This window comes from Lycium ferocissimum, chromosome 5, assembly GCF_029784015.1.
Source record: "Lycium ferocissimum isolate CSIRO_LF1 chromosome 5, AGI_CSIRO_Lferr_CH_V1, whole genome shotgun sequence".
NCBI classification, from domain to species: domain Eukaryota; kingdom Viridiplantae; phylum Streptophyta; class Magnoliopsida; order Solanales; family Solanaceae; genus Lycium; species Lycium ferocissimum.
In genome coordinates, this window is record NC_081346.1 from 2,909,953 (window position 1) to 2,979,325 (window position 69,373).

Here is a 69,373-nt window from a genome sequence, read left to right on the forward strand (position 1 = left end):
GCTTGTTGTTTATTTTTTACTTATAATTGATAGAATTTTTGTTAAACATTTGAATAATATTGTGGCATTATATTTATAAATATTTTTTTTTTAAACATCAAATCCCATGATGTTTTCACAAAAAAAAAAAGTATGCTTTTAAGTTTTATAATCAATTAAAATAAAAATATTATTAATTTGAAATTATATATCAACTATTTTTTACAATATTAGTTACAAATATATGATTATTAATTAACATATTTTCAAGAAACAATGTGTTATTAAATAGCTAATTTAATGTCATTTATAAAGACATATATTTTTTAAATATTAATTTTAAATTTTTTATAGTTAAGTTTTATTTTTAAATTAAACTAATCGTGTTATTACACTTTGTGCAACTAAACAGACGCTTGTAATTACACCGTAATTACATTATGACAAATAAACAGGTCATTGTAATTACAATACTGTGTAATTACTAGGCTGTATAATTACTAGGGTAGTAATTACACCAATTCCAATTATCAGGTGGCTTTCCAAACAGACCCTTAATTAATTATAGGAACAAAACGAGAAAGGTAAAAAAGAGAAAGTGAAAACGAGGAAAGAAGGCGGTGCACGGGGAGACAGAAGTCACATCACATTCATATGCACTAACTTAACATATATATATATATATATATATATATATATAAAGTAAAAAATTTGATCTATTTATTGAGTGAAAATTGTTGTTTTAATCATATGGCCCTTTTCACAAATAACACAGAAAATCGATAAATAGAACATAATGAAAATTTGATTGTTGTTTCTTCTATTTATATTGTAACACTGACGGAAGACCCTTCCTTTCTTAAATTGAAGCCTCATTCTTTCTAATATAAATGCGATATTATAAAATGATTCAAATAATATAACAAAGGAAGAGGCCTGAATTTACTCTTCTACTATATGGAATGATTCAAAAAATTCCCTCTAATTTTGACTATGATGGGGACCCAACCGTACCAAGAAAAGGCCGTGTGAAACTTGAGCACTCTACCGCGTTGTCGGACGAAAGACATTTATGATGTTGACTGAAATGTAAATCTGTGACTGAATTTGCAGTAGAAAATACTAGGCAAGAAGAAGAATCACCCAAATCAAATCCTATCCCATCAAACTATTTTCTAAGTTTTTGACTAAAAAGTGTGGCTCTCTGACTTGTGACGTTTTCACTAATTATATTTTTAGATAGCAGCCCTTGGCACTGACGTACTTGTTTATCCATCAGTCTTTATTTTAATCAATCATTCATTATTCACGACATGCAAGTCGCCGTTGCAGCTAACTTCATTTTCTTTGGTCTTTCTAATTACTCTTTCTGTTCTAAACAGCAAGAAGAAAATTTTTAAACCACATATTCCCCGTCAAAGCTACTACGATTAAGTAAAGTTTTTAAATCGTTGACCGTCATGTCGGATCAAATTAGGACAATTATATCGAGACGAAGCAAGAACGTGTTATGTCTCAACTCCTACTAATTATTTGATTTACAATTAAGTCTGTTGTTTCCTTTTACTCCCTCCGCCCCAAAATAAGAATCATTTTAGCAAAAAATATTTGTCCCAAAATAAGGGCCGCTTAAAGAATTCAAGACAAAAAATATGTAATTGTTTCCAACTATTTCCTTATGTTAAAAAAAACATCTTCTTAATAGTGTTCAATTCTCAAGAAGCATCTAATTAATAGGGATAACTTGGTAATCTACACCTTATATTTATTATTTTTCTTAATGAGGTTGAAATGAGTTAAAACGACACTTATATTGAGACAGATAGTGTAGTACTTCATTAAATTAGAACAACTTCAAACTCAGGTATTAACACCAATTTCCTAAGCTTTCTATCAAAGTTCTACTATTTTTCAGGTAAATGGACTTCAGTAGGGGCTATTGAATATGGCCAGCTCTGTAATCACACTAACAAGCCACAAGCCAAGATATAGATTAGTATTAAATGGCATCCACCCCCTAGAGGTTACTTCAAGCTCAACACGGATGGATTTTGCATGGGCAACCTTGGAATTAGTAGGATTGGAGGGGTAATTAGGAATTCTAATGGAGACTGCGTCATGGGGTACATGCAAGGCATCCCTAACTCTACAAATAATTTATCTGAATTGCTAGCTATATTGCAGGGTCTCAAATTGGCATGGCAACACAAGCTAATGCCACTGGAAATAAATTCTGATTCTCAAGAGGTAATCTCAACGTTGAAAAATGGCCATATCTCCTATAACACTTTTATTTCTAAATGCAGATTGCTGATGGACAAGCTGGGAACTTCGGAGGTAAAACACTGCTACTGGGAACAAAACAAGGTTGCTGATCTGCTAGCAAAGGAGGGAGCCATGAAGAAGATTTTTTAAGATGTAAAAGTTGTAGTAGTTTCTCCTATGTTTGTTAGAAACTGTTTTTGGGCAGATATGCTAGAAACTACTTATAATCGTTTTGTGCCAAGGGCTTTTACAGACAATCTTAATGGGGCAAGCCCCGAACATGAATGGGATTTACTCCCTCAGTTGTAATAGCTTAAGTTTTATTTAATTTAAGTATTGATTTACCAAAAAAAAAAAAGAAGGTAAATGAACTAAAATATTCTATCCATTCTTTATTTAGTCTACGGCATGGGGGTGTTTGGTGGCATTTATGTGGCTACAGCTTTTTCAGCCAAAACAGGGAAAGCACAGAGTAAACGTCACGATTTAGGGCCATCCCCGCAATCACAGCCTCTACATCCGCTTGTTCTTGCCTTTTATTTGCATTTAATGCTAACTTTATCCTCTGCGTTGAGACATTTATAGTTTTTTTTTTTTTCGTTACAGTTGCTAGAGTCAACTGTCAAGTAATAGTATGATATGAGTATGACGATGAGGTATGGTTTTGAGGTTATCTATCAGGGCTTCATCTACAGTTTGATATTGACTAGATATTACTCCTTCAAAAAATAGGCAACTTAAAGAAAAGGGATAAAGACTTCTGAATTTGTTGCTCTAAAACATTACATAACATCAATAGTCTTAGGTGTATTTATACACTTTTCCGTCATCTTTTACCCATACTTATACTGTATTTTAGAGCTAAATGCATTAAATACACTTAACATCTATTAACTATGTGATATGGGACTAATTTGTGCTTTATTGTGGAATCTAGGTGGTTTAAGTTGAAAATGCTACAAAAGTGAAGATGAAGAGATTTGGAGCAAAATTGAAGAAGAGGAAAAAGAAAAGAAGGTCACGTTGAAGTCTTTTGGGTACAACAAGGACCAATGAAGGGTAATTCGAGCAATTCTGGCTGATTCTGAGGCAGTGCGGGTTGGACGAGTGAGCGGAAGGAGGTTGCAACACTTGAAGGCAAAATACGACCACTGAAGGGTCTCATGCATTGGCTGTGCGTCGCACACCCAGCGCACAAAATACCCCTTTCTGATTCTCAGACCTGTTATGCATTCGCACAGCGGATGCACAGACATAGTCATGCGATGGCCATGCAACGCATGACCAAAGCACAAGAGGCGTCAGTTCTCCTAAGTTGATCGGGATTGGGCCCACTTATCTCATATTTGCCCTAGCTTATAAATAGCCGTTTTTACATTAGAATAGGGGACTTTTTGGACCTAGAGAGAGTAGGAGCCACCGTGGAGGCCGGAGATTATTGGGTTTTATCTTTTCTTCTCCTTATTACTAGTTTTTATATTTTCTTTGAATGATTTGTTGCTTTTCCTCCATGTCTATGTGGAGCTAAACTTCTCGTTCTAGGGTTGTGGTAAACCATGATTATTGATGTTTGGTGATTAATTCTTATCTTAATACGAGTTGTTGAGTTTGATTGCTTCTTTAATTCTGTTCATAATTGCTTGATTGTTTGGCTAACAGTTAGGTTCTATCGACTATCTAATATACATGCTTGGGAAAGATGTTGTTAGATTAGAGAAGGATTAAAGAGGGCGTGATCTGATTATCCCTATAGTTGGGCTAGGATTTGTGTCTAGGATAGGAATATACTTAGGCGCCGCGTTCAATTAAATACCATAAAAGAATTGCGTTCTTAACAAGTCATTTCCATAGGAATATAGGCGGCGAACTGTTCTGAATAGGCGAGTAGTAGTTCGGGAGAATACTACGAGAGTTAATAATCCGGTAAATTAGCAATCGTCAACAATTCGAATTAAAGGGAAATAGTTCAAAAACTCAACAAGATTGGTGAACCAACCGCAACCCTGGAACATTCGTCTCATTGATAATATAAAAACCCGCTCTTTCTTTGTTGAAGTTCACTATTTGTCTCTTTTATCTTCAATTAGTTTATAATCACAATCTTCGAATTTCATCTCTTGTATAGATAATTTGGACAGTTTAATTCAGTTGACGGTTAATCATAACTCCCTGTGGGTTCGACATCCGATTTCTAAAATCACTATATTACTTGTACGACTACGTATACTTGCGTGTGCGTTTGGACGCAACAACTATATTTTTTTTCGAAATTGTGACCTTGAACATAAAATGACAAGCATCCGTGTCAGCTTGGTTTTGAATTATTGATCGTATGATCACTTGTACAACTAGCCAGCCAAAGCATGCACAGAGGCCTGAAGTTTTAACTTTCTCAGTCAAGCTTTCTTACTTCTTACTAGGTACATTCCATTACGTACTGAAAGGAAAATAAGTACTACTACTATAATTAAGTCAAATGAATAGAACAGCCCCTCGGGTAGATTTATGTTGCAAACTCTTGTGATATGCAAGTTCTGTTTTGCTCGCCACTGTTGTGCTCCGGACAGAAATTGCGCATATGATTCAGAATAACATGTACTTGTGCTGATGAGAAGTAGCAATTAACCAGTGGAATAGTCTAGGTGCGTGTGAGTTGAGCTGGACACCACCAAATCCAATAATGTTGTTTCTAATTTTGCCTGCTCGATCTTTGCTAATACATTCATTTTAATTGCACGGAAAAGCAAAGTTCAGTGTGCCTAGTTCGAAAAGAAGTTCAGTGTATCTAGCTTCATTTTGCGAAATTACAAACTGGGGCAGATCAGTTGATTAATGTAGCATATCTAAAAGGTACTTTTATTCTCCGCACCTTTTAGTTGTACACTTTTTTCTTTATTTTTCTGATAAAGAGTACTTTTTAGCAATATTTTGTTGCCAAAAGTGCATGGGACCCACTATCTTAATATGATAGGCAAAGGTGGAAATATACCCCCTTAACATTTGTAATTGAGAGCATAAACACCCCTCGTTACAAAAATGTTATATATATACCCTACCGTTACAAAATGGTGCAAATATATTCCTGCCATTACAAAATGGTCCAAATATACCCTTTTTCGATGCAAATATACCCATCCCATGTCCGATCAACCAAGCCGAGGGGCTATGTCGTTGGAGGTGGCCTAGTGTCCTTGGGTGCTGGCCTATGTCGCAGGGCGGTGTCCTATGCCGCTGTGCGTTGGGCTATGTCGCTGGGCGTCATCTAGTGTTGTTGTGCGTGTGCCTAGCGTCCTTGGGCATGGGCCTTGCCGTTGACATGTCACTCTGTGTCAATCTTGCACGTCACAGCCCAAAAAACCTCTAATTGTGACATGTCGCTATGCGTCGTCTAAGTGTCGGAGCTTTGGCCTTGGCATGTCACTACGCCTTGCACGTGACAACCCAAAAAACCTCTAAAAGTCTACTCATTTTTTTAAACGAACCAGACCCGACCTACAAGGAAAAAAAAATTACTATGTTGCTTTAGAAAAGTATGTCTACTCAAAAAAAATGGGTAGACTTTTTTTTAAAGTCACGTGGCATTTTTTTAATTAAAAAATAACCTAAATAATTTTTAAAAAAATCCCGTCAGCGAAAAGGGTATGTTTGCACCATTTTGTAATGGCAGGGGTATATATACACACTTTTGTAGGAGAGGTATATCTGCTCTAAATCACAAAATTCGAGGGGTATATCTGCTCTAAATCACAAAGTTGAGGGGTATATTTGCACCTTTGCTAAAATAAAGAGCTTTTTAGCACCTTTGCTAAAATAAAGAGCTTTTTCTGGGGTAAGAGGAAGAGAAGAAGAATGCATGAATCGAGCCTTATGTCTCTACAACAACAACATACTCAGTATAGTCCCACAAGTGGGGTCCGGGGAGGATGAGGTGTAGGCAGACCTTACCCCTACCTTACCTTTATGGGGTCGAAAGGTTGTTTCCGATAGACCCTCGGCTCAAGAAAATTAAAAAGTTTTTCAGAGCAAATTTTTCCCCCACTACCAATGAGCAAATAAGAATTAAACCCCAAAACTTACACAGCCTATGTACAAACGAAAATAAGAAAACAGATTGAATCCTACAGATGAAGGTAGAAAATATGTCAACCCAGAATATAGAAATCATGCGCAATCTGCCACAATGCTCCTTTATACATAAACCTTGCATCAATCAGGGAATCGGAAGGTATTATTTCTATTACATATAAGCTTACAAATTACAACAACAAAAGGACGTGCGAAAGATATCTGTGCACCTGATTTAGCTAGCACTGATATTGCTCCTTAAGACTGGCACCATTCTTCTAACGTAGGAGTTGCCACCCCCACATTTTTCATGTCAAATATGTTCGCTGCAACACAAAAAATTCAGCACACCTATCAGTAGCTTGAGATGGATTATAAAATGATCCGAATATCTACTTTTTCTTTAGATGGATCCAAGTTATAGACGACAAATAAACATTGAAAGAAAAACATGATCACGGATTCGCTTGATGTTGTACGCAGACCTTACCCCTACCTTGTGAAGGTGGAGAGGTTGTTTCCGATAGACACTCGGCTCAAGTAAAGCATTACAAAACATGTCAAAAATAATGGAGAAAAGAACAGTAGCTCACAAACTAGGAAGAGACCGATATGGAAATTAAGGTATTGTTGTGTAAGACACAATTTCAGAAATCACAGGGAAAAAATCCTTAAAAAGAACTACATAAGTTTAGCAGTCCTGTGAGGAAATATTAGGCAACTTTAAAACCAACAGAATCAGTGTAACTTAGTTCAAGTCTTGATATCTGTCTGCTCTCCATCTCCAAACCTAGCCCCCAAAGAAGAAAATGTATGAAAAGAAAGTCTCAAGTCGTACCTCACCGCTCACATATGAAAAACTGACTATTACTAGAGTTGGATCTGGTTTATAAATAGAATGGTACATCCAATCACCAATGACATACTAAAGCTGTTACTATTAGAGACATATATTTCCTTTTAGACGAATCGTTGGCAGTCTCCTAGTTCGAGCATGGTAATTGTTCCATGATCTAGATAGTTGAAGGACCAGTAGCACGCTGACTTCTCTCTGACATGTGCAAGCAGTGGTTGCCAATGGCAAACTCGAATGACGAATAGTGGAAAACAGCCACAAAAAGAATAGTTGTGTTGACAGAGAACAAGAAGACTGTGATGGATGAGTGGCACAAATGAAGAGAAGAGCTCTTCTTTTGTCTAACCCATGACGCTCTTCTCTTCATTTTGCATCACTCACAGTCTTCTTCTTCCCTAGCAATAAAATATTCTTTGTGTGGCCATGGATTAAGCAAAAATTGCTGCACCGCATAAATTTGTCTGGTCTTGTAAAATTTATTGGTTGGTTTTTTCTTTTAGCTTATGGCTGCTTTGCCCTTTAATCTAGGTACCCGCTGACTTGATTAATATTAACTGTCAAATAACCTCATAGAAATCTTATTTTAAGTGTTACGAGATTACAATAAACGATCACTTAACTGGATCATAACTTCATACCACAGAGGTCTATGTTTCTCCTCAGCTTCGATACATGCTTTTATGTTTACTTTGTAGATGGTGAGGATGGTTTAAAATTAGGACTTATAGCCATTGAAGTTAGTTGGTTGATGCGAAGCGCGTTAGGCTAACAAAAGGAATGCTTTGTGGAATCTGTTACCCTTGACAAGGTGCTGGGCAATACATACCAATGTGTACATCAGGAGTAGCAGCAGCTGTGGCATCTAAAATGACTGTCACGCGTTGATAGTCCAATGCTACAGCATCAAAGACGGTCTGCCGTATGCAGTTTGGAGTTTGAACACCTAAACAAAAAATATATCAGACATTTGACAAATAAAAACATATATTTTAACCAAATCCCAAAGTTTAATCAATTACCTATAATGACCAAGTTGGTAATGCCAATGCCCTGAAGATACGAATGAAGGTTCGTGTTGAAAAATGCACTGAAGCGGGTTTTCACCAATTTGTAGTCACCTTCCTGAATAACAAGCCCATCAACCAATTCTGCCCCCACACTGCCTTTTGATGTGGGTTTCGGTTTCCCATTACCATACAAATGCCTGCGAAACAATTCAACATCTCTCCCTAATGAGTCGTGCTCGCGGACAACCTACCACAAATTGCCCCCATGGGATTTGTTGGTCAGAAATGAGTTTAACTTCTATATACACAAATAGTTATATACTAACAATCAGGTCAATAAAAGATAACTACACGCAACCATCCATGAAAAGTAAAATTAGTAACCTGGAAATTCAGGCAGCTTATCTGATATAACAGTTAAAAATCCATTACAACAACAACTACTACACCTCAGTCCCAAACAAGTTGGTGTCAGCTATATGAGTGAGCTTCACTGCTTCATTTGAGCTCAACTCAGGTTAAAATACATTAATAGTGTGATCCTTTTTGGTAACTAATCTCTTATTAATCACAAAGTGAATAATTACAGTGCTACCCAGCTAAGCTACTTCTCAGCTTGCTGTTCATATTTGAACTCAACTGCCTCAAATTGCATGAAAATTCTTTACATTGTCAGTGTATATAAGTTAAATCCGTCACGAATTCCTAATAAGCCAAGAAATAACTTTGCAGTTAAAAGGCAAAGACAAAGGGCTATGACAAAGTTCAGAGTAAGTTAAAAATACCCAAATAATGGGGATGCCACGGTTTCTTGCAACCTCAACAGTCTTGATAACATTTGGAACAATAGCTTCACCTCCTTTAACTAGCATAGGACCACCTGCTACTATAAAATCTTTCTGAAATTTAAGTTCAAACATACAGATTATCAAGCAATCCAAGAAATTTAAAGAATCAGAAGAAAGTTAACGAAGATACCTGCATGTCTATGACAACAAGAGCTGTTTTGCTCCATTTACCATCATTTTCTGAGGCCATTTGCTAATTACAAACTTTGAGTTTGCCCGAAAGATGAGACTAGGAAGTATCGGTTTGGTCAGTCTCGAGTTTATCTACCTACTTTCAACTAGTCAATATATTTTGTTAATATTTCAAGCTTTGACCATATTTTTTGGTTGGGCCAGCCTAATTTCTTGAAAATTTTTCCTGAAATTAATTGGGCCTTGTCTTAGGCCTGGTGCCAGAACTTGGAAACTTTTGTATGTTGGGCTTTAACTTTAACTGGTAGGGCAATTCGCACGGACTTCCCTATTTGGCCTGGTCTTTAAATTTTGGCCCTCAAATCGCTGGTCTTTAACTATTTCCATTCTGCACTTTAATTAATAAAATAGTAGCTGAAAATATCTCTGACATTGAGTTAAAAAAAAAAAAAAAAAAAAAAAAAAAAGAAGAAGAATTCGGATCTATGACCTAATTTTGCAAGACAAGATTTTATGGAAATTATGTCTATTTGGACAAAGTTACATAGAAACTATACCTTGTCGGGCATAGTTCTATAGGATAACTTAATTTCTGCAGAACTACGCCGGAGAAGGCAGAGTTTCTATGTAACTTTGCCTGAATAGGCATAGTTTCTATGAAATCTTGACTTGCGACCTTTTTTTTTTTTTTTTTTTTTTTTTTCACTCTACTAGAGATCGAACCTAGAATCTCTGGTTTCGTAGACCAGCGAATAAGGGTACCGGCCACATGGGCTCAGTAAGTGTCTACCCGGCCATGTAGGCTCGGTAATTTATTGTGAAATTGATCTCAACATGATCAATTTTGTAATCTATACGGTTATACAATCCGAACAATACCCATATTGCCTAGCCCACAAATTTTCATTGAATGAGAAGCAGGGACAAAAACTAAAGATCAGCGATTTGAGGGGAAAAAATTAAAGACCAATCCATATGAAGGGAAATCCGCACAAAAAATTTGTAACAGGTATCTATCTTTCTTTTTAGATTCACCGAAAAAATAGGGACATTCACACTACTCAGCAGCCCAAAAAAATTCATATAATATAATGATATAATCGAGGCAAATTACGGTCAGATCGCATTCGGCCATCTAGTTTACAAAGTATATATATATAGTGTATAGGTAAGGTATAAAGTATATTAAATATACGTAAAATATATGTACATGTACATTAATATACATACCTAGACCCTATTTATATAGCTGAAGTGTAAAGCCAGTGTATACTTCGGCCATATTTGGTAAACTAGATGGCCGAAGGATATATTTAGTTTCCCTATAATCAATGTATATCAGTTTAACTATTAAATTCTTGCATTTGAATTTCCTTCTTTTTCAGTCAACTGGGTTATTCTTGTAAAACAAATAAATCTCCTGCTATTGATTCTAAATCGATGTGATAGTATTTTGAATTAACCTAATATCCTAGTTTTTTATGGCCAAAGAATTGTTTATTGATCAACTCAAACAACAAAAATAACTCTTAAATGTAAACCAAATATATTTTAAGATTAATCATTGATTACCAACAAATATCAATAGTAGAAGACCTTCTACTTAAAAATCTAATGGTTGATTAGCGACGAATTTTAAATCTAACTTTATATGCATTGAAAATCATGAGCAAAAAAACTTTAAAAATCAAACCACATTGTTTTGAATGAAAGATTATAGAACTCAGCCGCCCAGCCACTACCAAAAAAGTTTTTGGGGATATTGTTATTAGAGGAAGACACGTAAATATAGAAAGTATATTTAGTAGGCGTTTGGCCATAGAAACCAAAAAATATTTCACTTTTTATGGAATTTTTGAAGTTAGAGTTGTGTTTGGTCATAGTTTTTGCAAATAATATTGGTTGTTGAAATGTACTTTTTCTAAAAAACATGAAATATAATTTATACCCCTCAATTTCTAAAAACTAGCAAAATCACCCGAAGCAATTAATAAACATAACCAGTGCGAGAAATATAGCAATTATACTTGAGGTCAGCTTATGAAGTGCTCAAAACTGATGGTTTGTTCCCATCAAAAGGCTGTAACTGGGAGACTTACTGGTCTACATAAAAAATATAGCATCTCTAAATTTGGTTTTGTTGCAAAATTCCCACCTGCTTCTTTTCTTTTAGAGGGTTTTTAGCACATGATGTTCAATGTTGTTGTAGTGGAGAGCAACTGAGCAACATAAGTTGTCTCTGACCAGTGAAAAAAGTTGTATGAACTTTTAGGGTAAAAATTGAGCAACATAGAAACTTTTGGGGTAAAAATTGAAAATAAAAAAAACAAAAGTAAAGGTCCAAAACAGAAAATGGAAAAAGTGAAAAACAAGATTTTGAAATTTTTATGACCAAACACCATAAAGTGAAAAAAATATTCCGGAAAAAATAAATAATTCTTATGGCCAAACTGGTCCTTAATTTAACACTTGCTTTGTGAAATCAAAATTGGTGACGACAGTAGCCACTAACCACTTGCTATTCCAAGCTGTCACTCTCTGGCTTTGATTTTTTATTTTTTAAGTGTATATTCTAATTAACACTTTTTAATAAAGCACAACTAGACAACATAATGGTCCTATCTTCTTTTTGATATTTTAGCAATTAGCATGATCATGAATCGATGATTGTATTGACCTGTGTTTAGCCACATATATATACTTGCATATTTATTTATTTTCTTTTTTGCTCTTTGTTTTCTGTTTTTTTTTTTCTTTTTCTTCATTTAGTGTTTGGTAGCTATTTTCAGATTCGATTAATCCACATTCATACTATAAAGTCCCACTTTAGGGTAAACTGCTTCCTACTAAAAGCGGCTCTATTTTCTAAGTCGATCCAAGACCTTTAAATAATAATAAAAAGATATTTACCGCTCCACCGCAACATGTAATGCTATGTTTGTTTGACTTTGGACAATATGAACAATAACAATAGTCCCACAACTTTTTGCATTCCTCTTCTTTTTTTAATCAATTTCTCTTTTTGCTAGTGGAAAATGCTAGTGGAATCAGGGATGACCTATGCATATCCCACACTTAATTAGTAGATCTCTCTCCTTTCGTACGACATAACATGTAGTATAAGTTAGTGTCTATGCATCATATATTTAATAAAATTTATAAGCAAAAGAAAAGTGTTTTTTTTTTTGTCAGGATAATTATTACGTAATGATTACATCACGAAGGGATTGCGAAAATTTAAGTTGTCCGTATAATTCTAATTCGAATGGATTGGGAACAAGAAGTACTCGCTTAGATAAGGAACACAAATTTCTTAATTGGAAACAGTAGATTTTAGGAAAATGTTTTACAAGTTTATATTCTTAATTTGGTAAGTTAAAAAGATGTAGCATGGGTAAATTTCAGATAATCACACAATTATAGGTTTTTCGCATCAAAGTTATATAATTTTATTTTGTCACTTAAAAGTCACAACACTTACTGACTTACATTGATAACCAAATGATTACAATAGCCGGAAATATGACTTCTGGTAGACTTCTTTTATTTATTTCACCTTTTTTTAAAATAACCATTGGAAATCAACGAATAAAGATTCACCAATAATTTTTTATTATTATTGTTTTCACCAATAATTTTTTATTATTATTGTTTTCACTATTAATAATACATATAAGTTGATACAAATCAAAATAATGAGACATTCGTGAATATGTTATAATTATAAACATTTGTGAAATAATTAAGTTAACCTAATTGACTTTCAAACAAGAGACCGAAAAGAGCTACGAGCCAATGCACATTGTGCTTAAAGAAGTAAATATGCTGCCCTTTATATGGTCCTCTCATCATTCACACAAAAATAGTATCCAATAATACTTATGCCTGTTTAGTTATGGAAAGCGTTAAGTACTTGACTTCTATTTAACTCAAAATATATCAAACAGAAAAGTCAACTCTAAACTATCAATGACTTACCAATCTCCTATGTTAAGTTCAAATTTTCTTCTCCTTTTTTACCTAAATCATAAACATATACATTTGAGCTTGCAACACAACTTTTTATTCATAAAATCAATTAATTTCAGCACCTGATCATTTTAATCAGTTAAGCCAGAGCCAGACAAACTCTAAATATATAAGATATGTCTATTGTTGCTCAACATTTCGATACCTGACATATACAAACACTTATAAACTAGCTAGCTGGATTATACCGTTTATGATTATTCATGAAATAAAATGAACATATATTGGCAATATTGGACCATAAAACAACACTTTTATCCTTGTTCCTACTTAGAAATGCAAAATATATATAGCATCAGCAACAGTCAATCCTAATTTATTGAGAGTGACTGCTTCTGATGTTATATCATTCCATCATATCATCACTTCACCACCATCATCAACATCCTCAATAGCAATAGCATTATTATTATCGAAGAAATGTTACATTATAAATATCCTCCTCCTAGTGCTGGGGCCCAGTAATCTCCAACAGTATTGTCACTTGCAACATGTTGTGTACAAGATATAGGAACCAAACACAGTCCTCTGCTCTTCAAATCCTTCACTCTATGTTGAGAATCCTGAAATAATTAATTTACTTCAAATCCTATGCTACAGTACTCCACTATAGATGCAAATGTTGAAGAGGATTTGAAATATATACTTGCCGTAAAAAAAGAAGCTATTTGATCACAATGCTGGCAATTACTATATATGCAAAAACTTGTGAGGTGAAAAGAAATTGGAATATTCAAAATATACGAGCTGGTATATATGAGATGGGTCATTTCAAGACTTTTATGTCACAATATTACCTTTTTAGGCCATTCAAAAAAAAAAAAATGACAGTTTCTAAATTTGAAAACAATTTTGTTTAAACTTGCTATTTTACACTTAATGAAAAGATTATAGACACACAAATATTAGGGCATGTTTAATATCATAAGTTTCAAATGTCTTAGAACACACAAATTTAATGTCATGACATCTTTCTTAAAGTCAGTGTCAATTCAAACTTTACATAAATTGAAACGGTACGCGTGGGTTTTTTATAGGATGATATAGTTCAACAACTTCAATTATTGTTTGAGCTAGTTCATAAAGTTGGCAGCTTTTGCACCTTCTTTTTTGAATAGGAAATTTTGATACTCTGATCTGCTTTACTAATAAGGCAAAAGCCTCCATCTCAAAGCTTGCTTTTTGTTAGGGATCCAATAAAGCTGCAGCTAGCTATGATCAAATTCTTTGTGGAGTAAATTAATCAAACAACTAGTAGTATTTTTTATTCTTGAATTCATGGGTGAAATTAATTTGTTATTCATCATAATTAATCCAATATATACTATATGATTAGTCAGATGCACGTGTATGATGGATGTGAAAGAGATCTAACTAGAGGAATATTGGTCGTTTATTGGAAAATGTGAAGGAAAAGAAGTGCTTACAGATTGCTGGTGAGTGTGACCAATGCTTCCTGCTACATTATTGCCCATGTATGGAGAGCTCAATGCCTGCTTATTTTAGTACGTGCACCAATTAAAATAGTAAATTCTAACAAGAAAACTAAAGCTGCTGAAGGAAAAAAAAAAAAAAAAACTAATCACTCCATCTTTTCATTTTATTTAACGGTATTTAATTGAGTACAAAATTTAAGAAAGAAAAATTAATTTTCTTTTAGCACATACCAAAAATGTCAATAAAACTTGTGATTTTAACATGTCATGGCATTCATTTTGTTTGAATTAAAACAAAAAGATGATCATTCCTTTTTGAACAAATAAAATAGTAGTAATATCATATAAAATGAGGAGGGAAAGTAATAATTTTGTAAGTGGGATAATTTCCCTTCTTTTTTCTTTCTTCTCTTTGGAAATATTCAGAAATGCACAATGAGCAAAAGTATCATCAGTTTAAATTTTGGTGGACAAGATTATTCAAAACTTGTGCTGGCAAGAGATAGCAACTATCTCATGAAGCTAAACGTTACACAACTGACCCGAACAATACGTTTATAAAAAAAAATAGAAATGCATAATGAGCTTGTGGAAAATTAGGTTAAGAAAATGGAAAAGGAGAAATTACATCAATTTGAGTCTGAAGGAATCTGATGTAGCCGATGGCTTCTGACAAGACGGAGGCCGTGTCAGTCTGCAAAAGAGAAACATATATACCATGCCTATCAGATCGTCTTTTGTGCTGATCACTTTAAAGACAGGTCTTCATGGCTATATTGTAAAGCAAAAGTGAAAGATTAAATTCTGTTTTTTTTTTGTAGCTCCTTTTATGGGTTTCATCATAAAACTAAGTATTAAATTGACTCCGCATAGGTTTACTACTAGTATTTCAGTCATAAATACTCCTTTCCTGGACGAGAGGAGTTATTCAGGTAGTAAGCACCATTCACCTTCAATCTTAAGATTTGGGTTCAAGTCATCAAAGGAACAAAAAGATGAGAGCTTTTAAAGTAGACTTAAAAAGATCGCTTCTTGGCGGGCAGCGGCACTTCATTATCAGCGACCAATATGCCACTAGCATGCGAAGAAGGCTAAGTAATAACACGAATTCAGAGACTGCAGATTAAGCGAGACATATTCATAATTTAAACTTAATTGATTTAATTTTAAGGTTCTAGGTAACGAACTTAGTGTACATTTGAAATTATGGATATAAAATTTAATACTATTTGTCAAAATTGCTGTGAGTTTTCACACTCATTATAATAATGAGTTCAGCCCAGTGTATAAGCTGCATCTGCCTCTCTTAACAAGAGCGGTTATTTACTTGAGTTAAAGTTATATACGCCGTGTTAAGGATTTTTTGCTCACCCAAAGGATATATATTTATAGGTAAATTTTCTTAGAATATGAGATTTGTAATTTTAAAATAAGACAAGTTATTTATTAGCAGATAAATATATGATCGGATAATGTCCTACGTTATTAAAGTAAATTTACTTTACCTTTCCAAATGGAGAAACAAGTTGGTGCAGTGCTGTTATCCTATCCCCTAGCTTCTCTTTTCTCACCTGCACCTCCGAATATAAACAAACTAAATTAATGATGAGGACTTTCCATATTTGTGTATAGTTTTCAGTGAATTATTAAGGTGCAAGGGTTCTTAGACGAAATATTTAATAGGCGTTTGGACAATATTTGGCTAATTTTTTTAAAAAAAAGAGTATCAACTGAAATTCAAAAAAAGTTTTTAGAAGTTGAAATTGAGTTCTGGACATAAATTTCACTCGAAATGAAAGTTGAGATTTTATGAGTGAAAACCACAGTTCCACTTCAAATAGTCCTCATATATTTCTTTCAATATTTCATTAGTGTTTCAAATACAAAATTTTCAGTATTTACAAATTCATGATCTGTAAATACTGAACTTCAATATTTAATTAACAATGGCATGGAAGAGAGAATTGCCTTGAGAGATGGCTGAGCTGAGGAATGTTGAACTCTAGCCTTCTTAGTCATCCCACCACTGCTTGTGCTGTTACACTTAATTTCATATTGAGTAGAGAAATTAACAATGGTACAAAAATTTCTCAATAAAATAAAAAATAAAAATAGAACAGGTTAGGCAAAACATAGTACTAAAATTAATGAGTATAAGTTATTTGCACTTGACGGTTCAAAAATTAAGGTACACAATCAAGTCACTTATTAGATAATTATAAGTAAATCTCTTGATAAATATTAATTGGTAACAAAGTAAAAATCATAACTATCCTACTATTACATATTAAAATTCCGTAGATATAACTTAAATCCTACTGAGATGCCAGCTAGCAAAGTGAGTAATAATCGGGAATCTGGCTTTTACTACATGATCAAAATTCATTAGGCTAATGATGGAGTACTTTGACGTTTATTATCATAAAATCGCCTTGTCTTTTTGTATTGTTACAGATGTACTTATTGACTTTATGCAAAGATGAGATGAGAAATCCACTTTTTTCACCTTTCTTTCATAAAGTAATTTTTTAAACATATCTTACCTCAGATGAATGATCTTGACGTTGATGCTTAGCTTCCACTTTGTTACTGGTAATTTTATTACCAGCTGAGAAGTTGAAATTATCATGGCGTAAATTAGTGGTGACACAAGAGCTAGCTGGTGATGAAGTTGCTGGCAAATCTTGGTAATTACCGTACAGTAGTTGGCCCACTTCTGGTTTTACATCAACAACAGGAACCCTAAAACTTGAACATGGAATATTATTATTATTATGGATGGAATTCAAATTTTGGATTTCTTCCCAGTTATCCAGCTTCTTATACTGATGATGAAAATGACTCATGCTAGATTTTTCTTGATCACCAGATAATCCAGCCCTGCAATTTAATTAAAAGGACATAAATAAGAGGAGAATGATGAGGAAAATTAAAGCTTCATCAATACACAACACTCACTTGGATTAACACATAGTTCACATGAATTCCAATTAATAGAAAAGAAAAATAAAGGAGCTAGATTTACGGTGATTTTTCACTTTTTTCTACTAGGTAATCTAAGATTCTTATGAATGACGATAATTGATTCAGTTGTTGTGGTCAGACTCTACTATGGATTTTTTACCACATTCTTCTAGTGCCTTCTTATCTCATCTTTATCTCTAAGCTCAGGATATAGAAGGATAGAGAAAAAGGTATCAACAACACCTGATTATATCATGGTGCAGCTCATGATGTCCATATCGATCTAAAGACTCAAAACTCATAGCACGAATTTTTTTTAAAAAAAAATAGAAATCAAAAAGTATGAGCCTTTGAAGTTTGATAAATGTAAAAGTTCCATGAATAATAAAGCTTTTGACATGGAAAGAGAATATTGCAAGTACAAAAGAATACTAATGTTAGTGGTAAAAAATTTGAACCCTCTAAGCACACTCAGTATAACTAAAATAACAACAATAATTACTACACCTCATTCCTAAACAAGTCAGCTATAACTGCATAACAAAAAAGAAAAGCTAGAGAGAAGGAGATTTACAGAAGTAGTTGGCTCCATGTGCGAGGGAAATCTTGACGTGGATTATCAGCCAAAAAACTTGAAGATCCATAAAAATGTTGAGTCGAAGAAGACGACGAAGAAGAAGAAAGCTGATGATGCTCATGAGATTCATGTGGATGCATGCTTCCATTCATCATCATGTTCCACCAGTTATTACTAGGGTTTCCAGCCATCATAGATTATTCTGAACAATACATCATACTATATATTGTTTCGCCTTAATATAAAAGCCACAGAATAGAAAGAAAAAAGAAATCCTTTTCATGATCTCTTTTTTTTTTCCTTTTCTTTTTAGGTAGCTTTAGCTGATGGAGTACTAGATATGAGTAGCAGCTAGCTTTGTCTGTCTTCTTTCCTTGTGAGAGCACCAAAACGAAACTTTGTTGAAGCTTTCAGTGCTGTATTTGCTTTTCTCAAGAGAGGTTCAAGAAACTAATATGTCCCTTTCAACAAAGTAAGCCTTCTATTTACTTAGTAGTATTTCTTACTTGTGGGCTTGATAATTGCTTTGAGTTTTTTTTGTTTGTTTTTGTTTTAACTCTCTAGCTACCTCTTCATCTTTCAATTATGTTACTCCCCTTTCCGGTTGATGTGATACACTTTTTTTAATCCGTTCTAAAACGTATGATTCACTTCTAAAGTTGGAATAATTGACTTTACACTTCTCATTTTATTCTTAATGAGAAATTTTTATAATCACAAAAATTATAGGCGGATTCCAGAATTTTAAATTTACGGGTACTGAACGGAAACTCTTTTTATTATTGGGTTCTTACTATAAATACAGGGTTTAGACGAAAGCAAACGGATTTTGTCGAACCCCTAACTTCTAATATGGCTCCGCCCATGACACAAACGTTATGACATGTTTAAAGCTACAAGATTCAGCAGGTTTATAACCACATAAATATTACTCGCACCGTCTCAATAACTTACTTTCCTTTTTGGTCTGTCCAAATAAGAGCTAACTCTTTCTATATTTAGTAGAGTTTTTCAATTTTAATATACTACATGACAAGTTTAAGATCACAAGATTTAAAGGACTCACACATCTTTATTTAAGATCATAACATTCAAAAGTCTCACTTTATTTCTTAAACTTCGTGTCTAATCAAACTAAGACACTTATGTCGAGAGAGTATGACATATTTCAGATCGTAAGTTTCACAAAATTTATTTTCTGTTTTAAACTTCGTGTTGATTCACATTATGTTACATAATTAGAAAGGAGGGAGTGTATTCTTCTTTGTTTTTAAATTTCTTGCTTTAGCTTTATTGTAAAAGTGGGGGCAGGAAAAGGGAAAGTGGGGAGTGTTTTCAGGCCATAAAAAACAAATGCTCGTGGGGTTTTAATTCCTTGATTTGGGGTGGTAACTTTGGGATTGTTATTTTTCTCTAACTAGCTATACTTATATCGGCTATCACTCTAAGGATAGCGTGCTCTTTTCCCAAGTAATGATCAATTAATTAATACTTATAACACTTAACATAACTTGTTATTGCAGTTTTTTTATTTTATTTTCTCTAGGTACCAGATTAGGGCTTATTATACAAAGGTGCTCTCATATTACTGTAGGCCATCTTAATTTGATAGCACAAAGAGTAATATAATGTGCGTAAACAAGGTCAAATTCTACCATTTATTTTAGTTGGTGGCAAATTATTAATTATGTTTATGTACCTTCCCCCTTTTAAGAGGTCTAATGTACAAATAACTAGTTAACACGTCGACACAAAGTATAGTGTAGTTTGCTCGAGCAAATTGCGTGACATTTCATCTTACGTACTTCGGCTTATTAAGACAGTTAACTTTAACAATCTTACTCATGTAGTCATTTTGACGTTCAATTGTGAGTACAAAGTAAAAACATTATATTTTTGCAACTTGCTATGCAACAGAAAATTAGTTCAGTATATAAGAATAGGAATTTTGAATTAACTAGCCAAAAGCAATTTTGCGCGTGCCGTGTCGTGCTGTACATGTGTCTGCATATGGATAATTAAAAGTATACATCCCTATGGTGGCCATCTCATTTTATTTTTGGTGTTTGCCCTTTTGGGAATAGGGACAGGTCTACAATATAACCTACAGGTTCACACTGATCGCTTTAACTTTTGCCCAGATCTTGTATGTGTATGAGAGATTCACTAAATATCTATAAATATTTATACCAATCATTATTGTATATATTAACTTGAAGCAGTTATAAAAGTCATAAACTTCAAATCATGAATCTACCTTTATGTCCGGGTTATTATTATGTACGCAGTACTGATAAACTACTTGTGGCGTCCTCCTTTGCCCTATCTGGATCCCACTGACCCGTCCATTTACCAACACTACCAAATTTTATTCCCATTTTCAGTTGGCTGCTCAAGAATTCAAAAGAAGCCTTCCCTTTCCGCTTTTCTTTGAGTTATTGAAATGGAGCCAGCTACACTGCATCAAAACCCTTTAAATTGCCAGTTATATTGATTTATTATAAAAACTAACGACTGATTTAGAATGTTGGTCATATTAACCATGGGAGGCAAGACAAATTCAAATCAGTCATGTATATAACATAATTCCAATAATTAAAGCACCTATTGCACCAACTCAGGAGTCAGGAATCCTATTGCTGACGGCATGCTCCCTTTTTATCCTAACTTGCATTCGAGCTGAGACTGCTATATATATCCACGGACAAGTGTTGTTTTTATTTGAACTTTTTTGACCTTGTAGACCCAACCAAAAAGAGGAGGAAAAAGAACTATGATGCTGAAAGAGGTCTTACCTTCAATGCAATTCATTCACCTATAAGCCCATTAAAAGAGGGGGCCCAAAAGAGAAAGATAAGGATTAGTGGACTATAAAAGTCCCCACGAAATCATACGTTATGATGTACTTTTGTAGCTCCTAATACTTCAACGGCTATTAACTTTTGCTACAATAACGGCAACTGGTAAATTTAGCTAGCGATTCTCTGCTCAAGACAAGAGAGTTGTTCAGATGGTAAGCGCTCTACACCTTCAACCCGAAGGTTGTCGGTTCAAGTGACCAAGGGAGCAAAAAGAGGGAGCTCCTGCGCGGAGGAGTGAAAAAAAAAAAAATCAGCTTAAAAGTATTATCTGCACATCACTTGGCAACTTTACATGCAGATTCAATAACACAGAGCACACTGGCTTGCAATTTGAAACTGTTAAGGAAATGAAGGATTGTTCCTACTTTTCTTTTTCACCGAGTTCTTTTAACTACAAAGTTATCCTGAACAAAGCTTAAGAGGGCTGGGCCATCTGATAAATAATTGAAATCAATTGTGACCTGTGATGATCAAACATTTAAGAGAATCTTTAAGATAGACATATACATAAATGGATTATAGGAAAGAAAGGCTACATTAAAAAAGACAATAAACTTTAACAAATGAATGCACTCAATAAAGCAGAACAAATTGCTTTATCAAGGAATCTCAATTCCTAGTTCAATTTCTATGTTATCTATGGGCAACTTTTGAACCATAGTTTGACTGAAGCTTGCCTTTCCCGTCATTTCATTTCACCTTTCACATGAATTATTGTTTCTGACTTATGTTGTTGACCGAACCACCATGTCGTTGCATAGCAGCAATCGGTTCGCCACATCGGGGGCAACGAAAAGACGGAGCAGCGGAGCACCGTGTTTGAAGACAGTAGTAACAGTAGCTGTATAGTGATGGAGATGCATAAAACTCACAATGAACAACAGTCACTAACAGGACACTAAAAGCAAGAATTGACACACGAATGACATCAACCCAAATGGATGACAAGATGAAGGCACAGGTACCACATCCCCTCTGCAATATCTAAAGATACAATGCTTTGATAGTTGACTGACTACTAGGTGTTTGTGTTACTTCATCTATACTTGGTTATACACGACGCTTAGTTACACTAGGTAGTTTATATAGGTATCAGATTTATCCTTATGTTCCAATATTTCGACGTTTTGACCCATCTCTTGGTACAGCCTCCTGACTCTATCTGAAAACGAATTGGTAAGATAAAGTTCTCATTTAGTGCCACTTCTTGAATTGATAATTTAACTGGCTGCAAGATATTGAATGCCATGGTTTTCTGTATAACACTAGATGTGAAGTTCATATTAAAGATATGGGAGGATGCGAGGCTCTGAAAAACAAACTATTTTTCAACTCGCAAGGCTGCTCTTTTGCAAACTACAAAGTTACACGTACAGCCCAAACCTCCAAATATACAATTAGCCTACATAAGCATAAGATTGTCATTCTGCAATTTCAGTGAATTCAACTTATTCTTTGAAACTTCAGCTCATATTTTGATTAAAGCTTCAATATAATGGAGTTCCTATTAAAGACATGAACATTTAAAAGATACAATGTATCGCCATTCTACTGCATAGTTGTAAGCATGCAATATATGTACCTGTGCTGACAAGGTACAGCTAAAAATGGAATTGTTGGCTTTCCTTGGCAGATTGGGCACACAGTGTCATCCACTGTAGAATCTGAAGATTTGTCCTTTGAGAATGGATGAAGAATATTCTTGACGGATGATGAATTGAGAAGGGGAAGAAGCAAGAGCAGCAATTCCTGCATATTAGAACAGTTGGGAATATACTTCCCTTCATTTTTTCAGAATGTAACAAAAAGAATGTACTTCTATCCTTATTGTTTGTTAAACAGATGCACTCGTCAAAATGACAAAATACCAAACAATTAAATATAAGTTTTTACAGCAGAAGACCAATTTCGGAATTCCATCCCCATCCCCATAGCCGCCAACAAAAGAAGCCATGACACAAGTTGGAAAACAATATTTGTTAGCCCTTTGGCAGCATGTAAAACAACTAAAAGGAAAGGAATGTTATTATGGGCCCTTCCCTTTTTTATGAGGTTAAGGACCTCTTTCCTAACAGATGATTGATACCAAAATTGCAGATATTGATTCTCAGATAAGTTGTCATCAATATTCTCCACTCTTCAAGAATGACCATATAAAATCTGCAACATTCTACTAATGGATGGAAAATTACCGAGAATTCATTCCACACCAATTGGCGGTTCATGTACTCGAAGCTCACGGCTCTGTTCATATTTGGCCTCCCATAAACAAGTCTGGCTCTTAAAGCTCTTTCAATGAGATTCCTATACCTGCATGTCATTGATACATGTAAAATAACCAGTACAACAACAACAACAACATACCCAGTGGCCAGTATAATCCCACAAAGTGGGGTTTGGGGAGTGTAGAGTGCACGTAGACCTTACCTCTAATGCCCCTGTTAATCATGTAAAATAACCAGTAAATCCCAGTATATATATATATATAAATAGGAAGTTATATTCTTAGTTCCAGTCAATACATGACATTCATAGTAGTCAACCCATATTCAACAGTTAAACCCTTTTCAAAAGGTCACATGAACAGTATACTTACAGCGGTCAATACACGGGCATGCTCTGTTAACCCCTGTTACCAATAATGCATCTAGATTTTCTAACTCCAGTTTTTTCTTTCTGATAGAAGAGCCCTGAGGGCCAGTGGCACACAATTTGAAACTCGGTGGATAACGGCCTGCTCTTCTACCCTTCTCCACTTAAATACTAGAATTTGTCTATGGCAGGGTTCGAACCCATGTTGTTCGCAGTGCACCTAACCCACACATCATGTGTTGCTCTCTTACGACAAGACTAAAGCCCTGGGGACATTTTCTAACTTCAGTCTTATATTCTTAATTCCAGTCAATCTAAAGGTCAAATGTACAGGACACTCATAGCAGTCAACACATGCAGGAACATGCTCAACGCTTAAAACCTTTTTAAAAGGTCACGTGTATAGGACCCTAACAGCAATCAACTGATGCACGGGCATGTTCATGAATTAATCCTTCTACCAAGAATGCATCTTGATTCTCTAAATCTAGATTCTCTAACTAACGTCTTTTTACCTTTTTTTATTCTCTTTCCATTTTTTCGATATTACCTTTGCCTCTGTGCGAGGTGAAGTTTTTTTGAAGCACCACATTAAATTAGTGTCAATTTTTTTGAAGCACCACATTAAATTAGTGTCACCGCAGAACCATTTTAAGATTTTTGTCTCTCCCTGTTCCTGGATAACAAAGCAATCCAGAAAACATATTTGGTTTCACTGGACAGAGCAATTTCAAAAATGTACAGCAACAATTTTAACAAAGACTTGGCTCGATTTAGTTGGCAGCAAATATCGCAATGCAGAAATTCACAACTCGGAATTAACCAGTTAAAATTTTCCATTGCATTACACTGGCAATTCAAAACTGGAAACCTGCACCAGCTTATTGATATATGGACTCATAACAAGCCATAGACCAGATATAATGCTACTAAAATTAATTAAGGGATTACAAAGACCTACAACATACCCAGTGTAATCTCACAAGTGGGATTTGGGGAGGGCGGATTACAAAGACCTAGACCATAAAAATTCAAGATTACAATGATGCAGCGCCACTCCCTAATCATTGGAAGCCCAAATCACGAACCCAAGCATGGTTTCCATTCTCAATTGATATGGACAATTCCGATGATTGAACCAACCAAGCAAAACAATGATAGCTATTATGATAGTAATTGACTACAGTTACTACCAGCCAGCACAAATTTAGGCGAGGGCCTTTTTCTAAGTAATATGAAAAATTCCTTTTACTAAGAAGAATGGAGTAGACTATATCTTTGGATACAATCAATAGGAGCAAATTTGATTGTGTCAATTTATCCAAGATACCCAAAGCATTCTGCATTTCCAATTACATCCGCTCCATTAGACTCCATGGACGTGTTTATTTTCCAGTAAACACACATGATAAAGCATCAGACAGCCTTGAAGCTCTGCTTTTGTTCCACATGTGTCCCATTGCTAAGCTAGTGCACTGATTCAAGTAGAAGTTCATCTTTTTTTTCTTTAGCAAATCAGTAGTATGACATAATGCAACAGCTATAGGAGGTCGTAAATCCTTTTATTATCTTTTATCAGGTCGGAACATGTCACGCATCTTTTTAAGAAGTAAGAAAAGCATGTGCAACCAGAGATTAAAAGCAAAAAATATTTCCAGTCATACTTTCAAAAGAAATAAGATGCAAAAAGTATTTACAACCAAAGATGTACCTTCCTGTGTAAAGAAAGAGAAGTAGATTGCTGAAAGATGCTGCTTTATAGATCCCCTCCATGCGTTGTATTAACAACCATGCTCGGCGTGCCACAGACCTCTGAAGCAACCACGAGATTAACAAATCAATGTTAAATCGTACAATTGACACTTGAAGCTCACTATTTTAGCTGTTCAAACCCTTCTCATAAAATTACTTCTACAATTGTGTTTTTGGATGACCAAAGTTACTAGACAACATATCAACGTAGGATTCAAATTGAACCATTCAAATTTATGCGGCTTCAGAAGCAGGAAAAAGTTAACCTTATTTATAACATTGAACCTTCATGCTTCCTCAATTTTATCAATTAGTTCTAAAATGATCTCCACTTTCTCTCTAAGGAAATTTCTACCAAGTTGCATTATACCAAATGCACAACACATTACTTCTACTTATCTCAATACACATAGCAACTAGTATACTTAACAATTATATATTTGTAACCATCAACACATGCATGTAAACAAACAAGTGGCATAAGTGAGCAAGAAAGGACTATACCTGCTCAGAGTCGCCCCATCTCCGGAAAGCAGAAAATGATTGAAGACGAGCCCACATATATTGACCACCAACAGTAGCGACACAGTACCATATCCTCTGAGCAACAGTAAGTCCAGGTCCCTCCAATCCTGTTCGAACTAACATATGCAGAAAAGCAAAACTACGTTTGGAATTATGAAGGCTGATGCAAGAGATACAATATCAAAAGAGAAATTTAATTACATCACGTTGTCAACCTTAGCAGGTTCAACTAGAAATTAAGACAAGCAAGATTTTCAAGCTAGTCCCTCCATATTATATACTTGCTAAATACTATTTGGATTTCTCAAAGTTAATGAATATTTGATCGTTCATATAAAAGTAAAAATTTACAGATCTCAAGCTATCTTAAGTAATCAACCAGAGCAAGTCGACAGATGTTAATCAATTTGGACTTGAAATGCTTTCAAATTCATCTCAGTCAAATGTTTCCAGTAAAAAAGATGTCTGTTTGTCACACAGAGAAAATCTCCCATTGCCCTTTAAAAAGACATGAGAAGGACATTTGTTAAAGTTCAAAAAAAAAAAAAAAAAAAAGCAATGTGGTGAACTGAGCATCGGAGAAGAAAATATGTTTTAAGTGAGGTGGTACCATTAGCTGGAAAAAAAAAGGGCTGAATGTATGAAATGGAACTCTTTATGTAAGTAAAAAGAAACAAAATCAAATTCATGCTATTGCTATCAACCATGAACTCAGCCTCAAAATCGAAGTGAATGCCTGAATGCTAACCTTAAGTATTCAAAAAAATTTCAACAACAAGTCTCTCCCGTCCCAACTCCCAAAAACTCGCACTATCAAATGTCTCAAGTTTAGACAGTTTCAACACCAGCAGTTGAAAAATATAGTGACATCAGCGTATCCAGCTGATTAATATAGAAAAAAAAAAAAAAAAAGGATTTTTGTAAGAGCAATTTTTTTCGGTTTGAACAGTAAATAAAAGAAGAGCTTGTTAGCAGCAACTTACACAAAGGAACAAAAGGATTAAGAAAGAGAAGATATCTAACCTTTTTCTCTCACTTCAACCACTCGTTCATCTCTATATCTCAGATTCATTAACGCATTACCCGGTGTAGGCTTATCAACCCAGATAGAAAACCGCCAGATAAGGAACTCCAAGAAAGCATCAAGTTCTGGCTCATATTGAAATAGCATTCCTGGCTAATCCCAAAAGGAAGAAACAGAAACAAATTAAAGGTATATCAATTTTTTATCAGATCACACAAATAATGAAGAAGTGAATTCCCCGATCGATAAGTTAGAAGGTTGCATTACATGTACCTTCATCAAAGAGAAGACCTTAACCAACTGTTCCTTTAGCATGGCCGACATTTCAATGTCCAATCTTCCTGCATCTACCTGATTAACTCTTGATATTGAAATTGGAATAGCAGACTGTGAAAGGAAGTAAAGCAAAGGGAAACCTATTAGTCGGAGATAAAAGTCAGTAAATAAAACCTCAAACAGTCAAACCTACTCCTTAATTCATCTTTCTCCCTTCCTGGGGTCCAGAAAACAAACAAGGGAATACTTTAACATGTTTTTTTTCAAAACCTTTGTACATGTAGATGATAATACAACCAACTATGCCTCAGTCTCAAACAAGTTGGGGTGGCTATATGAATCCTAATTTCTTCATTTAAGCTCATATCATCATCATACAAATAAAATAAAAGTGAAATCTATATATATGACCCCAAGGGTCTATTGCATGCAGCCTTACCCTGCATTTGTGCAAGAGGTTGTTTTCACGGCTCGAACTCGTGACCTCCTGTCACATGGCAGTAACTTTACCAGTTAATAATAGAAATTCTCTAACAAGTTTAGAACGTATTCTCAACTAGTAGCTATCATCTTTACGGATCTTTAGGTAAGTCTGCGTCGGTATAAAGCATTTGTAGGTCTTTGGAGACAACTTCCTTCCATGTAGATAACAATACATTTCATAACAATTAGATGAGCTATAAAGTGGTACACTTTCCACAAAGAAACACAGATTATATACTAGTAAGTAAAGGTTTCTTCAGAATGGCTCAGTCTATTCCCTAATATGATGTCTTTCCTTTTTTCTGTTTTGGAGAAAAAAGCTGAATATTGCAGCTACTTAAGAGCAAACCTTACAAATGTCAAAAGGAAGTTATAAGTGCACTACTTGGCTAGCCTTAACGTTATGATCGCCCAAGAAGTCATTTGATAAGTGACTCAACTAAGCCAAGCATATAACGAGCAGAAAAAGAAGATGGATAAAAAAATAAAGAATAAAAATAGAGATGGGGAAATACCTGATGAGATGAAGCAAGTGACTGCCATCGAGGAAGTAAATTATTGTAGGTAGTGCGCCAAGCATCTTCTTCTGGCGGGTTGAATGATGAAGCTAGGGTTTCTCTATCCATCTTCGAAATAAGACAATTTCATGTGAATTTCAATGGCGCTACTCTAGAGGGCAGTCTTTCAGACCACGCAAGGACTAATTCTGGCGGGTTTTTTAACAAACATGATTTTTCTAACCGGGGGAAAGGGCATTTTCGTCTCTGAAAATATGAAAACGATGAGCTGTTCATTGAAAGTCTCAAGAGCCCGTCATCATGGCTCATGCCCACAATTTTTAGGAGTTTTTTCTAATAAAAATACAACTCCCTTCGTCCCATAATAAGTGTCACTTTAGCCAAAAAAAATTATCCCATAATAAATGTTATCTTAGAAAATCAAGATATAAATTGACTAATTTTTTTTAAAATAAAGTAATATCTAAATGATTGGTAGTTTTTTTCAAAAGATTCTACCCTTAGATAATAAAATAATATTTATTATAATTATTGATAAAAATAGCATTATTAGTTTCTTAGTAACTTTTTATTCACTTATTATAGGACGGAAAGAATAAAATTGTCTCTTATAAACTTAGTGGTCGTTTCTAATCAAAAGATAAAAGTAATTTATTATTATATAGGATTAATTTGATGAACAATATTGCATGGATATTTCATTTTTCGTGTTAATATGCGTATAAATTTATTGAATAATATACCTCTATCTTATTATAAAAGGAGTAACAAAATTATCTCTTATAAACTTAGGGTCTTATTTGTTCGCAAGGAAGCTCTTAATTTTAGTTATTCATAATTTAATATAAAGTTTATTTATTTCAAAAAATTTAATTTTAATTTTTAAGGTTTTAATCATTATGTATATATTTTTTTTATTTTGTAATCACTTAATAATCTGAATAAGATCTATAATAAAGTCTTTATATCATAAAAATATTTATTTAAAATTTCCTACGAAAATAGAAGTCCACCCTTACTCCATTCGCTTTACATCGCTTTTATTATAACTATCACCACAACCACTACCCTCAAACACAACCATCATTATTGTCATCACCACAGTCAATTTTCATACCACTAGCCATCATTTACAACGATCACCCTCAACACAAAACTTACTGACAATCAACGTCAACCATTATTACATATCTCATCCTTCACCATTAACTATTACTATCATTTAACAACAATTATCAGCCGCATCACCGATTATCACCACTGTTAAACTATGTTATCAGCCACCACAATTACTAACTATTACCCACAACAAATACCATCAGCCAATATCATTCCCAATTGACATCACAACAACAATCGCACCACCATAGTCAAATATTTATATTGAATATTTATTAATTTTTAAACAAAGACAATTTTATAGATTCAGATATTGAGAAAACGAATAATCTTAATTATTCAGTATTCAGATCGTAACACAACATCTAAATATTTGAACGTGTATCAAGTTTAGATATCTACATTTTAATGCACATCTTGTTATTCAGATTCAAGCTTCTCAATTTTACCTACTCCACCTCTCCACGTGTTTGCCAAGACTTAAGTGCATCATTGCAAGTTATTAAAACTTTAGGGACCTAGCTGTAACCGAAACCAAACTAAAAACCCACCCAACTGAAACAACCAAAACACAAGCGGGTTTCTAAGACCCGCTTTTTATCTGTAGCAGTGAAACACAATCACATCCATGGCTTCCTCAATATCCACAAGCCTCAATTTCACTTTACAACATTCTTCACTAACCCCTTCGCTAACCACCAGAAGAAAAATCTCAGTGCGATGCGGTCCACGAAGCAACCGTGGACCTCTAGTCAAAGGTCGTATACTCAGCATCGAAGCAATCCAAGCAATTCAAGCTTTAAAACGAGCTCAAAGAACTGACCCGACCCAAATCGAACCACAAATCTCAAAAACCCTAAATCGTTTAATCAAAGCAGATCTAATTGCTGCTTATAAAGAGCTTTTACGACAAGATCTTTGCGATTTAGCCCTCAAAGTTTTCCCATTCGTTCAATCAGAATGTGATGTTCCTGATTTAGGGCTTTATGCTGATATGGTTTTAGCTTTGACCCGAACCGGGTTGACCCAACATGTTGATGAATTGATTTGTGGTTTAGAGAAAGAGGGGAAAATTCAGTGTGATGATGATAAGGGGCTTGTTAGGTTAGTGAGGGCTTTGGTTGAAGGTGAACAAGTTGAATCAACTGTTAGGGTTTATGAATTGATGAAAAGGAGTGGATGGGGTTCTAGATTTGAGATTGATGAATATGTTGCTAAGGTTTTAAGGAGAGGGTTTAAGAGATTTGGGAAAGAGGAATTGGCTGATGAAGTTGATGGACAATTACAAAGATTGTATCCTGTAATTTTGGGGAAACAATAGATTAATGAATTTTGAGAACTTCGTAGATTTTTTTCTGTTCTTGATCTGTTGTAATTGTAAATTGTCGTACTAGTAAGTATACATTGCTATTTGCTAAAGAAAAGAATACCAAGTTCTCAAATATCTCTCCTTTTCATTTCCTCTAAGCTAAAATTAGAGATCTTTGTCTCACTGTCTGTACTGAGAAATTAAATTAGTGCTACAAAAGAGGGGAAAATTTAAGATAGAATCTTTCTCTACTCTATTGTATCTCTTTTGTGTTCAACTAAGGAAAGATGCATATCAAATGATAAAAGTTACAAATACCCGCAAAAAAAGAAGAAGAAAAACAGATAAAAGTTATCGTATTATCAGGGGGAATATCAAGTACTTAAAAAAATCATTTTGGTAATTTACTTTTCATGACTGTGTACAGAGATGACCATAGCTAGTAAGCCTCTATGCACAAGCAGTCTTCGTTAATTAAGTATGACTGACAAGAAGTAAGAAAAATGTGGATATAAAGAGAGGAAAAAAAAAAAGACCGTCAACAGCAGGATTCGAACCTGCGCAGGCAAAGCCCAACAGATTTCGAGTCTGTCTCCTTAACCACTCGGACATATTGACGACTTGTCGTTTGTGGGTCTGTTAACCTATATGTCATTCAGAGTGTATAAGCCGCACAGAGTGTTCCTCACTTCCAGCTATCCTCATGAGTCATTTTTGCTCCAATCAATCTCGATAAGTTCTCTTTTCCTTTAGTAAGTAGTAGAGTGATTCCTTCCCTCTAGATATCAAGTTAAATGTCTGAGTGAGTCTACTCGGGGTGAGTATAACTTAAAGAATCACCTATAGTTATTCAAGCATCTCAAAGTCTAATTATAACGATTGATATTTCATATAGAAGCTTTTGCTAAAGGAAGTGACGATCCCTAGCTTGACATTCAAACTTTGAAAGTCGACGCCCTTAGTAGTCTCAAATAAGGTGCACAGGCATATGCCCCATTAGTAGGTGATTCACTACGAAGCGAAGAAAAAGTTGTACTATGAGCTCTCTTTCAATATGAATAACCAAACACTAGTTATGCATCTAGTATACATTCACGAAAAGGGTGAAAATCTACAGCTTTCTATGTTTAGAAAATGGACCAACACTATGTTATTTGGAGAGTGAAAATTTACTAATGTGGATTTAGAGAGAGTCCACGTTGTCTAATTTTTTCTTCCATTTAGACTAGTTAAATATTTTAATAACGTTGGCATTCACGGATTAAATATTAGGTATTGATGCAAAGTGTGATAAGTGGAAGGGTTAAAATGTCTCAATTAGTTACATTGTATGCGACAAAAAGGTTAGAGTTGCCCCTAGATTATACGAAATATAATAATTATGACTTTTCTTAAAAGTAGTCTCGAATCTATTTTTGTTGTTCTTAAAGTTGTTCAAAATTTTCCTTTTGGACTAACAAACCTTATTTTATGTATTATTTGTTTAATTAGCAATTTTTCCCAAATTACATGTTTAATTAAATAAGTATGCCATACTTACCATTAAACTATGGATGTGATTCAGTTTTGCCCCTACACATGATTCAATTTTGCTTCTTCCTCCCCCACCACCGTTCCTTAATGAGAGGTTGGAAATTTGTAACAATATCCAAAGAGTTATATCGTTGATATTTGGAATTGCAATAAAATTTCTTTTCATTTAGTTCGAAATTTAATAAACCAGTAATGGAAATAGAAAAGGCACTTGATTAGATGCAAAATATGGAGTCACTTACATAAAGGAAATCTTGATTAAATGGGATCATTGTCATTATATGCGCACTAACATAAAGCATGGATAAAACAAATCACACATGATTTGAAGGTTCTCAATTCTCATCCTAGGCCTTAAAGATAAGCTTGAAGCTTGGGTTAGATGCTTGGCAATTGTTAATTGGATAGAAGCTATTTTTTCACTAGAAAAAACCTACTTTGAGTTATTACTAATATATTTTAGTTCAAATGGTCGCTATACAATGACATGACGTGAGAAGTGCAACAATTTTTTTTTGGGCACTTTGCAGGATTGGCCTTCGCTGGGGCTGGTCTTTAATTTTTGTTCCTCAAATCAGCGGTCTTTAATTTTTGGCCTTCACTAAAAGTCCCTTGATTCAGGGTTCGAATTCTCGCTCAATTAATTTATTTTTTTTAAATCGCAAGGCATAACTTGTGATTCGTAGGGCATAATGCATTAAGGCATAAGTTTGGGTCCAACCAACTATATATATATATTTTTTTTTTTTTTTTAAGGCCTAATTTTGAGTAAAAGTTTCGCCTTAAGCGACCTTTTCGCATAAGTTCAGTCAACCAACTTATGAAAGCGACAAATATTAAAGACCACCAATTTGAGGGACAAAAATTAAAGACTACCCCAAAAGGACAATTTGCGCAAAAATTTTTTTTTTTTTTTTTTGGTTCCCGCACCCAGTCGGATGTTTTGGGCCCTCAACTAATCCAGATTAATGCCAGCGTAAGATTCATTAAAGGAGAGGTGCTCCCTACTAGAATTTTTAAACTTGAGGTTTCTGATTAAATAAAGGGACACCATCCATCTCATGACAACCCTTGAGATAGGAGGAGCTGCCGTATAAGTTACGGATTCGGCAGAACTCAATAACTTTAGTTCAAATCTTGTATTTGTGTTAAAAAATTTATTTAATATGCATAGATAATCTATTAAGAACCAATAAACAAAAATAAATTGTGATTGTAATCCATAAATTAAATTTTTTGGCTCGCCTCTTAGTAGTGAAACATTATTTGGTCACGAACTACGTAACACATGGTAAATTCAGGTCCAAATTAATGATTAATCATCGCACCATTGGAATTTTCTTGTAATGAGCATCAAATTTTGGTGGACCTTAGCTTGTTCATCAATTGACAAGACCAAGAAAAAATTAAAAAAAACGGAAAATAGATCGATAGTAAGTTGAGTGCTACAAAACGGCACTGCACAGAGACAGGACATGTTATAGGATAAGAGCAATTTTGAATGGTAATTACTGTAACAATGGTGGGCATCCATTAACAGTAGAATTAATATCTTATCTCTTCTTCTGAAGTTCATTGGCACATGTCGCACTCTCTATAGTTAGTAAGATGTTTTAAATACAAGTAAATAAATGGGTATATTTACTTTTAATTTGATCTTTAGCGCTGACAAGAAACAAATAAATGATACTCTCATCAGTGTCTTAGCTTGTCTGTAGAAGTGTAAAAATGGCTGATCTAGGAGGGTATAGTTTATCTGTTTTTGTCTAGAAATTGAAGAACAACCGTGTTCTTTTAGTTAAATGTTATTAAAAGAATCTTTTATATTGTCAACCAATACAGCGGGTTAGTCGGGCTTTTTCGGCACGAATTCAAATTAATTAGGCTTTAATGCGTGTATCGGACATCAGATGAGAAACCATTAAATAAAAAACAAAAAAACTAATTAAGCAGGCTAGGTCAAGAATTTGGTTGTGTTTAGGGTGGGTTGAGTATAAATAAATCTAATTATTGATTTTAATTTTTTAATACTTTTTCAATTATCATAAGTTACGTGATCATTCAGGCCACCAACTTTTACAATAAATAATGAAATTTCTGTAACGTGAATTCAAATTAATATTTTTAAAAATAATATGAGTGACCCAGCCAATTGAAGTAAAAAATTCGTAGAAACTGATGGATGGATGATGATTATCCTCTCCAACCAGCATAGCTGGCTGGCACTTTCCCCTTTCATCATTGAAGCAAACAGGGTAAAAGAATTGATCCCCGCACGTGAAAAGAACACTTATTTAAGCATCCTTAAGCAAAGCCAAACAAATTAAAGTGGTTCTTTTTCTGAAGGCCACAAAAAATGAAGCGAATTTATTTAGTACTAGTAGTATAAAAAAAGTAGCATGCCCAGTTCGAATGTCCGAGTCAACTTAGCAGGTCAAGTCTGAACAAAGCACTAAACAATTATTTTTATGATTCGCTCTCAACCGACCACGGCGTAACCTGCCGGTTACTAGCCAACAGTGCCAGGTTAAGCTGTAATGGCGTTAATGTGAGTGACAACATGTTAAACAAACGAGTTAGAGTTTAATCCAAAAGAATAAAGTGGGATATTTCATTCAATTTACAAATCCATTAGTATTTTCTATGGACTCACTTATTTACAACAATCATCCCAGCTTGAAAATCAACGACCTTATTGGTTACGATTAGCACAAATTTGGTTGAAGAGGTAGAATTGATCTTTAGACCTCTTCTAGCCTCAAACTCAACCAAAATCAATGGGCTAAGGCTCATACTCAAATACTAAAGTGATTTAAATATGACATCGCTTGTGAAAATCTCAGGTACACCTCTGTTCAAGACTACCATTTCCAGCACTGCAATTTAGATGGAAGAACCGTTCAACCTATACTACCAATATTCTTTGCAATTAAAAGGAACTTCAATGGTTCACAGCACAAAGCTAAGGAATTAGTAGTAGGCTATCACAGGATCAGCTTAGACAAACTTTTTTTTTGTGCCCACTTTACTTTGAACAAAACTCTAGTTAGAAAGTAGGAGCATAAAGTGTGATGGTGGCTAGAGAATCATAGGGGCTAGGGCAATCATCAACATCCACTGCTTCAGTCAAGTTGTTAATTTATGTTGCTGCTCTCAATTAACTTTCTGAGACTAATACTTGAAGCTAAATAATTACTCCCTCCATCTCATAATAAGTGTCATCTTAATTAAAAAAAAAATTATCTCATAATAAGTGTCACCTTAGGAAATCAAGACATAAATTGGCTAGTTTTTTCCAACTCTACCCTTAGACAAAAAATGACAAGTTAAAGTAACATCTAAATGATAGATTGAAAAAGCCACACAGTAACTTGGTGTTGTTGGATTCTCAATGTCAAAGGGATTACTACTTATGCATGCTCTAATCAAGAGGAAAAAATAATTTATTTTTATAGTATATAGGGGTAATTTAGTAAACTTCACATTGCATTATTAATTTCTTAATATGCGTGTTTTTAGCTAAGGTGATACTTATTATGGGATGAAGGGAGTATTTAAACGGGTGTAACACAAAACTATGTAAATTTATTATATCTAAATACTTTAAATGAGTTGAGAATGCATGTTAATTAACTATGATTAAGTATTAAAAGTATATATGTATTTACAAACACATGTTATCCTTTATAGTTCTATTGAGTTGCTGTATACACGAGTACATGTGAGCTTATATCATATTTCAATATAATTCGTGAGTGGACAAATATTAGCCTTCAAGAACATATGCACGCTTTGGTAATTTTCTGAATTTGTTCAATAATTACGACACAAGCGTGCAGTAAAAAGAGAGACCTCAGTAAAAGTTAAAAAAAAAGAGTAAAAGTATAACAAGAACCAATGAATTAGTAAGAAGAACGAAATGACAAAAGCCCCTTTGAACGAACAATAGGAAAAAGAAACAAAAGTAGTAAAAGAGAGAATCATATGCTTTAATGACAGTATGCAGATTTTATGTGTTGGTAAATTATCAGAAATCAAACAAATTAACCCCTTCAGCAGCGACAATTTTTACTGATCAATTAAATGCTGTGTGATCCTTTTCCTTTTATGTTGATTGTTCTACGTTTTTGTGTCAGCTTTCACCAATTCTTATAATTTCTGCCTTCTTCAATGAAAGCAATTAATTTCCTTGTTTGATTTAGACTCTTCCCCTCTGTTTTAAAATTGACTCGTCTGAGAAAAGAAAATCATCATTATTTGTGGGCCGTTTGATCCATCGCTTTCTCTCTATTTGCTAGTAGCACAAGTCACTTTTTTCCTTCTAGTACTTGTATTATCTTGAGCGAAATCAGTAATTTTCGCTTAGATACTGTATTTACATTAAGAAATATATTAAATATCTAATTATGAATTTAGTAACTAAAACGAGTTGTGAATTTGGCAGAAAATTCAATTCATGCACTTCAAATCACAAACAACAACAACAACGTTGACATACGTGTAATCTCACAAGTGGGGTCTAGAAACAGTAGTGTGTACACAGATGTGAAGGTAGAGAGGCTGAAACTTCAAATCACGACTCCACCTATTATTTATTCTCTCTTCTTTGCACTAGTAAAGTGTTTTCCAAAGTATGTTAATTGGGTAATTACCTCAACCATGGTGAAAAAGCAAGGGTATATATATGGTTTGGCAGGAGAGTAGAAAAATAAAAAGAATACTAGTATTATAAGAGAGGAGTGTAATTTTTTACGATTAAGAATATTTGAGATGTATTCGTCATTTGAAAGAGTAGTAAATAAATATAGCACTTGATGATGATAATAATGACACCATTACCATATCAAATGAGACATAGAGCCCGTTTGGATTAGCTGAAAAAAAGTATTTTTAAGTCTTTGAAAGTTATTTATAAATAAGCAGTTATGTGTTTGGATAAAAGTGTTTAAAGGGTTTTTATAAGTAAAGGTAGTATTGAAATTAATAGAAAATATAAAGGATAAAAGGGTAAAGTTGTTGGTCAAACCAAAATGACTTTTAAGCCAAAAAAAAAAGTTGGGGTTGAGCAACTTTTTGATTTTGGCTTATTTTAAGCACTTTTTAACTTAATTTAAACTGTTTTCTATTTTTGCTAAACATTCAAATAAATTAAAAATAGCTTATAAGCCGGTTTGATCAACTTATAAGTCAATCCAAACGGGTTCATATGCTGTAGGAAAAAGAAAGGACGGAGCACATTTATTGGTAAGACTTGGCCGTATTATTATTTAAAGACAAAAAAATGTTAGGGGTCATTTAATTGAATTGTAAATTGATAAACCAAACATCATACTTAATATGTTAAATTTTATACATAACAATTGAAATGCTTATCAAATATAATTTATTAATTATACTGATTTTAATGCATGAATAATTCACTTTTGAGCGACAACTAAACAACCCCTAAAGCGTGTAAAGGGTTTGTTTTAAAATTTACGTATTTGCACACAGTAGTGATATTTCACCAAACTTGAAGACTGTATGGTCACAGGGTTTGTTTTAAAACACCTGTGAACGAACCTGGTCTCCCAAAATTGTTCATAAGCGGACAAACTTGAAATCATCATCATCATTAGTGTTCCCGACCAAAGATTCCCAAACACAAATATACACTAAAAACAAATTAGCACTAGCTAATTACTTTGTTTTAAACAATTCCACTAAAACGAAAGGCTATTTTCTCAGACTATTTTAGATAAGCATCTGAGAATAGTAGTTCCAATACTAATAGTACTGCACAGTTTATTTATTCCAAAAATTAACTGAGTCTACAAAAGCACCAAACAAGTTTCTTTTTCTGCATCAACAAAACCACGTTCTCAACCAAAATCACTTCTCTTAAGAAAAAAGTTGCCTTCTTTTTCATTTCTTCCATAGTTTCTTGAATTCTTGTTTTGAAATTTCAGTACCCTTCAATGTCTATACCATTAGAACATGATTACATTGGTTTATCAGAACTGGAAAAAAGTTCTGATAAAATATCTTCTTCTTCATCTTCCTCTGTTAATCAGAAAAATACTGATGTTCTCAACCTTAAAGAGACTGAGCTGAGACTTGGGTTGCCTGGTTCTGAGTCTCCTGGGGTTTCTATTTTTGGCAAAGATTTGGAAAATAAAAGTTTGGGTCTTAACCCTTTAAGCAACTTAACATCAAGAACAAAAAGGGGGTTTTCTGATGCCATTGATGCATCTGGAAAATGGGATTTATCTATTAATTGCAGATCCGAAACTGATGGGGATAAAGGAAACTTGGTGTTTTCCCCAAAAAGAAATGGAGGTTCAAGGCCTGTTGAAGAAAAAAAGTCTATTACTACTTCAAAGTAAGTAACTTATCTCTATTTCTTAAGTTCTTGATTTAATCTTGTTAGTTTGGGTACAATTTTTTTCTGGAATTATGGTTAAAGTTTGGTTATTTTTTTGTGTTGTGAAATTAGGGCACAAGTTGTAGGATGGCCACCAATTAGGTCATTCAGGAAAAATACACTGGCTACTAAGAAAAATGATGGTGAAGGGAAAACAGGTTCAAGTAATTGCCTTTATGTGAAGGTTAGCATGGATGGTGCTCCATATTTGAGGAAGGTTGATATCAAAACTTACAGCAACTATGCACAGCTCTCATCAGCACTTGAAAAGATGTTCAGCTGCTTCAGTATTGGTATAATTTCTCCCTTTACAGCATGCAAATAATATTTGTTTAAGCTTTTACGAGCTAGAATGTTGAGTTTATGAATTCTGGAATTTTAAAAAGATAGCCTATTGAGTTCTAGATATATTATTTATACATATTAAGTTGGATTTTTAAACGCAAATATATGTCGTTTTGTTTTCTTCTTGAGGCAAATTTCAATTCCCCAAGTCAATTCCCCAATGGTGCATAATACTATTATATGATAAAAACTATCAACTAATAAAAAAAAAAAGCCGATTTGTGGATAAAAGAAATAGAGAAAGGTATGGGGTTGATGAAGGGTTGTGTGTGAGCTGGAGCTACTGGTTCTGCCGGCCCTGTAAGCAAAATTGTAGCTACGCTTCGGAAGGTTTTAGGAGGATAGGTCAATCTCTGAAGAAAGAGAATTTACAGTTGCAATTCTGGCAAGACCAAGAATAATGCGTCCAAGTTGGCTCGGACACTACAATTATCAAAGAAAAAAGACAGGAATAATTGCTAGGAACATATTAAGAAAAAGAATAGAACCCTTTGAATCCTGTATTTGAACCATAGTTTCTTCGTTTACTTTTTCATACATAATGTTTTTGATCAGGCACCAAATAGCAGGGTGTAAATTGAACAGTATTTTTCATTTATCTGATAGGTCTCGTGAGAATTGTTATTGTTTTTGGGTGTTTATTTTTGCTAGTATTTTGATTTGAGTCTTGAGATTGTATATGTCTAAGTAATACTATAATTTGTGACTATTATTCAGGTCAGTGTACCAGTGATAGACTTCCAGGGCAAGAGAAACTTAGCGAAAGTCACTTGATGGATCTTCTCAATGGTTCTGAGTATGTGCTGACTTATGAAGACAAGGATGGTGATTGGATGCTCGTCGGAGATGTTCCTTGGGAGTAAGTTATTATGCTCCAAATATTATGTCAAACATCTAAGTGTGAAGACAACATTATATTTTGTTGCATTTACTCATTGTTCTATTCGGATATTGTGACAATAGGATGTTCATAGACTCATGCAAGAGATTGCGGATCATGAAAAGCTCAGAGGCAATTGGGCTAGGTATGTCTTAGCACTGTGATCATGTACATGCTATGTAGCACTTCTTTTTTCCTTCTGTCCAGTTGATAAATTACTAAAAGGACTTTCTTTCTCTTGCTTTGCAGCTCCAAGGGCCATAAACAAGTGCAAGAACCAAAATTAACAACTCAAAGATCGACCGTCCAATGGTTTCTACATCGACGACCATCCTTTTTCTGCCCTCTTTGTATCTGGAATTAGACTAGATGTGTAGCATTCCCTGAAAGGGAGAGAGCTGGTTTAAGATGTAACCGGTGATATCCAAGATTTTTGTTTAGTGTTACCTACGTAAATTGTTAGTGCTTGTTACTTGCACTATTGTCTCATGTCTCATCCCACTAATGGACTTTCTACTTTCCTGTTTGACATAAGATTGAAGCTCGGAGGAGATAAGGAAAGGACACCATAATTATGAGGCCTGAGCAGTGGCGGAGTTATTGGGAGTTTTAGTGGGAGAGGATCCTCAATACTGTGGCTAGTGTCTTTTGAGTGGCAATTTTTGCTTGCACGTGCAACCTGCAAATTTTTTTGCAAGCAAAAATAATTCATTTTCAACTATCATTCTGATGAAACATAATACAGTAACTTCCGCTAACTAATTAATCAATACAGTAACTTCCACTAACTAATTAATTAATGGTAACTGATCTAAAATGATAGCTTAAAAAACTCAAAGCTCTGAGTTCTCCATGCATTCCTCTCTCTTTTTCTGTCTGTTTGCTGAGTGCCTTGTCAAAGAAAAAGAGGACAAGGGCTTAGGTTTGAAATAATGCGACAACAGGTTGAGCCTTAGATTAGTTTGTTCAAGGACCATCGACATGAGTAAGTCCGATGCCTCACACCTTTGATCTGCCCTTTCCCATCCAATCCTGGGGAGCCAAAGGAAGCCCGTTAACTCTCTGCTCAGTTTGTTGACCTAAAGAAGCTCGTGAAGGTTATAGTACCAGGAGTTTCTCTTTCATGGACTGAGAGCTCAGGAAAATTGTTTGAGATTTAACATCCATTGCTTATCTATCAATGAATACTGAACTATTCAAACTGAATCCATTGAGAGAAGCTTCTGAATTCTCAAGCACCACTTCTCAACCTCACTGAAATTGAGTGGATGTACGATTGGGGGATAAAAGGTCAGGGAAGCAACCACAGGAGTGGCTGTCAGATCATAATAAAATTCTCTTCTTAATCATACTTGTGCATTGTGAAAAGGCCTAAAGACAAATAGCGAGCACAAGGAGAGCTGTTTCAACATAAGCTATTTTCTAGCACATAATTTACGGGCACATTATACAGATAGGATAAATTTCACTCATCAGACTTCAGTTACTCTGCACAAATATCAGAGTGACCAGGGCATAAATGGACATCTGAAAGAATGCAGGAGTAAAATCTATTGGCAGCACAGAGACAGCCTCTCAAGAGTTACACCAGAAAGAACTAAAAGAACAGCAAAAACAGAGATAGCTAATACAAAACTACAACCTATGTGCAGTGGCAACCAAAATCTCATTCTTGTGACACCTGAAGATAGACCATTTGAGTGTAACCATTGAATACAGATGCCTCCAGTCCAGATAACCCAAGCCTCCGAAACAAGCCATATCTGCCATCTTCAACAATAGGACTTGATGCACGAGCCGGATCGTATCTCGTCTGATGAGTTAATGAAGGACCAGCTACAGGTGGAAGCTCCCAGTAAATATCTAACACCGACTCTACAAACCTGCTATTTTTAAAATGTTCTGCATAAGAAATGGCCTTATTGCTGTGGTTAAAATCATCCCGCATCTGCCCTCTCACACCCCACCAAGCTTCACCAGGACCGCAAAGTTCCTCAATATCAACAGCCTTCTCCCAGAATTTCTTCCTTCTTGATCTGATCCTTCCTTCATCACTGTCCTTAAAGCAGCTATGGCCTCCACCTGGAAATGAAATGGAAAACGTGTCATGTAGTAAGAAGTACGAGGTGCGCTAACCATAGAAGTCAACAAATAATTTCACATATAGGAAACTGGCAAGCTCGACGCATAGCATAAATGCAATTTGATCTTTTTTTAATGACTGAGAAATCCGTCTGGAGCCGATCCTTTGGGCTAACCGCAGCGTTTGGAACTCGGGGATGATGGGTCCACTCCTCTACCCTACTCCACTTAAATACCAACAGTAGTTCGCTTGGCGCAGGGCTCCAACATGTGACCTAAGACGCTCTAACCCCTGTAGGCTATATGCTATTGGATCTATAGACACTCCATACTAGAGTGTATTTTTGTCCTCATGGTTTTCTTCACATCAAGTCATCAAGATTTTCCTATTAGTTTCTACATATTTCTCTTTTATTTGACTTGGTTTTCCAATCTCATAATCAATATCAAGTGATCCTTCACAACTGCACGAGATAAAGGTGGCCTTAGGCCCTAAACAGAGAATAATGTGTTTACTTGGTTAGACAGATAAACAAACAAAAGACTCCATCATAAAGCATAATACATATTTTGGGAGCAACAACAACAACATACCCAGTGAAATCCCACAATGTGGGGTCTGAGGAGGGTAAAGTGTACGCAGACCTTACCCTTATCTCGGAAGATAGGGAGGCTGTTTCCGAAAGACCCTCGGCTCAAGAGAAAACATGACGAGAAAAGGTCAGATAAGCACAAGCGGTTCAAAGCAATATGAAAATGAAACTAAAGAAAGCGAAAAAAGTCATGATAAAGAAGTCTAAGAAAAGAAGCAGTAGCTACTACAAATAAATAATATAATCGAAGTACAAGAAACAATATATAGTAGCAAGAATCAAAGGACAATAGACAATAGATCAAACTGCGACTACTTGTACAAAGGGATACGTGGGACTACCTACTAGTCTTCTACCCTAATCTGAGTCCTCCATAACCTCCTATCTAAAGTCATGTCCTCGGTAAGCTGGAACTGCGCCATGCCCTGTTTAAGCACCTCTCCCTAATACTTCTTCGGCCTACCTCTACCTCTTCTAAAACCGTCCATAGCCAACCTCTCACACCTCCGCATTGGAGCATCTGTGTCTCTCCTCCACACATGCCCAAACCATCTCAGTCTCGCTTCCCGCATCTTGTCCTCTACAGATGCCACTCCCACCTTATCCCGGATATCTTTATTCCTAATCCTATCACGCCTGGTGCGCCAACACATCCATCGCAACATTCTCATTTCCGCAACTTTCATCTTTTGGACGTGAGAGTTCTTAACTGCCCAATACTCTGCCCCGTACAACAAAGTCGGTCTCACAACCACTTTGTAGAACTTGCCTTTAAGTTTTGATAGCACCTTCTTATCACACAACACTCCTGAAGCGAGCCTCCATTTCATTCATCCTGCACCAATACGATGTGAGACGTCATAGTCAATATCCCCATTTTCTTGTATAATAGACTCAAGATATTTGAAACTTCCTTCCTTTTGGACGGCCTGGGCACCAAGCCTCACTTCCACGCCAGCCTCATGTGTCACGTCACTAAACTTGCACTCCATGGACTCTGTCTTGGTCCTACTCAACTTGAACCCTTTAAACTCCAGAGTTTGTCTCCAAACCTCCAGCTTAACGTTCACTCCGCTGCGTGTCTCGTCAATCAAGACTGTCATCCCGAATAACGTACACCATGGCACCTCACTTTGAATTTGCCGCGTCAAACCATCCATCACCAAGGAACGCTATGTGTCATCCGCGAATACATATTTTGGGAGCGACTTCAATATTCTACAAGGACATGATTCGTTCTAATCATTGAATTCTATATTTGGCATCACTGGGTTAATTAACCTCCTAATTTTTTGGATTTTCTGGTTGGACCACTAAGATAATTGACAGGATAATGTCTCAAACCAAATGGCACTTCCACAAATAACTTCTAAAGTACGAGGTTTAGCTTTGGAAAGATAGCCCTTAGCAACATATTTGCATTGTATTGTTCTTCCACCACTCTGTATATTCTAATTAAACTTCATACCAACTGACTTCTTGTGCTCTAAAATTTATCAACATCCTTAAGCAAGGCATCGCAAATTCCTTGTGAGAGAAAAATTAGTTATGCTGCTCCGTTAGGAGTTTCGTGGGCGAAAACTACTTTTGCACATGATGTCCATTTATTCCTCCACATACAGAGTCAAATAAATCTCACCAAGATTTTCCAAATAAAGTTGAATCAACTCAGAGAAGGGGAAAACCACATAGATACAATAAAGAACGAAAGGAAAATAATTTCTGCTTTGGCTTGACAGAGGAAAATCAATTGTTTAAAGTCGAAACGAAAAAAATACCTCTGATATAAAATTGATCACACATCTGCCTGAAGGAATAGTGGTCTCCAGTACCAGTATCATAGTTGTCCTCGAACACAAGATGCCTAAACCCAGCTTTTAGTGCTTGCTTCAGCCTGTCAATCAAAGTTCAAAATCCAAAGGGATAACAATGAGACGCATTTGCAAAAGAATTGGCAATTGGCAAAGCCATAGCATCAGTGATAAAGTGACTTAAGGAATTACTTCTTTAACAAAACCCAAAATAAAGAACTTGCATGATACAGAAGTTACAATACCTTTTCAATTCATTTTGATGGTCATCAAAAAAGACAAGAACCTGGCTGAGATCCTTGATTCCATGCTTCTTCATAACTTTCCGCCAATCAACATTTCCAAAATCAACAAAGTCTTTTCCAGCGAAGTATGTGCAATTCCCGTCAACATAAGCAGGTCCTTTCTTGAGATACTTCTCAGGATGACGCGGTGTAAGTGAGATGATTGGTGCATCTGGCATTGCTTGTCTCAAGACCCAAGTTGAGTGTCCCTTGAATGCACCACTCTCAATCATCAACTCTGGTTTTAACCACCGAGTGATAAACCAGAGCCCGAAGCTGTGGTCAAAACCCATACCATACATGTTATTCTTGATAGGCCGTGTCTCATATATGGGCACAAACTCCTCCAGACCTTTGATTAAATCCTTCGTGGTCCATTCAACAGTTTTCCCATGTTTCGATCTGCCTTTTGACAAGAGTTAAAATTAATTAAAGGTGCATTGGATCATGCGAATTTCATTGCTCAATGATTGAGTTGAAAATATTCAAATAGCTATCACTGATTTTCATTCTTATTGCAGTAAACCCGGCATGTTTTACAGATAAAGAACACATGAATAACCTTTGACATTCCACAAAACGGGAATGACATCTACATAAATGAAATAGACATGAATACACACATCTCTAAACATTTGTTGACCATAGACCAAAAGTGCCGCTTAAGACATGATTTAATAAAAAAATGGATAAGGAAACAATTACCAAAAGTGAAGCCTGCTATAATTGGTCAAGCTTATGCCACACTTGTCATCCATCATGAATACTAAAACGAAGGAGCATATATATGAAATAAATAAAAAAGTCTTGGTCTTGAAACTAGATGTATGATTTCTGGACATGGGAATAACATTTTCAACTACAGTAATGTCTTGAAACTATATGTGCAAATTCTGGATATGTGAGCATTCCATCATAACAATGAACTTCCACTATTAAATAGACAAACTATCAAATAGATAAAAACGACAATCAGTTCCAACTTAAATGACTCTTAACACACATAAATCCCTCCATTAACATCACATGCAGTATCACTCTTGTCCTGTTTGAATCAAGCCATTGGAGGTTAATCCAGATACTTTCACCTTGATAAATACTACAGATGAACCATGCACAACTGGTAAACCGTAGCTTTAAATTTCATAAATCAATAAAATCTCATAGAAAACAAATGTATGAAGGAAATCCAGCCAAATAGAATGTGCTCAATTGAATCCATTTACCCTAAACACAAAATACACACTAAAACGCAAATCTCAACAAGTAAAAAAAGAAACCAGATCTGAATATAAACACTAAAATCGGAAACGCAAATGAACTTACACCAGGGAACACCTAGAGATCCGAAATCCGTTTCAAGTCCATCAAAACCAAAAAATCGCAACCGTGAAAGATGATCTGAATTCGAAGCGGAGATACAAACTAAGTCACGTGTATGATAAACGAAAGAAGTAACCACAACAATCACAAGCCCTATTAAAAGGCATGGCCATAAATGTCCAGTTCGAATCAAGTAATTTGTGATTCTCGTGCCTAGGGATATGTGCTTCCGTGTTTTGGATTCGTCATCGCCGTCGTCACTTACCGGCGCCGCCCTACGAGAAGAGAGCACACGTTCTAGCATCGTCGTCCTCAATGTGCTCTACTCAACACTCTTCACTCTATGCTTGTTTACTCTGCAAACGAATCCTTTTTTATTTGCTCGACACGGAACTTCGATTACAACTCCAAGTCTCAATGCACTCAAAGTGTGGCCGAGCTTAAGTGAAAAATTTACACTTTGACCACTAAACCTTTATATGTTCATCCACAATGCCCCCTAAATTATTTAGTAGGCGTTAACTTCAACTCCATATCATGATTATAAATTTCAAATCATGCCTTTTTGGATGATTTAGAATTTTAAATCCCGATTTTAAATTATTTTAAATGTAAAATTTGATCCATAAGTTTATATTTTATAAAAAAGATTCATAAGTTGGTAGATATATTTACCAATCATTTATATCAAATATTAAAAGATCTGCAAATTGGTAGTATATTTATAACAAAGTTACTCTTACCAACCATTTAACAACTGCATCTACTTATACAACTCATGTTTAATTTCTCTTTTTATTGAACTAAAGTTCGATAACTTGATGTTTGTATCTTTGAGAAAGGTCTTCTAGTAGCGTATTAAATTTTATTATGAACAATAATTTGCTCATTTGGTAAGTTTAAATAAGAATTAGGAAAGTTTTGATGATTTTCACAACTTGTGTGTTTTTTATGTCTATGAGAAAAAATACAACTTAAGAAATCTAAATTGCATATCCAAACAAAACTTCAACTTCAAATCATCATGGTTTCAAATCATCATGATTTCAAATCACTGATTTTATATTATGATTTCAAATCACTGATTTCATATCAAATTTTCTTAGTTATAGAGCTCATGACTAAATACATCACTGTTTGAAATATTAAAAATTATTCGTATCATATTTATACCTTAAGGATCAAATGGAACCAAAGTAGGAGCATTTTAATTATTTTCTGACCTCTCCTAACTCAAAAATTTTAAGTGGTTTCTTAAGCTTGGAGATGGGTTCAAAATTAAAGTATGCTCTGAATAGTTTTATTCCTAAGTTTGCAAAAGTGAGCCATTTTTGGTCATGTTCAAATATTTAACAAAATATGTTCATCAGATTTGACAAGAATTGTTAAAAAAGAATTTAGCGGAATTCTATTTGGAGGTACAGTTTTTGCAATTTTTTTTTTTTATATAACATTCGAGTATGATACATCTTTTTATGTGCAATTTATGTTAGGTTTGATCTGTTTTTTGGTATCTAGTTTGTTTTTATGTTGCAGTTTTTAGGATTTGATGACGCTTTTCTAGTGTTTAAGGTTCGATTTCTTTTTACAGTTTTCATCAAATCTAACAGATAAAATATGTCAAATATTTAATGGAGATCAAAAGTGCTCACTTTTAATAAATTTAAAGGACAAAAACTGTTCAAATCATACTTTAGAGATTATTTTAAAGCTTCCCCTAAACATAACAGACCCTTTTGTAATTTTCTCAAGTTTCAAGCTAAAACTACACATGTTTGTCAAAATTTCATTCTTCCGGCTGGTGATTTTATTTAGAGTGCCACCGCCATCAAACAAGATAAACGAATGATAGCTTACAAGTCTTTTTTAAGGTGCGACACTTACCATTTGCAACTCACTGTTAATCTTTTCATTGTTTCCATGAATTAAAGATTTAATACGTAGCATTTTAACCAATTATCTTCCACAGAGTCGATCTTGCTTGGAAATTCACAACAAAAATTCATGTAATACCGAAGTGCACACAACACTTCCACTTCCAGGTACAATTTTTTGTATTGAAAATCAAGGTTTTTCTTTAACGTTTGGGCATATTTTCCATTTAAATTATTGATAAGTGTTAATCAAGGAAACGAAAAGGTAATTGGTGAAATTGCGGCCCTTAGTCGAAGTTTGGAGAGGTTTGCAACCGTTCACTTTTACTTGTCAGAGTTGTCACGTTTCGCTTATCGAGATTCATTTTGACTAATTTTCAAAATTAAATTAAATTAGATTAATTTAATATTTTAAAATTAAAATAGATGTTCGAAAACTATATACTTACCTTATCGGAAAAAAAAGTTTGAAAACTATACGAAAAATACAATAAGTTGCAATTCTAATATGATAACAAGATACATCTTAAAATGTTGGTCTAGATTCCGTAGTTTGACTCTCGAGAAGCGAAACGTGATAAGTAAAGTGAAGGGAGGGAGTAATTACTACGTAATAGAAGTTGCACAATTTATTGGGTGATGTAATTGTTGCAGAGGTGTCTTTTTTCTTGCGGTTATAAATCTGGGACACATATTGAAGGAGCTTTAGGTGTTGCCATGGACCGGAAAAAGCAGAAAATGGTTGCCAAAACATGGAGACCAGTTTCTACCCAATCAATGTCTATTGAAGGTGAGTGTTTTCACTTCTTGATATTAAATTGAGGTGTATCAGTAGTTCTAGTCTTTGTACTTTCATGTTGCTGTTGGAAATTCTTCGGTATTACAACCACACCTAATATCCAAATAATTGAACGATAATATATTGTTATATCAGGAAAAGGTTTTTATAGAGAAGCTGTTGATCATTATGTATATGATCTATGTAAATTGCACTGTAAAAGATGTAGAAGATTAATATTGGAAGTTCAAGTAATGTATTGCTATATCAGGAATAGGTTGTATAAAGCAGTTGTTGATCATTATGTATATGATCTTATGTAGAATACACTGTAAAAGATAAAGAAGATTAATATTGGAAGTTCCAAGTGTTCTAGGTGATGAGAAGCATGACTTTGGAGGTCAAGTGCAAGAAATTAAATGCACCGTCTCTTCCTATGAGTCAACAGTTCTGGCAGGGGACGGTGAAGCTGAAGTGGTAAATCATGTAGCTGACTCAACTCGCAGCCCAAAGGCAGTGCAGTTTAGTGAAGGCATTGATCCAGAAGGACAAACAACATCCTCTGCTGATGATAAACCACTTTCAGCAGCTCAGAAGCATTCAGTTACAGTCAAAGTAATTTCTTTTTTCTTTCACTTCGTTTATCTTATTATCTTGCTGTTGTTAATGCTTGTTTATTACTGCTTCCTTTCATCTCCCCTTGAGCCGAGGGTATATCGGAAACAGCTTCCCTACCCTCACAAGATAGGGGTAAGGTCTGCGTACACTCTACCCTCTCCAGACACCACCTGTGGGATTATACTAGTTTTTTGTTGTTGTTGGGTACTTGGGTTATTATAACTTGACTAGTTTTTTATGAGCTTTTTTTTTTTTTTTTTTTTTTTTTTCCGTTCTGCATCTTCTTCATCCTATCTACTAGTCAAAACATTGTCTAGGACTTTAGATGCTGCAAGGCCTACTTTAATGCAACATTAATGTGCTTTTTAACTGTATCATATTTGGAAAGAAGAATAAAGTTTTCCCAAAATTAAGTCAGGATAAAGATTACTAAGGGCATTATGGTTACTTTTCTGAAAATGTCTCTGAACAGCTTCTGTCTGAGCACAGACATCGATGTGCTAGTTAAGCTGCTAGACAAGAAGAAGTTACAACATACCTCATGGGGAAGATCAGTGTAGTACAACTACTCCTTTCTGCGCGTATTAGAAAATATACTTGTTAAAAAACTGAAGGAAAGCTATAATCTGTATTTGTTCCAAACACATCACGAACCTGCTCGTCGACCTGTCTTTAGCTTCTTATGTACACATTGGCCATAAAACAATATAACACGTGATGAAAATATAACAAATGACGAACCTAACTATATGCAAAGGCACTCTTATAAATTGACTGTTTCAACTTATCTAGATCTGTAAGACTTCAGTGCATTCCTCAAAAGAGTTTCAGTTTTTGCTGTCAAGTGATGGTAAGCATGCAAGTTGATGTGTTTATGGGTTGCATCAGCTGAAAATCCAGAAGAGGTCCAATACCCTTCAATGATATGGTACTGCCATATTGTGCCTATTTTACATGCTTTAGGCGGACATTGAGCTCATAAAAAAAGTTTTTAACTAAACTAACTATCCTTGATTATAGCAATATCTCTTTTTTTATATCACCAAATTTGGGTGTCTGTATAGAAAAATCAATTGTATCCACATGAATTTGCGACCCAATTGGACCGGTCACATGGCTAATTGGAAGTTGAAGAGATATTAAAGACCCATAAGAAATGTTAACTTTTCTGATGCATGTCTTCCGTTTTCATCAGCTTTGTGTCATAATTGTGCTTCATTGACTTCATCTTCTATTTGGTTGAATCACCAACAGTTCCTAGCCGTACTACTTGCTCTTTTTCATGAGTAACGTATTGAATAGGTCGTATTTCCTGGCTGCATGTGCAGTATGTAACATGGCTGTTGTTCTTTACACGATCTTCGATTTGAGCTCATGACAGTTGTTATGGAATGTTTTCATCATAAATTCAAAGCTCTCCCAGTAAATTCACTTGCGATTTTTTCCTACCACTCTTATCTCATTTCCAAACATATCTGCAGGCAGGGGCTTCCTTGATGCGTTTCATCAAAGGGAAAGGGTATGACTTTCTGTGTGGATTCTTGCTTATGCTAAAAATGAGGGGCTAATATGTTGCTCCGGTATTCTGCTTATAGAGGTGCAACACAGAGGATAATTGAGGAGGAAATGGGAGTAAAAATCATACTTCCATCATCGCGGAAGGAGGATTGTCTCAGTGAGTTGCTCTTTTGTTTCTGTCTGATTTTGATTGATTCAGCTTTTGTGCATTTGATTAAGTTATCAATTCAATCAGAGTAATATTATTGGCCTGATTTATGCTTCTGATAATGTACTGTATGAGTTCTATGACCTACTTATGATGTTCCTTGACCCTGGTATATTAGGTGATCAATTGATGACGTGTCAGTCCCAAATTAGTTGGGCTTGGGGATGAACTATATATTCTGCTCCATTTTGGCAATTTAATTCTAGTAGGATATCTTTTAACACAACTTAGAGGTTCATTATAAATGAAAACTCTCTAAATCTCATGCTTATCCCTATGTGGACGGTGTAGCAACAATGGTTAATCCTTAAATCACCATAGGATAGATCCTTTGTTTTATTCTGTTCTATTCTTAGCTACTGCTTTGACTTTTTAGAGATCAAAGATCTTTTGAGATAACCTTCATGTGATTCTAGATCTATGAACACTTTCAATCACCATAGTGTTGCACCTACAAAGTAGTGCATTTGGATGTCTATGTAGGGAAGCAAAACCATTTTGGTTACCCTTCCTCATTATTCTTTACGTGTAATACTTGTATCCTCTGTCTGATATAGTCATTTGTACTCTTATCGATATTTAGTGATATTACAGTTTTTTATTTTCCAATTTCCAAGCTTAAGCTCCATTCTTGTCTCCCCTAGTTTGTTGACCAAAATTTTGGAGGCATGCTGTGATAATGTGCTCTGCTCTTTTCTTGTCATTAGTTGTGGTGATTGGCTTTTGGTCTCTCCTTTGTGATGTAACCTTCTAAAAAGTAGGTATCTTAAATGGGATTGGCATTCACTTCTCTTAATGTTTTGCTACTTGTGACTGCCACCATCACATGTTTCTTTCAGAGTGATTGGAGCTATATTCCTTTTGTATTAAGTCTATATTGAATATGGGTCAATACATTAGTATCTAAAATCCAAAATATCCATGTTCAACTTTTTCATTTTTAATACATAGTGTTGTCCATATTGCAGTCATAGAAGGCAGTTCTGCTGAAAGTGTGGCAAGAGCATCAGATAGAGTCCAAGCCGTAATTGATGAGGTTTGCACCAACATTTGATTTTGTCTGTGCTAGCAGACAAATAAGGAAAAAAGGAATATTATTTTTTTTATCTGTCAAATTTTCTAGAGCTTGCACCTATAAACTGTGGTAACATGTAAGTATCTGTGTTTATCTCGAAGAATTTAATTTTTTAAAATGGTTGATGTAATCATTATTTATGAAGTGTAGCTGCAGCATTATGGCACCAAGACAAAGTACACACTAGATATCTTACTGTATGTCATCCATTTTGTCAATCCTTGCCACTCTTAGGAACCTTTTTCTGTTTTAAGTGTGGTATAGGTACCACACGGTTTTGACCTTGAACCTATTGTGAGCATTTGAAGTTGTTTTTCAATTACCTTTTAGACATTCTCTCTCAACTGAAACTAACATATTATTTGTGTGCTAGAACTCTTAGCATTTCCTGGCACTTCCATACGAGTAATAATTCAGAACTTTCAAATAACATGATTGTCTAATTTTATTTATATCTAGAATGCTCAAGTGTAATCCGTCGAACTTGCTTTTGTCATGAGGAATCTTGCTCAACTGTGGTTCTGCATTCTTGCTCGTGTCATGAGAAATCTTATTATTTTCTTCATCTCATTTTGATATATTGTCACTCATAAGTGTTAGTTGCGCCTCCTTTTCCTGTAGACAGTGAAAAGCCGAAATCTTGACTACTCTCACTTTGTATCACTTCCATTGGCCATACATCCTGAACTGGTCAACAAGCTCATCAACTTCCAGAATTCGGTTCTTGGAAATACTGTAGTTAATCAAGATGAAAATTTGGAATGTGATTCAAGTGCTAAAACTTCTTATCCGGAAGGTGAGGAGCAGAACTTGAGCAAACCACGGATTGCAGTGGAACTCAAAACTGAAGATTCTAATGATCATGTTAAAGTGGATATAACCAACATACCACTCGTGAGTTACTCGCCTAAAGGGTCTAAGTCCTCTACCTCAGAATCAAAGGCTTCTAAACTATTAGGTATAAGATCTAGTACGATGCTACTTTTATCAGAGATAAAAAAGGATTCATGTATTATGTTGATGTAGAAGACTTCTGTGCTAAAAATTCTTATCTCTGCATTTCCTTCTTAAGTTCATGATAATATCTATCCTATCTTTCCACCTAACTTTGGGGCATTATTTCCTTCGTTATGTCTTAATGTGTGACAAAATTGACCAATGTTGTTTCACTCAACAGATTTGGGAATTGAGAAATCCATCTTTATTAAACCAAAAACATTCCACTTAACTGTGCTCATGCTGAAGCTTTGGAATAATGACCGGATTGAAGCTGCTGCTGAAGTTTTGCGGGTAAATGTTTCTAATTACATGGTCATTGTCTTCCTTTGTGATATCTTTTTCCTGTCTAACTTTTCAAAACAAAATATTGGTTTCCATTGTCTTTCCAGAGTCTCTCACCAAAAGTAATTGATGCTTTGGAGAGCCAACCTGTGTCTATAAGACTGAAGGGTTTGGTAAGTCTTTATCCGAGTTATACAATATGGACTTCAGGCTTGCTATAGGTTATAATCGTTACACTTACTCTTTAAGACCCTTTTTTCCAAGTTTACTCCTTATAATCTATTATTTGTCTGTGAACATTGGATAATGACCTCTTTAATGTGTTGCTGGAGCCTGGAATATTTGTATATCCTAGGGTGTATCATCTCTTAAGTGAAGCTAATTTTATTTGTACACTGAGCTGGTTATTTATGAAACTTTAACTAGCATGGTAACCCTTTTTCCCTGAATTTTGTCTGTGGAGTTCATATTTGCTTTATCTGTTCTTTGGGTGAATCATCTGTTACTAATCGGCATAAGAAGTATAGGTTGACCCACTTGGAATTAGGCGAAAGCAAATGAACAAAATTATTAAGTACTGCAAAACGATGAACATTGCTCTTATATTATATTTAGAGATTTCATTATCCTTTTCACCTGACACCAATCTCTTTCTGCTGATGCTTCTTCAATTGGTTGGTATCTGTATGTGTGTGTGTTTTAGAGAGAGAGAGAGAGAGAGAGAGAGAGAGAGAGAGACTATATATCATGTAAAAATTTAGATGCTCGATGTCCCTTCTAATGAGCTTTCACAAGGTCACCATTTTTCTTGGGTGGAACTGAGATCTGTTGTTAACCTGCAGGAGTGCATGAAAGGTTCTCCAGCAAAAGCTCGTGTTGTATATGCTCCTGTGGAAGTAATTGGTGGTGAAGACCGACTTTTACGTGCCTGTCGTATCCACAATTTCTGGCATCTTCTTCCCTCACCCTACCCACTTTTTAAATCTATTTGCTATTTCTAAGGGAATTTAGTACCTGCATTTGTTATTCCTCAGCCTTTCTAGAGGTGATCAATAATGCGTTCACTGAAGCTGGTCTTGTTCTTGAAGATGATACAAACCAGAAATTAAAGGTATAGCTTTCAAGGTGTTAATTATTTATTCAGGTTAATTTTGTTGGCAATTTCTTTATTGTTTGTCACTCTCTATTTCTGTTGATGCTGTGTTCAAATACTTTGATTATTCGATCTAATACTGCTTCTTCCTTGCTTTTCCTTCCCCCACTGACCCCTCCACTTTCTTTTCTCATAAAAAGCAATTTATTAATAGCAGGAAGGGCCTAAAAGTATTAGGCACCTGGTAGAGAATTTGTTAGTACAGCCAGAAATGATGCAAACCTCTTTTGGAAAGTGAAACAGTTTCACTCTCCCACCAAGAGTCAATATGGCTGCATCCATTTTACTTCTGACACCTTCTTGAATTCAGCATCCTCAAACCCGAACACATTCTGACCTTCTGCATTCCAAATTTATATGCTTGGAACTTGTTTCTTCAGTTGCATTTTGCTTGCTTTCTTGTGGTGTTACATTTGTTTTGTTCTGGTATCAAGTGTTAATGAGCCGAGGGTCTTTCGGAAACAGCCTACCTATCTTCCGAGATAGGGGTAATGGTTTGGGTCATGAAGAGGAACGAGAGAGCGTGCGGACTTTTGAGAGACTCCCTCGGACTTTGGTTAACGGGAGTATAAAGTATTGGGAGAGGTGATTAACGGGGACATTGTGGGATTTCACTGGGTATGTTGTTGTTGGTATCAAGTGTTAAATCCTTGGAGATTATGATTCAGCTCATTCAAGTATGTTTTCTCTTTTATGGTTACTTTCAAGAAAGACTTGGCCCCCTAAATCTGTTTTTACCTTTTAGACTTGCACTTGATGCCAGTTACTTAACTAGATGTACTGTATTGTCTCTAGTGGCCTTTTTCCTTTTACAGATCTAATACCTGAATGCTTGTATAGCTTATCCATGAAACTGTCGTCGTGAAAAGTGCTATTTTTATATTGTTTTTATTTTTGCTATGTTCTTGATTTGAAAAGTTCCTGATAAGCCTTTTCTGCCCCTTCTAATGCAGTTGCATGCCACCATAATGAATGCGCGACACAGAAAAAGGTGCCATATTTTATTCTTTAACTGCATATCTTGTGTATTTGTCGGCTTAAAGTCTCTATTATGATTCAACCAGTTGCATAATTTCCGTTGCTTTTAAGGTTGCCACTGACTTACTGTTCTCCAACTGACAGCACAAGAGGATCAAGAAAAGCTGATTCCTTTGATGCACGATGGATTTTTGGTCAATATGGCTCAGAAGAATGGGGAGAGTATCTTATCCGTGAAGCCCATCTTTCACAAAGGTTTGTGTTCGATGACAATGGCTATTACCATTGCTGTGCTTCCATCCCATTTCCTGAAGAGATGCAACTTGATTGAGTTCTAGAATCCAAGGTTTAATAGTTTGGCTTTTGCTGTTATTGGTAGTATATGCTCTCATAGTTAATTGTGTTGTATCTTCCATCAAACTCTAGGCCTTTTGATTGAAGCGGAGAGTTAAAATTCTGTGTGCGACCAATGTACCACCCTGAAAGACACATACGACTATTGTTATAAACTCAATAATATGATTCCGCGACTTTTGTGGTAAAAAAAAGAAAAAAAAAAAGTTGAACCAAAATAACACTTTTAAAAAAAAAAAAAGTAGGTTTCACGCACGAATTCTGTGTTGAAAGGACCAAACTGTAAGTTAAAATTTTGGTCCTTTGACACACAGAATTCGCGCGTGAAAGAGGGCAACATAAGCTGCCCCTTCTCCTTCCCCACCATGGTCCCCGCATTTCAACAAAAAAAAAATTCAAAACGCCGTTAAAGGCGATTATGTGGTCCCCAAGCATAAAAAACGGCGTTTTCGTGTTATTTTTCAACCCGAAAGTTAATATTCTTGGTATATTGAAGAGTAGAAATAAGTTTTTAAGGTTTGATTTCGAAATAGAGCGGTGTGGAATTCATTTCAAAAACTCATAAAAAAGCATCAATCTAGGTATTTCACTACGAATTTTTTATTACATTGTTAAATATATTATTACCCTAAGCATGATTATTGTGTAATTGTTGCGGATGTCGGAAAAAAAACTTTTAAGCAATTTTTTTTTTGCGCTATTGGGGGCTGTTTGGACTGCCCCGTTTTTTCATTTTTTTTTTAAATTTTTTTATTTGTTTATTTGTTGTTAATTATTTATTAATTGTTTATTTAGTATTTGTTAATTGTTAGATTAGCTATTTCAATTGTTAGACTAACTAATTATTTATTTAGTTTTTGTTAAGCCAATTGTTTATTTGTTAATATTTTGTTAATTGTTTGATTAGTTAGTTAATTGTTTATTTATTAATTATATGTTAATAATTTGTTAATTGTTTGATTAGTTAGTTAATTGTTTATTTATTAATTGTTTATGCTAATTGTTTGCTACCTAATTGTTAATTGTTTGACTTATTAATTATTAATCTTTATATTTTAATTGTTAATTTATTTATTTGCTAATTAGTTTAGGATTGAAAACCCATAGTTTAGGATTGAAAATCCTTAATATAATTTTCGATAAAAGATTACATAACTAATACTAATTGGTAATGATTGATTTAAAATGCGTAAAACAGATGGATCACCACAATCCTTAATATAATTTTCGATAAAATATTACATAACTACTATTACTTGTTAATGATTGAAAACCCTTATTTTAGGATTGAAAACCCGTAGTTTAGGATTGAAAACCCTTAATATAATTTTCGATAAAAGATTACATAACTAATACTACTTGTTAATGATTGATTTAAAATGCGTAAAACAGATGGATCACCACAATCCTTAATATAATTTTTGATAAAAGATTACATAGCTAATATTACTTATTACTGATCGATTTAAAATGCGTAAAACAGATGGATCATCACAAATCCACAATCCTTAATATAATTTTCGATAAAAGATTACATAGCTAATATTACTCGTTAATGATTGATTTAAAATGCGTAAAACAGATGGATCACCACCCTCTTGATCCGGGGCCTTTTAACCGAGAGGTATTATATCTTCAGCGGGAGCATAGGTCGCAGGCTGAGGCTTAGGTCCGTACCCGGTTGGGAGACTCAGCATTGGGAGATCTTAGCTGCTCGCCCCTCACATCCTGGATATACTACGTCGGGGTGGTATCTCCCGGTGCGTCGATGTTGGTCGGGTACACCACGATAGGTCGCTAGTGAAGGCCTTGATTGAGAGATGGCTACCGGAGACGCACACATTTCATATCCGCACCGGTGAGGCTACTATTATCCTCCAGGATGTAGAGGTCATTTATGGGCTACGTTGATGGACTAGGCTACGGGAGGCGTCACCTTTGAGTTCGACTAGGTTCGATTTCGAGCTCGGTGATGATTTTTTGGGCTAGAGTCGGGTTTTGATGTCGGTCTTTCATGCTCACTTGCGCCTCATAGACATGGAGCATCCGATTGGAGAGGACACGCCTCAGGTTGATGTTGATCGACGTGCGCGTCTATACCTACTCATCATAATCTGGGGCATCCTGTTCCCGAACACTTCGGGTTCGCATGTGAGCTTGATGTATCTTCGGTATATCGACGATCTCGCCGAGTTTGGATGTTATAGTTGGGGGGCGGCCGTGTCTTTGGCCTACATGTATCGAGATTCGCCGATGTTCTATGGGCACGAGGGTAGAGGTCCCTGCATTTTGCTCGCTCCTTCAGGTAATATATTTAAGTGTGTAATTAAACATAAAATATTTTTTTTTGAAATGACGACTGATAAAACATTTTTTTAATGACTATATCAGATATGGGTGTGGACTAGGTTGAGACCTTTTCAGCCCATACTTGCTCACCCTCCCGCTGACTATCTTGCTGAGCCGATGCCATACGCGCGGAGATGGTCGCGAGGCGTACGCCGACATGCGGAGACGCACCACAGTCTTCTCCCGTTTAGGGATCAGCTAGACCGCATGACGGCGCAGACGGTATGTTCATATTTTGGATCCACACGCTAGACCACATAGCTACTATTTTAGTCTTTTATTGTTAACTAGTTCAATTCTTTTTACAGGTTTTTATATGGACGCCGTATGATCATATTTTGGATGAGCCGGCGTGGCGTTTTGTATATCGTCTATATCATTGAGTATCACGCCCGACCCGCGTGTTACGGCAATTTGGGTATGTATAGAATATACCCCGTTGCGGTCGGCGGGCCCGCTATGCCAGCATAGTTTGGATATGGCCGGCCGTACGCCCGCGGTACATTCCGTACATGCCCAAACCGCCGTAACACGCGACGGGCGCGTGATACTCAACGATATCCATATGTATCAATGGATACCGCGATATCCACATGTGTGACTCGTCTCCTACAAAACGCCACAGCTCATCCAAAATATGATCATACGGCGTCCATATAAAAGCCTCGTAAAAAAATTGAACTAGTTAACAATAAAAGACTAAAATAATAGCTAGCGTGGTCTAGCGTATGGATCCAAAATATGAACATACCGTCGTCGTCATAAATTACCGATCCCTAAACTGGGAGAAGGCCGTGGTCCGCGCGTACGCCGCGACCATCTCGCGCGTATGGCATCAAAGAAGATAGTCAGCGGGAGGGTGAGCAGGTGTGGGCTGAAAAGGTCTTAACCTAGTCCACACCCATATCTGATATAGTCATTAAAAAAAATGTTTTATCAGTCGTCGTTTTAAAAAAAAAAATTGTGTTTAATTACACACTTAAATATATTACATGCGAGCGAGCAAACGTGGGACCTCTACCTCGTGCCCATGGAACATCGGCATCCTCGATACGTAGCCAAAGACAAATAGCCGCCCAACTATAACATCCTAACCTCGAAGATCATCGATATACCGAAGATACCTCAAGCTCACACGCGAACCCGAAGTGTTCGTGAACGATGACGCTCCGAATACGACGAGTGTATAGACGCGCACGTCGGCCAACATCGCCCCGAGGCGTGTCTTCTCTCCAATCGGATGCTCCATGTCTACGAGGCGTAAACGAGCACGAAGGGTCGATATCAAAACCCGACTTTAGCCCGAAAAATCATCCCCTGGAGCCTCGAAACCGGTGAGCCTAGTCAACTCATCCCGGTAAGGCGGTAGCTCCTAAGGCTCCTCAACATACAATAGGCGTCCATCAACCTGTAGCCCATAAATAACCTCCACATCCTGGAGGGTAATAGTAGCCTCACCGGTGCAGAGATGAAATGTGTGCATCTCCAGTCGCTATCTCTCAATCAAGGCCGTCACTAGCGACCTATCGTGTTGTACCCGATCAACATCAACGCACCTGTAGATACCACTCCGACGTAGTATATTCAGGATATGAGGGGCGAGCAGCTAAGATCTCCCATGTTGAGTCCCCCAACCGGGTACGAACTTGAGCCTCAGCCTTCTACCTATGCTCCCGCTGAAGATATAGTACCTCTCGGTCGAAAGGCCCCGGATCAAGAGGGTGGTGATCCATCTGGTTTACACATTTTAAATCAATCATTAACAAGTAATATTGGCTATGTAATCTTTTATCCAAAATTATATTAAAGATTGTGGTGATCCATTTGTTTTACTCATTTTAAATCAATCATTAACAAGTAGTATTAGTTATGTAATCTTTTATCGAAAATTATATTAAGAAATGTGTTGATCCATCTGTTTTACGCATTTTAAATCAATCATTAACAACTAGTATTAGTTATGTAATCTTTTATCGAAAATATATTAAGGGTTTTCAATCCTAAACTACGGGTTATCAATCCTAAACTAATTAGCAAATAAATAAATTAACAATTAAAATATAAAGATTAATAAGTCAAATAATTAACAATTAGTTAGCATTAACAATTGGCTTAACAAAAACTAAATAAATAATTAGCTAGTCTAACAATTGAAATAGCTAATCTAACAATTAACAAATACTTAAGTTGCTAATCTAACAATTAGCAAATACTAAATAAACAATTAACAACAAAGAAAAAAAATGAAAAAACGGGGCAGTCCAAACAACCCCCAATAACGCAAAAAAAAAAAAATTGCGTAAAAGTTTTTGTTTCGACATCCTCAACAATTACACAATAATCATGCTTAGGGTAATAATATATTTAACAATGTAATAGAAAATTCGTAGTGAAATATCTAGATTGAAGTTTTTTTTTGAGTTTTTGAAATGAGTTTTACGCCGCTCTATTCCGAAATCAAACCTTAGAAACTTATTCCTACACTTCAATATACCAAGAATATTGACTTTCGGGTTGAAAAACAACACGAAAATGACGTTTTCTATGCTTGGGGACCACAGAATCGCCTTTAATGGCGTTTTGAATTTTTTTTTTTGAAATGGGGGGACCGTGGTGGGGAAGGAGATGTTGCTCTCTTTCACGCACGAATTTTGTGCATGAAAGGACCAAAGTTTTAACTTTATAGTTTGGTTCTTTCACGCACAGAATTCGAGCGTGAAACATACTTTTTTTTTTTTTTTTTAGTGTTATTTTGGTTCAACTTTTTTGTTATACCACAAAAGTCGCGGATTCCAATAATATCTGTAGAGTTCTAAGAAATTCTTGTCCTGCTAGACTAGAACTGCTGCCTCTCTTCATATAGCTAGATACTAGGATGCTTCCATTAAGTTAAAAAAAAAAAAATAAAAATAAAAATAAAAATTGCTACCTTCAACACTACAAAAGTGGAAAGAATCTAATTTTTTAGAAACGTTATACTAAAAAAAAAAAAAAAAAAAGAAGAAGAAAAAAATATGTTAAGTGAGAATTGATTTTGTTTCTCAGTTTCCATAGACTAGAACTGTTAACTTTAAATATCAAATTCCTTCACTTTCATCATATAATCCATGACAACAATAACGACAACACTAATCAAAATTAATCCACCATTATTAATCGCCCCAACACGGCCCGAACAGAACCTCAACATTAACCTATACAATTTCTTGCATCCAATTCCACTTAACACAAATTAATCCCTTCATTACAACATCATCAACTCCAATTTCATGAAAAAAAGGAGAAATCTTACCTCAAATTTAATTAGGACTTCAACTTAACTTCTAATCTTGCTGCTCCCTTGAATGCTTAGAACACCTTAGGAATTTAATTTTTCTATCAAGATCATGAACTCAATCTTGCACAGCCATGGCCGTGAGCTGCCATGGCCATGAGCTTTTCTCTAATTCACTTTTGTGGATGAAGTTGGAAATGAAAGTATGACTAATAGGTTAGTCATTAACTACCCCTAAGGATGACACGTGCCCTACTATGGCATGGACCAATCAGATTTGGCCATGTTATAGTGGGGTCCATTTAGGGCACTAATGACTTAATTAATCTTAATTAGGCTAATTAATCCTTAATTAATCCCTAATCCCCAATTAATAATCTAATCATAATTAATTAACCCCTAATCTCCACTAATATTTCTATACTAATTTAAATTTATAAGCAATTCATGCACTAATTAAAATCGGGGATTAAAAGTCCTTGTTTCATATCCCAAAATAATCTTGTCCTTGAACTTATATCGATTACCTTAAAAATATTCCCATGTACAAAAATACGGCATATAACAACCTTGAAGACTTTTCTATCATTATGTCCTATTTTATTCAGAGACATAGAAACTATATTAGTATTCCTGATTTGTATTATTCCCCTTTTAGATGCTCTTGTGTTATTCAGACTAATACCTTGGGGTGTTATTATTATTCCCATTACACCCAGCCCTCTCAAAGCATGAACACGCCATGTATTTCACCATATTAATGGAATATCGGAGATGTCCGTGAAAAAAAAAAAAAAAAAAGGATGAATTATGATCCTGTCTCTCTTCATATAACTCGATGCTAGGATGCTTCCATTAAGTTAAAAAAAAAAAAAAAAAACAAGAAGTTGCTACCTTCCATGCTATGGGGGGAAGCAGAGGCGAATCTAGGATTTTTAGAACATGCGTTTACCACTAAAAAAGAAGGAAAAAATGTGTTAAGTGAAAATTGATCCATAGTCCTGGAGGAGGATTCAACTTTAAACCAAGTGCACCATTTAGCCTTCTTGTACATGTGAGTTTATTGCAGGTAATATTATACCAATTTCAGAAAATATATACATAAAATACTTAATTTTACGAAGAGATAATGGGTTCATGTGTCCCAAATATTTACCTAAATTCGCCCCCGGGTGGAAGTATATATGTTGCAGCCCTTTTTGTATTTGGTGATATAGTTAGCTAGCGAATTCAGAGTAGTCGGGACAGTGAGTTCTGAATATCGGATAGTTGAACCAAAAAGAAAAGAAAAATAGCATCAGCCTTCAAATGTTCTAAATGGCTCACTTTCCCCACCATCTTTCCTTACTAATTAAATTAGCAATTCTTTCTAAACATTTACAAGTAGAAAGTTCTGGATTCTTAGATAAAGATCCAATAGAAACTCATGAGTATGTAGCTATTACTACATGTTTGTTATAAGTCACTCTCGATAAATAGGGAATTCAAATGATTTCGGCAGACCAAGAATCAACATGGGATATGGCCGGTCCATGGAACCGCCTCAAAAAATTGGCTTGACCTTCAATAAGCAATAATTCACACTGTAGATGTCTTGTTTGCTTGTTGTAAATTGTTGATTAAGACATTGTGTACGACTTATTCAGTAATTTGTACGCCATTTAGATTTAGTCTCTGTTCTATTTATTGCTCATTATCTTCTTCACCAAAACTAACCAATCAAAGTTGAAAGTGTTACAAATTTCTTAGTTCTGTCAACCCCCTTTTTTTCTCACTTAGCTTTGTATTTGTTATCCGCTGTGGAGTCCCGATTAATTCCTATTCGTGTCCAGAAGTCCTATCTTGGTTAAAACGCTCCCTACTAACACAACGAGTCGACAGGTTGGAAATTGAGACTTCAGTAACTTCTTGCCATGTATGTACATATGTAATGCACATGTTATGTCAGAGGGTTTGTATGTATTCACCAATATCCTTTTTAAGAATTTAATTCGTGAGAGAACATTTCAAATTTGAAACACAAAAGTAAGCAAAATGGCGAGAGTGGAGAGAGAGACAATAATGGGGTAGCTAATAATCACATTATTATCGATCATTAGATGAGGTCCTATAATAAGACATTTTATTATTTGAATAGTCCAAATTTTCGAAAAGAACAGAACAGCATTAATAATATATCTAATCTTTTAATTCACAAAAGGGGAAAGATAATGAATTAAAGTAGGCAATATTTGTTGGAGAGACTCATTAACAATTAAGAATATACAGAACAAAAAACCTAATATTCCTTAATGGGAAATATTTTAATTCAAAAGTGCAGGCAACTACCAAGCACGACAGAGAACTTTCGAAAGATTCCCTATCCATCCAGCAAGTAATTACCATTATTAAACCCTTATCATCCACTAAATTAATTAGCCAACAAGAACCCTAATTAAGTCGACTTCAATTTATACCCACATATTTCATTAAAAAAAAATCAAACAGAAAGAGGCCCCACCATTCTCTAAGTTCATAGTTGGTCGGTGCATTTTATGGACCAAACCCTATTTGTCACGCTCATGCCACCATCATGTCTTACTTTTTTTAATCATTATTTACCTCACAAGGGTACCCCTTAGAGGGACCCCTCCACCGTTCAATGACCTAACAGTCGGCTCACATGGACGGTGTCATTTTTCTATAGCTAGAGCATTCAAAATTTACTGGCTCAAGTAATTTGAATTCTCGTTGAACGGATCCACTAAAGGACTAAATTATTTCATGTCAACTTCTGAGACACTAAAGTTGAAATCGAAAACTTCTGATTAAAAGTGAAGGAATCTCAAGTAGACACTATCAGAAAATCAGTCATTCTTTATTGTCGTTTCGGTCTACATTAAACCATCACCTTTCCAATGGTTTTGGCTATCTGAAAATGGTGATTTTCCGGTAGTGAGAGACAGATGAAGTGTATTGACTATGAGTTCAAGTGAAGCTCAAAATTTGTGACAAAAGTATGCAAAGTATTACATACTTTCAAAATACTTTAATCGGTTAAATTTGGATTTATGCTGAATAGACTAAAGAAACAAAGTGCTCCTTGTTAAGGTTCTCTATCGTTGTCAGAGCTGAAAGTTGAGCCCTCTTATTAAGGATGAGAGAATTCCAACGAGAGAATGAAGAGTATTGACTATAACTTTAGTAAAATTCAATATTTTCGACGTGAAACATAAATGAATATGCAAAAATTACTTTCAACAAGTACGCACTGAATGTTTGTACTCTTAATTTTTAAAATGTAATAAATTCAAATATAATCTTGAATCCCCTCGAATCCGGATCATACCATTATTGATGGTTCACTTCGCATGGATGAGGACAATTGATGAGCTTTGGGACATTTCCAAAAAAAGCATATGAATGACAGCTAGGATTTTTGTAAGAGAAAACATGAATGGATATGCATGGACACATATACATTCGCATATTCCCTTTATCCTGTTCTATGTATAATAAGAGAGAAGGCTATTACTGTATGTTACAGTGAAAATCTCATGAACTTCATTATTAAACTTTATATTAAAATATTGGTACACTCCTACTATATATATGTGACAAGAGAGGCCTCTTGGTGTCATCCAAAAGAAATTTTCTCTCTTAAGTCTATTCTTCTCCTCTATAGCTTCTAATTAGAAGTAATTAAATTATTTTTTGATAATGCCTGCCATAGCTTTTGGAAGTGTTGGTGATTCATTCAGCGTAGGGTCTATTAAGGCCTATCTTGCTGAATTCATCTCCACCTTGCTCTTTGTCTTCGCCGGAGTTGGTTCTGCCATTGCTTACAGTTAATAATTCTTCCGATATCCTCTTCACATTGTTTTTTATATATGATTACTAAGTAGTTCGAATTTCAAGTGGGTTCTACGGTTTCTAACTTGATTTTATTAATTTCGATTTAAATTATACGACATATACATATACAAAGAACATATATAATGCATCGTCCACATGAGATGATCGTGTTCATTTTGAATCCACAGACTTTAGATCTTAGATTTGCATATATATGATGTTACTGATTTATATATAGTCATGCACAGAGGCGGATCAATGATTTTAAGTTTATGGGTTAGAATAAAAATTTCTCAATACAAATACAGATCTACCATAACCCTTTTTTGCTTATTGTATTCTTAATAGACTAGTTATACGTATTCAGTAAATTTCTCAATACAAATACATAATTTTGTCGAACTGATCATAGCTTTTATGGTAGTTCTACTCCTGGTCATGCATGAACTATTGATGAAATATGAATGATAATGTTCATGGCCATGCAAGCTATATGTACATGGAGTGACAAGCCTCTTTTTTTTTTTCTTTTTTTTTTTTTTGGGCATTTTCACTATGGAAGATTCTAAATTTGGTATTGTTTGGATGCAGACAAGTTGACAACAGATGCTGCTCTTGATCCTGCTGGGCTCGTAGCAATTGCAGTTTGCCATGGATTTGCTCTATTCGTGGCCGTGTCCATTGCCGCTAATATCTCTGGTGGTCATGTCAACCCTGCTGTCACCTTCGGATTGGCCCTCGGCGGCCAAATTACCCTTCTTACTGGCCTCTTCTACACTATTGCTCAACTTTTGGGCTCCATTTTAGCTTGCCTCCTCCTCAAATTTGTCACCGGAGGATTGGTAAGCCCCACGAGAAACACTATATTAAATTATATAAAAGATACCCAATTACAGATAATTATCCATAAAGTGAAATTATTAACCAGAAAATATAGCAAGTTAACTATTACATAAAATTTCTTAGCGTATACTATAAGCTAAATCCTTCTCGAATACAAAATTTTGAAGAAAAGCACCTAGTCATGTTACGTCTCAATTATGTAACAATTTTGTTTCAGATCTAACTTATATACACTCTTAATGTAAAAATAGTTATGCCATCAAACTAACATCAACCTAGTTTACTCTTTAGATTATTAATCTCACTTTTTAAGTCAGTCACATATAATATTTTGTTAATTTTAGTTCTTAGATGTGACTTCTAATACGTTCTTCTTTTATTTTTACTCAGGCTGTTCCAACCCACAGTGTGTCAGCTGGAGTGGGATCCATTGAAGGAGTTGTCATGGAAATTATTATCACTTTTGCTTTGGTATACACAGTATACGCAACAGCAGCTGACCCAAAGAAGGGCTCATTGGGTACAATTGCACCCATTGCCATTGGTTTCATCGTTGGTGCCAACATCTTGGCTGCAGGCCCATTCTCCGGTGGATCAATGAACCCAGCCCGCTCATTTGGGCCCGCAGTCGCTGCTGGCAACTTCGCTGACAACTGGATCTACTGGGTTGGCCCACTCACTGGTGGTGGTTTGGCTGGTCTTATTTACAGCAATGTGTTCATGCAACATGAGCATGTCCCTCTCGCCAACGATTTCTAAATTAAAATTGTTTGAGTTTGATTATGCTGAAAAGCCCATTTGAATTTCCTAAAAAGGGAAGAAAAAGCAATATCTTTTGTTGTTTCTTTCTTTTCGTTTCTTTGTTTTTTTCAATTGTCTTTTTCTTTTTCTAGCTCTTGGTTTGCAGCTGTACATCCAATATCTTTGGTGAAATGTTCTTGTGATGATGCTCGAATTTGGTGAAATCGCAATCTTTCATTGATATCTACTACTATAGCCTTTTATCTTTTTGTAATGAGTTTAAGTTATATTGACTGTTAGGGTTTTGCACTATCAAATCACCTAAAGAATATTTATAAAAAAGTCTTTTTAAAATATGAGATTTATAATTTTGTACGTTAATTGCCTAGTATAATAGGTAAAAGTGACTTATTGATATAAATGTTTCTTACACTAATGATATGTACTATTATATGTTGAAAAAATAAACTTGTTCACATTATTTAATTTGTTCACATTATATTTAATTTAGTTCATGAATTAGTAGATTAATGTATTAGGAGATACATGAATTGGTGGAAAATTCTAGATTAGTCTAGTGAGGTCTTATTCGTATGCTTGGAGGATGTGAAGTGTGAACTTATTAATAGTGATACATGTATTTGCGTATACATACGTGGATGAATTCATATAAATAGTCGTATAATCTAGCTATTTGAATTAAGCCAGAGTTGAATAGAAAATCATTTTTCCTCCATTTCTCTTCTAGTGAGTTTTGAGTATTATTTGTGTTGTCTTGCTCTCCCAAATTTCAACATTTTGGTATCGGAAATTTGGGTGTGTTTGAGAGACAACAAAACGTAGAGAAAAATGACCTAACACCTTGATGGAACTCCGTTTCAAGTTCAGATGCTTTAAACAAAGAAAATTATGGAAGTTGGTGCGTCGAATCCGAATGAAGGCTTTGCTTGGAGCCTATGATGTATGGGAAATTGTGGAGAGTGGCGTTGATGAAGAAGATGATGTCGCTGCGACAAAGAAGAAAGACCAAAAGGCACTCACACTCATCCATCAAAGTTTGGATGAAAAGATGTTCGAGAAGGTTGCAAATGCAACTAACTCCAAGCAAGCATGGGATATTCTTCAAACTTCCTTTAAAGGTTTGGACAAGGTGAAAAAGGTTCGTCTCAAACGCCTTAAGAGGAGAATTTGAATCGCTAACGAATGAAGGAATCGAATGGGTTTCGGATTATATTTAAGAAATCTTGGCGGTTGTCAATCAAATGAAGAGATATGGTGAAGAGTTGAATGATGATAGGTCGTTGCAAAAAATATTGCGATCCTAGATTCAAAATTTAATTATATTGTTGTTGCCATTGAAGAGTCCAAGGACTTGGACATGACCATAGAAGAACTCACGGGTTCTTTGCAAGACGTGAAGAAAAGTTGTTAAACCAAAACAAAGAGTCGGTTGAACAAAGCTTTGCAAAGCAAAACTTTCTTCGAAGGAGAAAGATGAAAGGCGTGGCTCACAACAAAGAGGTCGTGGTAGAGGAGGAAGAGGTTGTAGTCAACCTCGACTCAAAGAAAATAGAAGTCAAGACTCCACCAAGGAAGAGGCCGCGGAAGAGGTAGAGGATGGAGGTCAAATCAAGGAAGGTATGACAAATCAAATATTGAATGTTATACTTGTCATAAATATGGTCATTTTCCGGGAATGTAAAAATAATTTGGAGAGATAAATAATTTTGTGGAGAGCAAAAATGAAGATGAAGATGACACTTTACTCATGGCATGTAAAGAAGAAGAAAGTGTAGAAAGAAATAAATAGTACCTTGATTAGGTGCAAGCGACCATATTTGCGGGAAGAAGCATTTATTTCGAGTTGAGAATTTAATGGTGGCAACATCACTTTCTTGGAGACTCTTCAAAAGTTCAAATCAAAGGAAAAGGTACGATTTTAATTCGTTTGAAAGATGGAAGTCATCAATTTATCTCCAATGTCACGTATATACCGGAAGCGAAAAGTAATATTGAGTTTGGGACAGACTTTTGGAGAAAAATTATGACATTAATTTGAAAGATAAAAAGTTGACTATGAAAGATGAAAATGGAGAGATTGTTAGCCAAAGTTCCTACGGCTAAAAATAAAATGTTTGTTTTGAATCTTCAAAGTGATGTACTGCTGTGCTTATTTTCATGTGTCAAAGATTCATCTTGGCTTTGGCATATGAGATTTGGCCATTTGAATTTTGATAGTCTAAGGTTGATGAAAAGGAAAATATGGTGAAAGGGTTGTAACCATTAGCCATCCTAATCGGCTACCGAAGGATGTCTTTTTGGAAGCGATCAGAAAAGCTTTCCCCGAAGAGTCATTGACAAGTGCACGGTGTCAAGAGTTGATTGGATGTGTGCGGACCTATCAAGCCAAGCCTCTTGGTAAAAAAAAGTAATTATTTCCTTCTCTTTATTGATGATTATTCTCGAAAAACTTGGGTATATTTTTTGAAGGAAAAATCGAGGTGTTTGAAAACTTCAAGAATTTTAAGAGCATGGTGGAGAAACAAAGTGGCTGCAATAAAGTCAACTTCGGTCCGATAATGGTGGAGAATTCACTTCAAATGAATTCAAGGCTTTTGTGGAAA

At 35.2% G+C, this 69,373-nt stretch overlaps 8 protein-coding genes and 1 non-coding gene across 13 annotated transcripts; 4 read left to right on the top strand and 5 right to left on the bottom strand.

The window, feature by feature from the left end:
- Positions 1-6,369: 6,369 nt before the first annotated feature.
- On the bottom strand, positions 6,370-9,255 carry LOC132055433 (probable inactive nicotinamidase At3g16190). 3 transcript variants are annotated; one of them, XM_059447243.1, is made up of 6 exons: positions 9,151-9,255; positions 8,958-9,071; positions 8,185-8,419; positions 7,992-8,108; positions 6,806-6,841; positions 6,370-6,635 (listed from the first exon to the last, which is right to left on the bottom strand). In XM_059447243.1, exons 1-6 carry the CDS (start codon positions 9,208-9,210, stop codon positions 6,568-6,570), a joined length of 630 nt encoding a protein of 209 aa, XP_059303226.1. In that variant the 5' UTR covers positions 9,211-9,255; the 3' UTR covers positions 6,370-6,567. The 3 variants fall into 3 exon arrangements, with proteins under 3 accessions (XP_059303226.1, XP_059303225.1, XP_059303227.1); XM_059447242.1 differs by having other exon boundaries at positions 6,800-6,841; XM_059447244.1 differs by lacking the exon at positions 6,806-6,841.
- Positions 9,256-13,273: 4,018 nt separating this feature from the next.
- On the bottom strand, positions 13,274-18,681 carry LOC132055434 (transcription factor bHLH68-like). 2 transcript variants are annotated; one of them, XM_059447246.1, is made up of 7 exons: positions 18,156-18,670; positions 17,161-17,497; positions 16,586-16,660; positions 16,123-16,188; positions 15,246-15,311; positions 14,609-14,674; positions 13,274-13,744 (listed from the first exon to the last, which is right to left on the bottom strand). In XM_059447246.1, exons 1-7 carry the CDS (start codon positions 18,350-18,352, stop codon positions 13,610-13,612), a joined length of 942 nt encoding a protein of 313 aa, XP_059303229.1. In that variant the 5' UTR covers positions 18,353-18,670; the 3' UTR covers positions 13,274-13,609. The 2 variants fall into 2 exon arrangements, with proteins under 2 accessions (XP_059303229.1, XP_059303230.1); XM_059447247.1 differs by lacking the exon at positions 15,246-15,311 and having other exon boundaries at positions 18,156-18,681.
- A 2,249-nt stretch (positions 18,682-20,930) lies between these two features.
- On the bottom strand, positions 20,931-28,529 carry LOC132055435 (peroxisome biogenesis protein 2-like). 2 transcript variants are annotated; one of them, XM_059447249.1, is made up of 8 exons: positions 28,187-28,529; positions 27,186-27,299; positions 26,912-27,065; positions 25,868-26,004; positions 25,323-25,423; positions 23,212-23,329; positions 22,602-22,768; positions 20,931-21,241 (listed from the first exon to the last, which is right to left on the bottom strand). In XM_059447249.1, exons 1-8 carry the CDS (start codon positions 28,295-28,297, stop codon positions 21,181-21,183), a joined length of 963 nt encoding a protein of 320 aa, XP_059303232.1. In that variant the 5' UTR covers positions 28,298-28,529; the 3' UTR covers positions 20,931-21,180. The 2 variants fall into 2 exon arrangements, with proteins under 2 accessions (XP_059303232.1, XP_059303231.1); XM_059447248.1 differs by lacking the exon at positions 20,931-21,241 and adding an exon at positions 21,273-21,860.
- Positions 28,530-29,637: 1,108 nt separating this feature from the next.
- On the top strand, positions 29,638-30,752 carry LOC132055436 (protein THYLAKOID ASSEMBLY 8, chloroplastic). Its single transcript, XM_059447250.1, has one exon. It carries the CDS (start codon positions 29,937-29,939, stop codon positions 30,627-30,629), a length of 693 nt encoding a protein of 230 aa, XP_059303233.1. The 5' UTR covers positions 29,638-29,936; the 3' UTR covers positions 30,630-30,752.
- A 401-nt stretch (positions 30,753-31,153) lies between these two features.
- TRNAS-CGA (transfer RNA serine (anticodon CGA)) lies at positions 31,154-31,235 on the bottom strand. The gene has a single exon. It is a non-coding gene; the product is annotated as a tRNA-Ser (tRNA).
- Positions 31,236-37,907: 6,672 nt separating this feature from the next.
- On the top strand, positions 37,908-40,256 carry LOC132055438 (auxin-responsive protein IAA27-like). The gene is made up of 5 exons (XM_059447252.1): positions 37,908-38,511; positions 38,626-38,846; positions 39,616-39,757; positions 39,862-39,923; positions 40,028-40,256. The coding sequence occupies exons 1-5, from the start codon at positions 38,108-38,110 to the stop codon at positions 40,063-40,065; spliced, it is 867 nt and encodes a 288-aa protein (XP_059303235.1). The 5' UTR covers positions 37,908-38,107; the 3' UTR covers positions 40,066-40,256.
- Positions 40,257-41,179: 923 nt separating this feature from the next.
- Positions 41,180-46,283, bottom strand: LOC132055437 (uncharacterized). The gene is made up of 4 exons (XM_059447251.1): positions 45,875-46,283; positions 44,510-44,954; positions 44,232-44,347; positions 41,180-41,860 (listed from the first exon to the last, which is right to left on the bottom strand). Exons 1-4 carry the CDS (start codon positions 46,173-46,175, stop codon positions 41,445-41,447), a joined length of 1,278 nt encoding a protein of 425 aa, XP_059303234.1. The 5' UTR covers positions 46,176-46,283; the 3' UTR covers positions 41,180-41,444.
- A 1,336-nt stretch (positions 46,284-47,619) lies between these two features.
- LOC132055439 (uncharacterized) lies at positions 47,620-55,876 on the top strand. The gene is made up of 14 exons (XM_059447253.1): positions 47,620-47,742; positions 47,841-47,913; positions 48,400-48,535; positions 48,900-49,138; positions 50,623-50,660; positions 50,737-50,816; positions 51,836-51,903; positions 52,564-52,900; positions 53,120-53,232; positions 53,331-53,396; positions 54,066-54,156; positions 54,267-54,334; positions 55,330-55,367; positions 55,499-55,876. Exons 1-14 carry the CDS (start codon positions 47,717-47,719, stop codon positions 55,683-55,685), a joined length of 1,560 nt encoding a protein of 519 aa, XP_059303236.1. The 5' UTR covers positions 47,620-47,716; the 3' UTR covers positions 55,686-55,876.
- A 9,067-nt stretch (positions 55,877-64,943) lies between these two features.
- On the top strand, positions 64,944-66,996 carry LOC132055441 (aquaporin TIP2-1-like). The gene is made up of 3 exons (XM_059447254.1): positions 64,944-65,157; positions 65,757-66,007; positions 66,399-66,996. The coding sequence occupies exons 1-3, from the start codon at positions 65,031-65,033 to the stop codon at positions 66,765-66,767; spliced, it is 747 nt and encodes a 248-aa protein (XP_059303237.1). The 5' UTR covers positions 64,944-65,030; the 3' UTR covers positions 66,768-66,996.
- The last annotated feature ends 2,377 nt before the right edge of the window (positions 66,997-69,373 follow it).

What these genes read in the sequence shown, in the direction of transcription:
- LOC132055433 (XM_059447242.1), bottom strand. Translation starts at nt 9,210, where the DNA reads ATGGCCTCAGAAAATGATGGTAAATGGAGCAAAACAGCTCTTGTTGTC. An exon ending in TTGTTGTCATAGACATGCAG is followed by an intron (nt 9,072 to 9,150) that starts GTATCTTCGTTA and finishes CTTAAATTTCAG; the next exon opens with AAAGATTTTATAGTAGCAGG. An exon ending in GTGGCATCCCCATTATTTGG is followed by an intron (nt 8,420 to 8,957) that starts GTATTTTTAACT and finishes AATTTGTGGTAG; the next exon opens with GTTGTCCGCGAGCACGACTC.
- LOC132055434 (XM_059447246.1), bottom strand. Translation starts at nt 18,352, where the DNA reads ATGATGGCTGGAAACCCTAGTAATAACTGGTGGAACATGATGATGAAT. An exon ending in ACATGGAGCCAACTACTTCT is followed by an intron (nt 17,498 to 18,155) that starts GTAAATCTCCTT and finishes ATTAAATTGCAG; the next exon opens with GGCTGGATTATCTGGTGATC. An exon ending in TCCTTCAGACTCAAATTGAT is followed by an intron (nt 14,675 to 15,245) that starts GTAATTTCTCCT and finishes TAAAATAAGCAG; the next exon opens with GCATTGAGCTCTCCATACAT.
- LOC132055435 (XM_059447248.1), bottom strand. Translation starts at nt 28,297, where the DNA reads ATGGATAGAGAAACCCTAGCTTCATCATTCAACCCGCCAGAAGAAGAT. An exon ending in AGGTCTTCTCTTTGATGAAG is followed by an intron (nt 27,066 to 27,185) that starts GTACATGTAATG and finishes TTTTGGGATTAG; the next exon opens with CCAGGAATGCTATTTCAATA. An exon ending in TGGTGTGGAATGAATTCTCG is followed by an intron (nt 22,769 to 23,211) that starts GTAATTTTCCAT and finishes TCTAATATGCAG; the next exon opens with GAATTGCTGCTCTTGCTTCT.
- LOC132055436 (XM_059447250.1), top strand. Translation starts at nt 29,937, where the DNA reads ATGGCTTCCTCAATATCCACAAGCCTCAATTTCACTTTACAACATTCT.
- LOC132055438 (XM_059447252.1), top strand. Translation starts at nt 38,108, where the DNA reads ATGTCTATACCATTAGAACATGATTACATTGGTTTATCAGAACTGGAA. An exon ending in GTTCAGCTGCTTCAGTATTG is followed by an intron (nt 38,847 to 39,615) that starts GTATAATTTCTC and finishes ACTATTATTCAG; the next exon opens with GTCAGTGTACCAGTGATAGA. An exon ending in CTCAGAGGCAATTGGGCTAG is followed by an intron (nt 39,924 to 40,027) that starts GTATGTCTTAGC and finishes CTTGCTTTGCAG; the next exon opens with CTCCAAGGGCCATAAACAAG.
- LOC132055437 (XM_059447251.1), bottom strand. Translation starts at nt 46,175, where the DNA reads ATGCTAGAACGTGTGCTCTCTTCTCGTAGGGCGGCGCCGGTAAGTGAC. An exon ending in ATCTCTAGGTGTTCCCTGGT is followed by an intron (nt 44,955 to 45,874) that starts GTAAGTTCATTT and finishes TCTTGTCAAAAG; the next exon opens with GCAGATCGAAACATGGGAAA. An exon ending in CATCAAAATGAATTGAAAAG is followed by an intron (nt 44,348 to 44,509) that starts GTATTGTAACTT and finishes TTTGATTGACAG; the next exon opens with GCTGAAGCAAGCACTAAAAG.
- LOC132055439 (XM_059447253.1), top strand. Translation starts at nt 47,717, where the DNA reads ATGATAGCTTACAAGTCTTTTTTAAG. An exon ending in CCAATCAATGTCTATTGAAG is followed by an intron (nt 48,536 to 48,899) that starts GTGAGTGTTTTC and finishes CAAGTGTTCTAG; the next exon opens with GTGATGAGAAGCATGACTTT. An exon ending in AATGCGCGACACAGAAAAAG is followed by an intron (nt 55,368 to 55,498) that starts GTGCCATATTTT and finishes TCCAACTGACAG; the next exon opens with CACAAGAGGATCAAGAAAAG.
- LOC132055441 (XM_059447254.1), top strand. Translation starts at nt 65,031, where the DNA reads ATGCCTGCCATAGCTTTTGGAAGTGTTGGTGATTCATTCAGCGTAGGG. An exon ending in TGGTTCTGCCATTGCTTACA is followed by an intron (nt 65,158 to 65,756) that starts GTTAATAATTCT and finishes GTTTGGATGCAG; the next exon opens with ACAAGTTGACAACAGATGCT. An exon ending in AATTTGTCACCGGAGGATTG is followed by an intron (nt 66,008 to 66,398) that starts GTAAGCCCCACG and finishes ATTTTTACTCAG; the next exon opens with GCTGTTCCAACCCACAGTGT.